This window comes from Hemicordylus capensis, chromosome 1, assembly GCF_027244095.1.
Source record: "Hemicordylus capensis ecotype Gifberg chromosome 1, rHemCap1.1.pri, whole genome shotgun sequence".
Taxonomy (NCBI): Eukaryota; Metazoa; Chordata; class Lepidosauria; order Squamata; family Cordylidae; genus Hemicordylus; species Hemicordylus capensis.
Genome location: NC_069657.1, coordinates 352,043,880 through 352,115,968, shown reverse-complemented (window position 1 = coordinate 352,115,968; position 72,089 = coordinate 352,043,880). Strand labels below are relative to the sequence as shown.

The 72,089-nt window shown below is 43.2% G+C and overlaps 1 protein-coding gene, 1 long non-coding RNA gene and 1 pseudogene across 3 annotated transcripts; 2 read left to right on the top strand and 1 right to left on the bottom strand.

The window, feature by feature from the left end:
- Positions 1–6,375: 6,375 nt before the first annotated feature.
- Positions 6,376–6,484, top strand: LOC128341339 (uncharacterized; annotated as a pseudogene).
- Positions 6,485–19,437: 12,953 nt separating this feature from the next.
- Positions 19,438–58,688, top strand: LOC128342003 (interleukin-20 receptor subunit alpha-like). Of its 2 annotated transcripts, none has more exons than XM_053288788.1 (7): positions 19,438–19,799; positions 27,804–27,933; positions 30,145–30,323; positions 36,861–37,036; positions 38,691–38,832; positions 48,842–48,981; positions 56,256–58,688. In XM_053288788.1, exons 1-7 carry the CDS (start codon positions 19,706–19,708, stop codon positions 57,312–57,314), a joined length of 1,920 nt encoding a protein of 639 aa, XP_053144763.1. In that variant the 5' UTR covers positions 19,438–19,705; the 3' UTR covers positions 57,315–58,688. The 2 variants fall into 2 exon arrangements, with proteins under 2 accessions (XP_053144763.1, XP_053144773.1); XM_053288798.1 differs by lacking the exon at positions 19,438–19,799 and adding an exon at positions 20,026–20,123.
- Positions 36,493–44,355, bottom strand: LOC128342020 (uncharacterized). The gene is made up of 3 exons (XR_008314722.1): positions 44,289–44,355; positions 36,876–36,929; positions 36,493–36,557 (listed from the first exon to the last, which is right to left on the bottom strand). It is a non-coding gene; the product is annotated as an uncharacterized LOC128342020 (long non-coding RNA).
- Positions 58,689–72,089: the final 13,401 nt, after the last annotated feature.

Genomic DNA, 72,089 nt, shown 5'->3' with positions numbered 1-72,089 from the left:
GGTGCCCATGGACATATTTTCCCCCAAGTGAAATCCATCATTAGGAAAAGACACACCAGCAAACACAAAGGGTTGCTTTAGACAATGTATCCAACAGCCTTCCCTAAATGTGCGGGGAAGGATCACATGCATGTATGATTCCCACAATTTGGCATGTTGTCCCACTGCTACTTAATTGCACAGGGGCAAGAACTGCATGGATTAAATCCCCGCTGGTATGTTTCCCAGACTATGGGGAACACCTATATCATGCAGCAATGATACAGAAAGATGCTGAAAGGCATCATCTCATACTGCGTGGGAGATGGCAATGGTAAACTCCTCCTGTATTCTACCAAGAAAACCACAGGGCTCTGTGGTTGCCAGGAGTTGATTCCACGGCACACTTTACCTTTATCTTTAAACTCTTATGCCATTTTGCCCAACTCTGAATGTGGCACTCAGAAAAGGATTGTCTGCTGTATAAACTTAATAATTATTCTTTATTTTATTTTTTTTTTATTTTTACATTTATATTCCGTTCTTCCTCCAAGGAGCCCAGAGCGGTGTACATAGTTAAGTTTCTCCTCACAACAACCCTGTGAAGTAGGTTGGGCTGAGAGAGAAGTGACTGGTTCTGGTATTAGAGGCAAGCATTTAACTCTCCATCACTTCCGCCAATAAATTACAGGATACCTGGACCCCTATACCCCACTTCAGTCTACCTCGTCATACCCAAGGGGAGGCTTCCAATCCATAGAAAACATAATTCTCCATAAATATAGCATCTTCCATCCATGTTTCTTGTAATAAAATGTCAAAATTAATTAGATATTCCAAAAAGGAAATATCTTGACTCTTGGAGCCCCACCCTGAATATTCCAAGAAAGAACCTTAATATCACCAAGCTTTTAACTCTAAAAGAGTATTGATCAGAAACTTCCATCATAACCCAAGAATTAATTTCAACATCCGTTAGATATTTCAGAGGTGAAAAACCTCATAATAGGCTGGTAGGCATGGGATTCCTATTCTGCCATTAGCTGTTTTTGTGCAAAGAACGCTGTATCTAAGTCTTGTTTTTTTGTTAGCGTGAATAAAAGAGATAAAAATTCTTTGCCATCTCTGTAAGGTGTTAGCAGATATAGTAATTGGTAGGGTTAGGGTGGGGGGCAATAATTTGGATAGTAGATACATTTTAAGTGCTGCTACTCACCCCAGCCCGGAGAGGTTAATCTCTTTCCACTTTCAAATCTTTCGATATATTTTAATACTGGGGTGAAGTTCAAATGTTAAGATTTGTGAGATTCTTGGAAAAGTGCACTCCCTAATATTGAATATTTTTAGAGACTTTGCAGGGGCATAACGAGGCTGGAGTGGGCCCAGAGACAAAATTTTAAGATGGGCCCCTCACTGATACACACACACTCACTTCACATGTGACTTGCCTCTGGGGGGCCCCTTGAGGCGTGGGGGCCCCCAGGCAGCCGCCTCCCCTTGCCTAATGGTAGTTACGCCCCTGAGACTTTGATAATACCCAAAGATTTAATTATGCCCTTTTGAGACTTGGTGCTGATCTCAGTACGCAAGATTACTTATTAGAAAGCTTTTTAATCCCGCTACTTTTTCAGAATTAAACAACTCATCCTGTATAGATGAGATAGCCCGTAAGGGATCTGATAATATTAAGGTGATATTGTCTGCATATAAGCTGATCTTATGTCCAGTACTATTAACAGTCAGTCCTTTAATTTGCTGGCTCCCTCTGAAGGCCTGAGCTAATGGCTCTATGGTGAGTACAGTAGTAAAGGAGAAAGTAGACATCCCATTTTTGTGCCGCTTTTGATACAGAATACTTCAGAATCCAAGGAATTTATTCAAACATTGGCATAAAATTCACTCTATAGTTGTCTGATGATATTAGTGAATTAGTGCAGAAGCATATGTGATGATTTGGAAACCCATGGGATTATTGTGATGAAAGCAAACCACTTAGGTAATTATCTTCAGAATACCTCTAAACACAAGAAAAAACATTTTGGCAGTCTGAGAATCTGCTCTGTTTTTTAGGGATGTGCACAGAACCACGGAGGTACAGTCCGGCACTGGGGGTTGTCTGGCTTTAAGGGGGGGGGTAGTACTTACCCCACCCACTGCTTTCCCCCCTCCAGCGCTCCACTTTGGTGCAAAGTTTTGAGGGCGGCAGAGTTCCTCCCTGCCGCCCCTGCCCCCATCGTTGTCCGGAAAAAAGGGAAGTTGCCACCACGCATGCGCCCGTCGCGGCACACGCACACCTGTTGTCACCGCCATGTGCCACACACGTCACACACGCAATGTGTGATGTGTGCAGTGTGCGCACAAGCCAAGCACATGCATGCTGGCAACTTCCCCTTTTTCCGGACAAGTGGAGCGCCGGAGGGGGAAAAGCAGTGGGAGGGGTAATTACTACCCCCCGCCCTTAAAGCCAGACACCCCTCAGTGCCGAACTGCACCTCCGTGGTTCCATGCACATCCCTAAGACCATGACAAATGATCAAAAGCCTTGAACATGTCTAATGTAAGTATGGCCAAAGGGATGTTATTCCTCTTACTAAAATATATACAGTTCAGTATGTCACAAATGGGATCTGCAATCTGCCTTCCTTTTATAAAACCTGACTGGCCCGGGTTTATATATTGGGCTATAAAATTGATTAATCCTTTTGCTAAGCAGGATGTAAAGATCCTGAGATTTGACTGAGCAAGGCAATAGGTCTATAGGATTCCACTATTAGGCAGCAGAGAGATGATGCTCTGTTAGGCAGAAAGGCCAACAGGCAAAGATTAAATGTATTCAATTTGTGCTTAAGGGACATAAGAACAGAAGAACGCACAAGGCCCATCTAGTCCAGGATCCTGTTTCACACAGTGGCCCACCAGATGCCTCTGGGGAGCCCATAGGCAAGAGGTATGTGCAAGCACTCTCTCCTGCTGTTGCTCCCCTGCAACTGGTATTGAGAGGCATCTTGCCTCTGAGGCTGGAGATGGCCCACAGCCACCAGACTAGTAGCCATTGATAGACCTGTCCAACATTAATCTGTCTAAGCCCCTTTTAAAGCCATCCAAGCTAGTGGCCATCACCACATCCCATGGCAAAGAATTCCATAGATTAATTATGCGCTGTGTGAAAAAGTACTTCTTGTTGGTCCTAAATTTCCCAACCTTCTGTTTCATGGGGTGACCCCTGGTTCTAGTGTTGTGAGAGAGGGAGAAAAATGTCTCTGAGTCCACCCTCTCCACTACATGCATAATTTTATACACCTCAATCATGTCTCCCCTTCTGTAGCCTAGCCTCATGAGGAGGTGCTGCAGGCCCCTGATCATCTTGGTTGCCCTCTTCTGCACCTTTTCCAGTTCTACAATATCCTTCTTAAGATAAAGTGACCAAAGCTGTACACTGTGGCCGCACCATAGATTTGTATAAGGGCATTATAATATTAGCATTTTTATTTCCAACCCTCTTCCTAAGGATTCCTAGCATGGAATTAGACTTTTTCACAGCTGCTGCACACTGAGACAACACTTTCAATGAGTCGTCCACCACGACCCCAAGATCTCTCCCCTGGTCAGTCACTGACAGCTCAGATCCCATCAGTGTATATGTGAAGGTGGTGTTTTTGCCCCAATGTGCATCACTTTACACTTGCTTACACTGAACCACATTTGCCATTTTGTCGCCCACTCACCCAGTTTGGAGAGATCTTTTTGGAGCTTCTCACATTCCATTGTGGATTTCACTACCCTAAATAGTTTAGTGCCATCTGCAAATTTGGCCACTTTGCTGGTCACCCCAACTTCTAGATCATTTATGAACAAGTTAAAGAGCACTGGCCCCAGTACTCAGTACACAGTACTGAGTACCCCAGTGGCCCCTGGGGGATCCCACTTCATACCTACCTCCATTGTGAAAACTGTCCATTTATTCCTACTCTCTGTTTCCTGTCCTTCAACCAGTTACCAATCCACACATGAACCTGTCCCCTTATTCCATGGCTGCTAGGTTTACTCAAGAGCCTTGGGTGGGAAACCTTATCAAAAGCTTTTTGGAAGTCCAAGTAGACTATGTCAACTGGATCACCTTTATCCATATGCCTGTTGACACTCCCAAAGAACTCCAAAAGGTTAGTGAGGCAAGACTTTCCCTTGCAGACACCATGCTGGTTCTCTTTCAACAAGGCCTGTTCTTCTATACACTTAACAATTTTGTCCTTAAGTATGCTTCCCATCAATTTACCAGGCACCAAAGTTAAGCTGACCGGCCTGTAATTTCCCAGATCCCCCCTGGATCCCTTTTTGAAAATCGGAGTCACATTGGCTACTTAGCAGTCCTCTGTTACAGAGCCTAATTGTAGGGACAAGTTATATATTTTTGTTAGGAGATCTGCAATTTCACATTTGAGTTCCTTCAGAACTCTTGGGTGGATGCCATCTGGCCCTGGTGATTTGTTAATTTTTAGTTTTTCAAGACAGTTTAGAACATCTTCCCTTGTCACCTCAAATTCACCCACTTCCTCAGCTGGTAAACCTCAAAAGCTCAATTCTAGAGAGGGTATATGGTCAGTATCCTCCACTGTGAAGACAGATACAAAGAACTCATTCAACTTCTCTGCAATCTCCTTATCCTCCTTAATAATCCCTTTCACTCTCTCATCATCTAAGGGTCCAACTGCCTCCCTGGCAAGTTTTCTACTTCTGATATATTTAAAGATGTTTTTGTTATTTGCCTTAACACCTCTAGCTATATGCTCCTCAAACTCTCTCTTTGCATCCCTTATTGTCTCCTTGCATTTCTTTTGCCAGAGTCCTGTTTTCTTCATTTGGGCAGGACTTCCGTTTTCTGAAGGAAGTCTTCTTCCCTTTTATAGCTTCCCTGACTCTACTTGTTTGCTACGCTGGTGTCTTCCTGGACTTGATGGTATCTTTCCTCCTTCTTGGTATACATTCCAACTGCGTTTCTAGTACTGTGGTTTTAAATAGGTTCCATGCTTTCTGGAGTGATTTCACCCTCCTGACTTTCCTTACAACTTCCTTCTTACCAGTCCCCTCATTTTTGATAAGTTTCCTCTTCTGAAGTCCAATGCATCTATGTTGGACTTCCTTGATAATTCTTCACTCGCATATATGCTGAACTGGATCACACTATGGTCACTGCTACCCAATGGTTCTGCAACTCTGACATCTTGCACCAGGTTCTGGGCACCACTCAGGATTAAGTTCAAGGTCACCATCCCTCTGGTTGGTTCAGTGACTAACTGTTGTAAGGCACAGTCATTTAGCACATCTAGAAATTTGGCCTCTCTGTCATTACCTGAATGTGAATTTCCCCAGTCTATGTGTGGGTAGTTGAAGTCACCCATTATTACTGCCCTGTCTCTCTTTGACACCTCTCTTATCTGTTTCTCCAATTCCAGATCACTCTCAGTGCTTTGATGTGGAGGGCAGTGGGGATGGTCACCAAGTAGGGGAGAAATCATGCACCCACACTTCTTCCCCATATATTTAGCATGTCCTGGTGCGTGTATCATACGCATCTGAAAGGATAGGGGTTAATCAGTATTTTTTAATGTTAAGTTATCTGCAGGTGTTTTTTTTTAGCTTAGTTGATACAAAGTACTACTATTATTCAGCATCTATTTAGGGACAAAAGTAGGCTGGCTTTTATATGAAGCAACATGAAGCAGTTGTTCTGGCCAACTGAGGGAGGTACAGTGGTCCCTCGACTTACGAACTACTCGACATAAGTATTTTTCGAGTTACAAACGGCAGTTTTAGATCCAGTTTTAGATGCGGTTTTTTCGACTTACAAATTTTTAGATGGGGTTTCCTCGACTTACGAATTTTACATGCGGTTTCCTTGACTTGCCTGCCTGTTTACTGCCTGTTTATTCTTGAAAAGAAATGTTCCTGTGCAGTTTGCAAGCCTTACTGGGGGTCTGGGTCTTTTTTCTAGGCTCCAGAACGCATTAATCTGTTCCCAATGCATTCCTATGGGAAACCACTTTTCGACTTACGAACTTTTCGACTTACAAATGTGCATTCGGAATGGATTAATTTTGTAAGTAGAGGGACCACTGTATATTTTTCCTGCCTCTGTCACTGAATGACAGCTTTCAAATGAATCTCAGTCAGAGCAGAGGGTATTATTTCGACTTTTGCTTAAAGTGCAAAATATCAGCATTGGCTGACAGCATGCTTGGCTCTTTACAAAATCCAGTAGTGACTAGTGTTGCCAATTGGCTAGCTGGGAAAAACTTGTCCTATCATGCTCCTGTGTGCTTTAACAGAAGTTTGGTAACATGAAGGAATCAACTTTTCAGAGTATATAAATAAGCATTATCACTTAATGTCTGCACATCAAACTATGGCCATACTACCCTGAATGCATCTGATCTTGGAAGCTAAGCAGGATCAGGCCTGGTTAGTACTTGGATGGGAGACTGCCTGGGAATACCAGGTGCTGTAGACTTTAAGAGAGGAGAGCTGGTCTTGTGGTAGCAAGCATGACTTGTCCCCTTAGCTAAGCAGGGTCTACCCTGGTTTCATTTGAATGGGAGAATACATGTGTGAGCACTCTAAGATAATCCCACTCTAGGAAGAGCATCTAGGTTCCAAGTCCCCTCTCTGGCATCTCCAAGATAGGACAAGATTTTGTTTTATTTTTTATAGGACAAGATTTTTTTATTGAACCAACAAAATACCAAAGCATACAGTACATTGCCAAAGCACAATTATATACAAAGTGGTTGTTTGTACATGATATATCTACAAAGATTTACACACAAGGATTTGGAAACCTACAAGGTTATGAAGTATATGCAGGTAGTACTGTAACTCAGGGGTGGTGTAATGCACCACTCAGAAGTTTGTGGAATATAGGCCTGGAATATAGGCCTGTGTCTGATTTCATTTTATATTAAGAAATGAAATCACACCTGAACTCTGGGTGAACTGCCTGCTCTGCCTCTGGGTGAGGCATTCCAGCATTGCACTGTGAACTGGATACTTAAGAAAACACAAAGGCTGGGCCTGAGCTAATCAATATGCTAAAATGTAACTCACTATCAGATAATGTCTGTGGAAGAGGCTAGGGGCTGAACTCCTCTTTCCTGTTGCAAGGAATCTATGTTAATTGTTGTCAATGATTGGCCCTGCTATGCCCAAGGGGGATTACTCAGTTGCTGTCTATAGAAATTCCACCCTAGGAGAACATCTGTAGATTTAGTCTTTCTTCTAACACTTGCTCCCCCTCCCGGTCCCTTCCAAGTGCACAGTTTGCAGAAGATGAGATTCAGATTTCTCTGAACTGGCCAATATCCTGAATAATTAAAAGACATTGTCCAGAAGATAGCAGCAATTGTCACCCCTTCTGGGGAACCCAGGAAAAGATGAGATTTGTATAGATCAAAGGAAAATACACTATAAAGAGTGGGGGCCACTAGACAGAGAGTTTAGCAGTTCTGTGCCTACGGGCAATCCTGCTCACAGAAGCCATCCCAGAGTTTGCTGCTAAGCCGCATGGAAAAAGCAGGAACTCTGCCCATGGACGCTCAGCCGTGCCCTGAGCAGACTGCAAAAGGCTCCTGTCTCCTACCAAAGGCCTGGCTTCTTCAACTGAAAAGATCTCCACTCTCAAGTCTCTGATCCTGGTAAATATGCTGCTCCTACAAGCCTGGAATTCCTTCATCCCTTCCCCTTCTCCTGCTCCCTTCCCCTCGTCCCCCTACTAATTCCTGAATCTCCCCCCAAACCATGCCAGCCCTCAGCCTACCCCCCCCCCTTTTCTGCCTGTATCTGAATTGTATTAGGCTTTAGGAAGATTTAATGCACACACATATGTTAGTTAGGCACATTACACTACACCTTGAATCGGAAACATGTTTTTAATGTGGATTATTTTATCCTGATGAGCAACTCTTTATAATAAAGCCCATTGAACTTTCTGAGTGTGTGTCTCTCTATCTCTGTTTGCGCGCCCAGATCCTACATGGTCACCATCTCCAAGAACCAACTCTGTTTGTGTATGATGTGACTTTGCCTCTTTCCCTCTGAGCATGTACAGAGTGAGAAACCAGGTATAGTTCACAACAGTGGGGGATTACAAGGCACATCAGGTAATCGGGGGTGGGGGGTGGGTTACGTCCAACATCCATTTCCATAATTTGTCCCATTGCTGTTTAGAAGAGATACTCTTGTCTTTTTGCACATAACCATACAAACTTTTCCAGAAGCGATTTACTGTCTCATCCACGTGAACCTCTTGGTCGCGTCTTCCCTCCCTATTCCTATGCAGGAGCATTGCATAAATGACATACAGGTTTACTATCCTGATTACGAGAAGGGGAACGTTCCAATTCCTTAGTATGAGGGCACCCGTTCCGTCCCGTTTCCTTGAAGGTTTCTTTCTGGGACCTCGAAAAGAGGTTCTATCACTCAAACCCGAGGTTAGTTCTTCCCAAGTCTGTTTTTCCAAATCAGGCCACTCTAACAGCTTGCTTACTCCCTGCCACACTCTTTTGGCTACCACACACTCTTTTAAGAAATATAAATGGGTTTCCCTGAATGTTTTACCTAGCTCACTAGCTTTCTGTTTGCAGGTGATTTTAGGACACTCTTGCTTGTCCTCTGGGAGCCATGGCTTAGCTGCATTAAGTGGTAGTACTTGGTGGTATAAGCGCCACCTTGTTTCCCATGAATGGAAAGGGACTTTTTTCTCCTTAAAGGGAGCGATAGGGTGATCGGGTTGCAACAGGTACTGTGAAGTGCGGTGTTTGTATCATTTACATTCTAAATCAGGTTTTAAGAAACCCACTTCTAGAATCTCTCCATAAATTGTTTTCCTTAGCTGCTTAACTGAGGAGGATCCTTTAAATAGATCCGGTTCAACCTTCCATTTTTTAAGTGTGAATAACAAATCTCTCAAGTAGTCCGGGTGTTCTCTTTTTAATACTTGTGTGATATTACCATTGAAAAATCCATTCCCCCACCATGCTATGCCCCATGCTGACTTGTGCCAACGCAGAGCGAAAAGCGAGACCCAGGTTTTTTGCAGGAGGTTGGACATATTATGGACATTCATGAAAATCCAGTTTCCAAAATTGTAGGACATGAATTCAGTTACAAAATAAGGTTGCAGGGCAGGTAGGGCTAGGCCTCCCCACTCAACCTCCTTAAATGCTACCGCACGGGCCAAAGGGAAGGATGCTGTGTGCCATACTAGATGGAATATCTGGCTTTCAACAGATTGAAGGAGATCGAGTGGGGGAGGATAGACTACCGCCAGGTTATGCACCAGGGGTATCAGGTAAGTCCAGATGTAAACCGCTTTCTGGTACATGGCAAGGCTCCATTTTTTCCACATGGTGATTTTAAGCATTACTTTTTCTTCCCAATCTGTCCAATTCCCCCCCCCCAGACTTTTTCCTTAATCCCATATTTAATCCCCAAAATGTTTACTGTATCTACGCACTTCAGTTTGGACTCTGGGGCCCCTTCGCTTTTACATTCAGAGATGGGTAGGCACGAGAGTTGCTGGCGTCCGGGGTCCATTTTAACAAATACACTTTTGTCAGCATTTAATTCCGAGCCCGAGATCTTGCCATATTCCTAGAAGAGGTCTAGTATTACAGATATTTCATTTTCATTCGATAACAGTAATGTAACATCATCGGCATGAGCTACAAATTTTACCCTAAACTCAGAATGCGGTTCTGATTGGACAGGTGGTTTGGCTATCCCATCACTCTCCCTCCTCCTCCCTCCCGGGAAGATCTCACAGGGTGGAGGGATAGAGACCGAGAGTCCTTGCAGATGGGGTTCTCTCTGAATCCTTTTCCATTCAATTTAGCAGGTTGTGTCTGTGTATACCTTTTTCAATTGGGTCTAAAACAGGGTCCCTTTCCCCCACCTTTCTGAAATTTGGCAGGTCTTATACATAGGAGAGATGAGAGAATGCCTGAAAATTGTATGCTGATTGGATGCAAAACATAAAAAATAGAGGAAGCAGAAGTGCTGCTGAGTCTCCCCTTGAAATAAGAGGTAAATACCAGATGAGTCTTGAGCCTTATCCAACTGGGCTGTTCTTATAAATGAAAGCACATTGATGAAAGAAAATGGGTGAAATAAAATTTGAGATCAAATGATTATTTTAATGAATTAATTTATGATTGAATGAAGCTTTTAATTAACAAGATGGAATACTAGCCAGTTTCTTGTCTGCTTTCCCTGAATAACTCATGGGCTTCTGAATTAATCTTATTGTATGTGCTGCCTCTAAAGCTAAGCAGAATGAGCATGATCCCACCAGCTGAATCCTTCATGGGGCACAGACCAGTGTGGAAATCTATATGGGTTTTTCTTCACTGATGGCTCCAGGCTGCAGCTAATCCCCCTCCAAGCCCCTTCCTCTCAGAGTGAGCTGTGCTTTATCTTCCTTTGACTTCTGCACATTCTTTTCCCAGTATCTTTCTATTCCTCTTATTCTGGTCATTGACCAAAATAAAGATTCATTCATTCTATTCCTTGGTCTTCTTCCCGCTTCTCCCTCTCAGTACTGCAGTTGGCTAGACAAAACTTCTGGATTCCCAGCCAATGACTATAATACACCACAGTCCAAACTCATGCACCTTGTGGACATCCCCAATGAGTCCTGGCTGGTACTCTGCAAATGTTTTGACTCCTTCCTTGTACAGAATGCACTGTTGATTTGATTGAAATAAATCGATTTAAATCATGATTTAAATTATGATTCAAATAGCTTCACAGAAGGTCTCAGCTTTAATGATTTAAATCCAGGGATGTGCACATCCCTGGGAGCAGAGAGTGAGAGCTTGAAGAGGAATAAGCTCCTCCATGGCCCCTCCACCACCCCCTGCTGCCCCAGCACGATGGTGTCCACCACACCTGCTGCCCCAGCATGATGCTGAGCACCCCATGTGGCTGCAGGGCTGCTCCCAGCAACCCACAGGTGGGTTGGCATGGAAATGGCATCTGTGCAGGTGCCATCATGAGTGGTGTTGCCGACCACTAAGGATGGCACCCACACACGCGCAGAGGCCTTTTCCATGCCAACCTTGCCTGCGGGGGTGGGGCATTTAATCCCAACGGCGCCATGCTGGGGCAGCTGTGGAGGGGCCGTGGAGGAGCTCCACTTAAAGAGCTTGTTAGCCCCTGCCCAAGTGATTTGGCGGGGAAAGCTCGAAGTGCTTCTGCCTCTTGAAATTGAGGTGCTGAAACACTTTGTGCACTTCCCTATTTAAATTACTAGTCAGTAAGATTCTATTTAATCACCATTTTCTATAGAAGTACATTATTGTTTTCTAATATAACCTTAATGCATATGTAGAGATAGGGTTAGGGTTAGAGTTAGGTTTCATATTTAGAAGGTAGGTACTGTTACCAGCTGAGCTTATTCTGCCTGCTCCCAGAAGCCTCCCTGGTTACAAGTGCTGCATCTCCAGGCCCGGAGATTGCACTTTTGCTATGCTCAGGAGCTGCACTGCAAAATGAGCTCCCGCTCTGTGTTATACATGGGGGCAAGTTGCCTAGTTGGCAGTGGACTGGTCACCCCTAGATTTGGCTACAGGTCCCACAAATTGGAAGGGATTAGATCCACACTCCCTCTCTGTGAGGGGGCCCTGGCTAAGCAGACTCTAGAACTGGCTACTGCAAGTGTCTGGCATTCAAGATCATTTAAGCCTTGGAATGAAATCTAAACTCCTCTCTTCCTCTCGCAAAGAGAGAGAACACCTGCTGTTAACGAAGCACTCAGGCCAGGAAGGAAAGGCAGATAAGAAGGGAAACAACAGACTCCTTCTTTCCCCCTCTTTATAAATCAAATAAATAAATAAATAAATAAAATAAAAGACTATAAAAATCAGAAAAAGAAGTAAAATTTAAAATAAAACTATGGCTGCTGAAGACAAAAGCAATATTGCAAACCAAATGATCCTTAATGGCCAAGATCTGAAGATTGCAATTGACAGTAGCTAATAATTGTAAAAAATAGGTACAAATATTTATAAAAAGGCATCATAAAAGCATCATAAAAGCATAAAAGCAAAAATGCATTAAATAGTTGTATGAAAGGCTTAATAATAATAAAAGGCTTAATAAATAATAGAAGGGCAACTATAGGCCTTAAATTGATAAAACTCTTACTTTGAGTTTTATCAATTTAAGGCAAAGTAAAAAGCCAAGAAGCTGTGGGACTGTAGGAGCGCAGGGCTGCCATGAAGCACTCTGAGGCTGCAGGCAAAGGGCGTGCTGGAGTTAGTCCATAAAACTGAGTGCTGGGCACGAGCAAAAGGGCATCATCTGCCGGGATTTTAATCACAGCCTTGCAGAATCTGGCAACACTGTAAGTGGTGGTGGGGTTGTTATCAGAGAGCAGTAGAGCGGTGTAAAATTGGTCCGTATAATCAGGATACTTATATAACAGTGATAGGATGAAGGTGAAGCAAATATCCCTGTAATATGGACACTGAAGGAGGACATGCTCTGTTGTTTCTACTTGCCCAGTTGCAAGGGCATTGACGTTCCGAGAGTGGAATCTTCCTGTATCATCCCTCAAGCACAGCTGAGGGAAGAACATGGCAACATGCCAGCGTGAAGGCCCCCCTATGCTTTGGAACTTCCAGTTGTGTTAGGTATGCCACTGGAGAGGAAAAATACCCGAGTCCTTCATGGATGAGGATGTTTGTGCCCCTGCCTATATCAGATTGGCACTATTAAGTCTGTAATGCATTGTTTGATGAGAGCCTTGGCTGGATTGTAAAGGTAAAGGTAAAGTGTGCCATCGAGTCCATGTCGACTCCTGGCAACCACAGAGCCCTGTGGTTGTCTTTGGTAGAATACAGGAAGGGAAGGGTTTACCATTGCCTCCTCCTGCGCAGTATGAGATGTTGCCTTTCAGCCAGAGGAGTATCTAGGGAAAATAGCACCTAGGGCAAGCACTGAAATTGCGCCCCTTGTCCAAACATCCAACACCCATCTTTCAGATAACTTTACCATAATATCAGCTGAAAAATACAAGTCAAGCTCATTAATCTTTTAATTTTTCAAAAACAATTTAGAAAACTACAAATTTCAGTATGCTGGGGCTCATGAAATACCCAAATACTATGTGGAGGTATACTTGGAAAACTAATGTCTAATTCTCATAAGTTTTTAAAAGAAATGAAGAATTTGACTTTTCCCTATGTACTCTGAAAATAATTAAAAGATATGCAGAGTAAACTGTGTCACTGCTTGGAATATATTCTAGTCTTTCAGAAAGACAGTTAAAATGAAAGAAAGAGAGCAAGAAACTCCCAGTGGGCCTTAATACTAAGGCTAATTAATACTAATTTCACACTGATTGAAAGACAAACTCACCATTAATAGCCATATTATTAAGACATCACATTTAACTCACTTATCACAAGAAGCAAAGTAAGAGCAAATGAATACAATCCTAGCTCATAAGCTTCAGCTCATTATTCACAAGCCCTGATTCTCTGTACATAGTGCCAAACTGAATATGTGTACAGTGACTTATATTATATTAATAAAAAAAAAAAATACCTGTAGCCCCTAAAGGCTGTGGGGTGGGTCTGCAAAGGTTCCCGCTCCCCTCACTGGCCTCTAGGGCTTTGCAGGGACCATTTGAGCATGTGTGGTGGATATATATATATATATATCCGTTGAAAACAAAATGGCTGCCACACATGCTCAAATGGCCTCTGCGAGGCCTGGCATGGGGGCCTCACAGAGGCCATTTGAGCATGCACAGTGGCCATTTTGTTTTCAGTGGCCATTTTTAAAAAAAAAAAAAATTTAAAAAACCTCTGGCTTGCTAGTCAAGTCATTTTCCTGCTGCGCCATTAGGTAGCCCATGTTAACTAAGAGGGGTGAGGATAGGCCCAGGGACAATATTTTAGTCATAACTGACTGTTTCCAGCTGGATTGAAAGTCATATTGCATGCGCTCCAATGGGGCGAAGTTGGGGAAGGGACCCAGCTGGGCACCATAGAGAAGCTGTGCTGGTGGCTTGGCTTCATACAATTTAAACACTGTGGGTATATAAATGGCCATCTCTTGTCCGGAGAAACTTAAGAGTAGCAGAAGCACTCCTCCATGCATTTAATGCTGCATAGTTAGTCCCCATGTATCTTCCTAGTGTCAATGGAGTGAAGGGCTACTCCCAGGTATTTAGAGCAAGGGACCTGTTTTAGACTTATTTTAGAAAAGGCCATCATTTTCATTCTATAGTAATTAAGTTCCAGCAGATCTTCCCTGCAATACTGTGCTAAGGCCCTCAGTGCTTGTTTAAGGCCAATGGGAGTCTTTGAGAGTGTTGCTGCATCATCTGCATATAGTAGGGTGGAAATATGGGCTCCTGCAAGTTTAGAGAGGTGGAAATCTAGGTTGATGAGCTGGCCCATCATGGTGTTAATGTAGAAGTTACATAAAAATGGGGCCAGTATGCAGCCTTGCTTTACACCCTTCTGTGTTTCGATGGCACTTGTGAGATGACCCTGGGGGTTGCATCTTACCTTGAGCGATGTGCCAGTGCTTCACATGCATGTTAAATATAAGAGTCACCAGTCAATCGAGGAGGCTTCCAGCTTCTCCCATAATTTGACTCGTGATAGAATAAAAAGCCGCTTTAAAGTCTATGAAGGCTACATAAAGGGAGGTTGTGTTGCAGGAAGAGTATTTTTCAATAAAATGCTGGAGTACTAGGCACTGGTTGATTGTGGATCGGCCTTCCCTGAAGCCAGCCTGTTACTCCGCCAGCAAATTTTCCTGCTCCAGCCAATCCCGTAATTTCCAATACAGAAGTCTTGCACAGAGCTTGATGTGTTGTGCAGGCCTGTTGAGCAGATCCTATAGCTGGCAGGGTCGTTCTTTCTGCCCTTTTTGAAAATGGGGATAATAATCACTGCCTCCCCCCCCCCCAGTCTTCAGGGATACAGCCATGTGTATCAATGAAGGTAATAGGGATGAGCCTGGACCGGTCCGGAGGCCATTTTGAAGGCCTCCAAACTGGTCCGGACATGAGGGTGGTCAGACCACATAGACACCAGTGACCATCTGAGATCAAGAGTCTTCTTGCCCAACAGAGACCGGAGAAGGCCCCGGGGAAGGACCTGATTCCACCTGAGACCATTTAAAACATTTTGGATTTGTGGGCCCCCATTCTGGCTTCACTATTTACCTTCTAGGGATGTGCACAGAACCGCGGTCCGGCACTTGTGTGTGGGGCTCTTTAAGGGTGGGGGAGGGTGTACTTACCCCCCTCGCCGTGTTTCCCCTGCTGGCACGTTCGTTTAGTAAAGCTTTTTGGGCGGCAGAATACCTCCCTGCCGCCCCTTCCCCCAGTCATCGGCAAAAGGCTTCACAAAGCCTTTTGCGCATGCGCACGTCACGCCTCCGCTTTACTAAACGAACACTAAAAGCTTTACTAAACGAACGCACCGGCGGGGGAAACGCGGCGAGGGAGGTAAGTACACCCTTCCCCGGGGCCTTCTCCGGTCTCAGTTGGGCAAGAAGGCTATTGATCTCAGATGGTCACTGGTGTCCATGTGGTCTGACTAGTTTCTTTATGATTTTTTAAAATCAATTTAATTAAGAAAAAAATGATTTTTTAAAAAATCATCCATTTTTATCAACCCTGACAGAATGAACAAGCCAAGTTTCCACCTCTGCATGTGAAGGCATCTGCTGACAGGAATGATTTTGCTAAAGAGAAAATATTTATCCATTGTTATGAACATAATTTTTAGAAAATATAAATCCAACTATATTTTGAAATAGTGTATTCAATAACTCAAGAGAGATTTTTTTTCTGTTTGCTTTTCTGATTGACAGTAAAATAGTGTTGTGTTTGTATTCAGATTACCCATTGGACTCCTTCCACCCAAACTTAATTGCATTCTTTTAAAAAGCTTCACATATTTGGCTTTGATTTTTTAAAATTCCTCTCGGCCTTCCAAATTCTTGCATTGTTCCAGTGCAATCCATCTGGCAGTGTACTGTGCTATTTGGACTCAATCTTGGAGCGTTATTTACATTTCTAATTTAGAGGTTTCCAGCATCATGTGTGCAGTTTCATCTTCTGTATGCATTTTTCTAGTTAATGCATTCTGGGTGGATGGAAAGAAAAATGTTACTAGATCAATCACTCAAAGATCAGAAGGAGGGAATTGCTTTAATTAACTGGATTACAAACCCATAGGAGACTTCCATTAAAGTAATAAAACAAATTTTATTACACTTAACCACTTGGCTGATTGATTTGGTTTTTTTATATAAAACTGTAATAAAACATGTATTGTATCTTTTCAGCTGCTTTTACTTCCTTGCTTATATTCACACAATCTGAGATATTTAAAAGGTCCCAACTAACTAAGGAATAGGGTTGTCATGTTTTGTTGTTCCCACTTCCCCTGCTCTTATACCTCTGCTGAGTGCAGAAATTCAGCAGATGTAGAGGATGCTCAGTTTTCTCCCATCGTGAGAACCACCAGGATCGTGGGCAAGCCCAGTGGTTCTCTGGTGGCTAGCCGGCCAAAGAAGCCCTCCCCTTAAACGGGGTTAGTGGAGCGAGTGCTTCACTAACCTCGTTTTCCCAATTGCGAGTCACCATGGCATGGCTCCGCACCGCGGCGACTCGCGAGGAGATCCTCTCTGGGAAACTACAACAAGCTTCCCGGTATCGGGGGATTCCCCAGGATGCCCAGCACACTTGCACAAGGCATCCTGGGACTTCCAGGGGCCAGGCAGCCCCCGATCCCTGCAGCCCAGCAACGAGCAGCTGCTCATCTGCGGGGAGAGTGGGCTAAGGATCCTGCTCTCCCCACAGAACCCTCCCAGGCTCTACACACGGATTGTAGAGCCTCAAAGTCTTTCCCACTGTATATCTTCATGAAAAGCTTCACCTGTTAAATTAATAGGAGCAAGGCCAGTAAAAAAAAGTGGTTAACTCTAAGCACTGGTTCCATTTTTGAAAAGAAGAGTTTCTGCTTTCCTCCACTACAAGTGGGGCTAAATACTCTCATGCCACACTTTCCCCATTTATTATATTATTAATTTAATAATATTTCTATAACATATCAATTTCTGACATCCTTGCAATATTCTCAGAAGAGTGTTTTGACTTCACAACAATCCTATGAGATATGTTAGGCTGAGAAATAGTGAACTGCCCAAGACTACCAGTGAGAGTCATGGCTGAACAAGAAGTTGAACCTGGCTTTGCCATGTCCAAGCCCAATATTCTAGCCACTTTGGAAGAAGGACCTATGACATTATAATAGAGTGTAAGGAAAGTTAGGAGGCATGGCACAGATTAACAATAGGCCAAATCCATTCCCTTAAGGCTTCCCATCTGGCCCTAGGATAGCCCTTGATCATCCAGTATAGCTGTTGATTCCTTATGCTTCTCAGACACATTCTCCTAAGCAGAGACAAGCAAAGGGCTCTGTAAGAATGCTCTCCTTATATGTGGTAGCTGCTCATTCTTGTGTGCAAACTAAGGAATCTACCAAAGCTTTTAGGTTTGTGTGGAGTGAGTCAGTAGGAGAAGTCAATGTTACTGACCCTCTGGCTCTACCTGATGAAAGAAATCTCAGTCAATTAATAGTATGAGTATGAGTCAACTAATGAATTACAACCTGAACACACAACCCTTTCTTCTCAGCAACTATAGCTCCAGACTTATCTTCTGGCAAGGAATGGCTGAACTGGAAAGGATTGTACCAATGATAATTTTTACTAGTGCAGGGTAGCTAGTTGCTGTCTTGCACCAATACAGCAAGTGGGCTCCATCCAAGCACCCGTGTGAAGGATTAGCAGGCTTTCCTTCCCAAATTTTCTGCATGGATTCCATTTGGTGTAGTTAAACTACATGTACACTTCATGTATGACAAGCACCTGCTTGTCTGTTTCACTGGATGAATCCCATGTGCCATGTCTGATGATCTAATATGTGTACGTTGATGTGACCCACTGCAGCTTTTGAAATCCAGCTGTAAGCAGGACTGTTGTATGTTGCAAGCTAGACGCAAAACTCTCACAAATGCCTATTTATTTATTTATTTATTTGATTTATATACCACCCTTCCAAAATGGCTCAAGGCAGTTTACAACAGGAACTAACTTCTGCATAGGAAATTAGGATGCCATGAGAAAATTATATACCGCTCTTCAACAACAAAAGTCCTCAAAGCAGTTTACATAGCAAAAGAAAACAGAGGATGTTCTCAAAGTGCTCACCATGTAACAAAGTAGGCACTACCAATGGCCACTGGAGAGATGCTGTGCTGGGCTTGAATTGGGCCAATTGCTCTCTCCCTGCTAAATATAAGTTATTGTAAACCACCTAGAGATGTGAGTTTTGGGAAGCATAGTCATTTTTAAAATAAAGAAATAAATATAAGAGAAGAACCACCACCACCACCGACTCCTCCTTGCCAAGTTAGGAAGGGGATAAAGGAAGAGCTTATGCCAAGGGGCAGCACTTTCCAGGGCGTTATTCACACAGCAGGCTTTACTGCGAGTTTACTGTTTGGCTTTACTGCAAGTTTGAAGTTGCCCCACAAACCAACGTAAAAAGTGGCTTTTTAAATATCCGGGATACAAATCAGGCTACACTCTAATGTGCAATAAAAAACCCAAATAGTGTGTGAAGTGCTCCCCAATAGCTCGCAGGGACATTAGGGTAAATCTGCCTGATATGTGAATGCACACCCTCTATTCTGGAAGAGATGTGAGCTAAAAGTCCTATGTGAAGAACACCCTCAAGTGTCAGTAGCAAGACCTTAGCCCTACATTTACACCGGGAGCGTTCCCAGGTGGCAATTTTACTTTGATTAACCATGGAAGGGCTAGTGTGCATTCACATATTGTCCAGCATTCAGTTGAAGTGCCTGCAAGCTATTGGAGAGCACTGCACTCTATACATGACTCGGGTTTTTCATTGCTCATTGGAGCTTACATAAGAAGCTGCCTTATACCAAGTCAGACCTTTGGTCCATCTAGCTCAGTAATGTCTACACAGACGGGCAGCGGCTTCTCCAAGGTTACAGGCAGGAGTCTCTCTCAGCTTTCTCTGGCTATGCCAAGGAGAAAACATAAGAGCCTCACCTGATTTAAGTCTGGAGTTTTAAAAAAAAGTTATCCACTTTTTGCATCACTTTTTAAGGAAAACTCAAACTCACAGTACTTCACCCCTCTTAATCCCACGGTAAAGCCTGCTGTCTGGAAAAGCTCCTGAAGAGTTGAAGTGCAGGCTGCATGTCTTCTCACCATGAGTAAAGGGGTAAGAGTGGGGCAGAAACAAGCATGGCTTCACTGAGAGTGTTTTATAGTTCTAGACAGAAATAGATAAGCTCCAGTCTGCCAGGGGGTTTGGTCTGCTCCACCTGCCGGGGGCGGGGGAGGAACCGACCAGGTGCAAAGAGGGAACGCTCGTCATCTCGGCAGACGCAGTCGCTGCAGCCTGCAAGCTAACTGAGAAGAAAGCAGAGACAAGCAGGACTTCTTCAGCCCGGCTTGTAGGCACTGCTGTCGCTGTCTCTTTGGTCGGATAACAGGAGAGGGGCATGGCAGCTCCCTCCGCTCATTGAGCCCCCCCCCCCCGCACGGTTAGGCAGCCCCTGCCTTTAAGCGGCCATGTGACCCGCGCGCCTCACTCCATCCTCTCTCCATGTGTGACCCCCAAGCCCTGAAATGGGGGTCGACGACGGCTCCCTGGCTCTTCCTGCTTCAGCGGGTCGTTCTTCTTCCTCTAGTGGCGTCAGGTAGGTCGTGCGAGGAGGAACCGCTGCCAGCCTTTGGCAGGTGACCCCTTTCTGCCGCATACTTGACTTAGTGGCTTGCTTTGCATTTTCGTCGTGTTCTTTGTAGCCATCTCGCGGGCTTTCTCAGGAAACTTCGAGCGGGGTGGGGCTGCCAGGTCACTCGGTAAAAAATTAGGTTGAACGGAATTGTTGTTTGTCTTCAAACTTAAGAGATCTTTCTTCTGGACTATTCATAGCTGTGATGCTATGGAAGAAGAGAGGTGCCTGCTCCGGGCTCAGCCCTGATAGTTGCTTGCAATACCAGAGTTCAGACCTGGAACACAGGTACTACTGACACATTAAGAGAACCTCTGAACCTATGGAGGAGAGTGCATTTCTCAGGCGCACCTTTTAAAAAGGCACTGCTTAAACATATTAGACAAAGCTTCTAAACAGGACTGGAGGCTTAGGAGAAAGAGGTGCTGTTATGATTATATTTATTATTATTTATTATTTTGCTGTAGTAATAGTCAGGCTTTAGGGAGGACTGTGCCTCAATTAGAGTAAACTAGCACTGGGCTCACTGGAGTGAGCCCAGAGACAAAATTTTAAAATGGGTCCCTTGCTGATACACACACACACACACACACACACACACTTCACAATATATAGTCATGTGACTTGCCTCTGGGGGCCCCCTTGAGGCGTGGGGGACCCCAGGCAGCCGCCTCCCCGTGCCTAATAGTAGTTACGCCCCTGCTAGGCGCAGAGTGTCTGTGCCCCTAGTTCTCCCTTACTCCCCCCCTTCAGCCCCATTTTGTGTCCCCCCCCAGTTTGTTCCCACCCACCCCTACCAGTTTGTTTTCCCTTGGCGGCCAGACTTCTTTTCCCCACCCGCCGCCGCTTCTCCTCCCCACTACTTCAAAAAAGTCTGCCGTTCGCTGCTCCCTTCCCCGTCAGGAACTCTTGCGAGGGTTCCGCCACTCTCACGAGATTTCAACCACACATTAGAACCAGCAGGTCTAGGAGAAATAAGTATAAAGAAGATGTCTGGAGAATAGGCTTCTCTAAACAAGGAAAAAAGCCTGGGAGGATCAATCACTGTGGCCAATCCAGAGCGAGGGGCAGGGCTTATTGGACAACAGCCTATAGGAATAGTAGTGGAGGTGTGTGTTCAGTTCTTCAGAGACCTGGAGGTCTCTGATCAGTAACTACTGTAAGGAAAGGGGAGACTAACAGCCTTGGGCTGGAAACCAACTGGAACTTCCTTACCTGGAAGGAAGTAGGAAGGATAGGGACCAGTTTGTTTTAGCACCTGACTCCAAAGGTTCTACATGGTTCACAAAAATAAACACAGGACAATGAGGCCTGCAATGAAGGCCACACATACCTGCAGGAGCTAGTAGCTATAACAATAGAGTGTGAGAAGGAAAGGGGTCCCTTTCCTCTGGCTAAGCAGATTGTGTGTTGCTTTTCCTCTGGCAATGGAACTGGGGCCTGACATGGGAAAGGCCTGAGGATTCATGGAGTTCAGGAAAGCAGAGAAGAGGGAGCTCTGCACTCCTTAAAACTAGCTTAGGTGTGAGGTACATAGTTCTGGGTTTGTTGTTGCCTGAAGTGAAGAGGGGAAATCTCTGATATACATGATAGCTATGTTTCCCTGATCCTTCTCTGCTCTATTACTTGGAACTCCTACAAGAGTTCCAAGTAAAAATTGAGAATTTTGATCAGGGCTGGACTGGGGGCACTGAGAGGGTGGTGGAATGTATGCAGGGAGGGTGCCAGGTTTTGAGCAGAATGGGCAATTAAGGGTGGAAGTATTCACTGTTGCCAAGTGCAATGGGGCACAGGGGTGCCCTGCGGATGGGGCGCACTGGGAATATGCTCTGTTGCCCTGTGGGCCAGTCCAAGCCCAATTTTGATGCTCTGGGCTGAGATTCCAGAATTACAATCTGTTAACATTGCCCTGAAGAGAGACACAATGTAAATTACAAGCACAGTCATTACTCTGGTAGCAGGAATTTGTTTCTCACTTTTGGCACCTTGAGCCCAATGACCATGTGACTCCTCAGAAGCTTGGATCCCTCTGCCAACTCTATAAAGCCACCTAGTCATGTGAGACTAGTTATTTTTTAAGGCTTAGAAGATACTGTTTTTGTAACTCACCACTGAACATCAGGAGTACTTTAAATATATAGTTAAGGGAGAAAATGGAAATATAGCCACAGAACTCAAAATAAAAAGAAAAGAAAACCAATGAAAGCTAGCTTGGGCATTGTATACCATATCAGTGCAATCTTTAGAGCCAAGGCACAAAGCTCCTTCTGGAGGAGCTGCAGTTAAACAATGCTTTCTGGACAGAAGCAAAATTGAGCTTCTGCTGTCATTCTAGAAATTCAGCATATTCCAACTAATCGTTATGTAATGACAAAGACAGAATATGGAACCAATTTTCTTTGTATCTAAAGACAACAAAAACAAGTGAGAGAAACTGATGACATTATTTCTAACCACTCCCAAACCTTTTTCCTTGGGGTGCCCGGGGTGAATAAGTATTTACACTGCAAAATTATAAGATGTAATCTAATTTCCTAGAAGAGTTTACACACATCACATGATATCATCTCTACCATATCGGAAACAGGAAGGTGTTCCAGGCAGATTTAGTTTCAGTAATTAATGCATATCACTAAATGTTAAGTGTCTTTGATTGGGGGGGGGTGGAATCACAAATATTTAGCATTTGGCCAAACCTTTTATAAAGGAAGAAATATCAATGACTATTGAAAAATGTTGCTTAGATTCTCAACTACATTCTTGTCACTGTTTTTTTTTTCATGTCATCTTGTTTGAATTGGGTATAGTTGAGCATTGCAACCACTTTGGCTGATGCACTATGCACTATGAACAATCAAAATGTTATAGCTCTAAGATTCCTCAAATTATGGCAAGTTAAAGAGGAAGAAGAGACAGGAAGAAGTTATTCCAGGTTGAAGATGGGTAAGATATTATAGGGAGCAATTTACATAAAGTTAGACTTACATAAAGATTGCTTCACACATGAAGAATTTGCTACACAGCTATTGTTTACATACAGGGAATTGTGTGTATCGTGACAATGCACTGTCACTTCTGATGAATGCACATGTCTACATGCCATGTGCACATATGAAAAAAAAACCATGCTCAGTGGCAGTGTAGGAATATGCAGTGAAATAGACATTTTATTATTCCCACGTGGTGTGCTAGATTATCAGGTACAGTATGTCTCAAACCTGCGTATTGTTTGCTGTTTGTTTTGGCAAACTATTTACTGCTGAGAACAGGCACCAGAATCTGGGATTTGATGTTTTGGGGGAGTGTTGGTGCCTCACCTCAAGGATTATTCCTATATAATCCTATGGAGTTTGTCCATTTGATTCTGTGGGATTCCTTGGGACCTAGTGTTCCAGATTGTGGGTTGTTGTTGTTTTTGTTTGTTTATAAACCTTTTGCTGTGATTGTCATACTACTTCACAGTCTATATGTAAAAAGGAAAGCATTTTGCCAACAGCTGAGGCTCTATAGATAAAAAAAAAAATCTTGTAAAATATCTGGGGTTAAAGATGCATTAAACTCTATTTTAATAATTCACCACAGGCTAATTGAAAACAATGATTTAATTTCCATTACTATTCCAAACACAAATGCAGGTACTGACATTACAATCAGGAGTTAGTTGAGAGAGAACCTCCTGCATCTATCAAAACAAGTGATTGTGAACATATCAACATTCCTTTTTTTTTGCAAGGTGTTCCCAGAGAACAGTTGTGCAACCTTATATTGCAATCCTCTTCACCTTGAGGCTTTTGAAATTGTTCCAGTTCTTCCTACACAATTCCCTTTTACTATTCCATTGAGCCAAACTTGTTCAGGCAAACAACTGGAAATATGTGTATGGGAATGGGACCTGACTTTGCTTAATGTGCCTGTGTTAAGATGCTCCATTTATGAGAAAATCTGTAGAAGGTATACAGCAGAGAAGTGAAAAGTGCTAGAAGTACTGCTGTTTTTAGACTGCCTCAATATCTTCAGTGACTGTTCAATCCCGCTTCTTCCTCTAGAAGATGTTCTTGATTAGCGTGGAATTTTGCTGTTCCAGGCAACCCCCTGCACTGCCTATTGGTTTGGGTTGTCCTTGGAGGCCAAAATACCAGTGTGCTACAGCATTAAGGGATCAAATTGAAAGATAGCTCATGTTCAAAACACTATCAAAGTAAACTTGCACTTCCTGCTAACTGGAGAGTCCCTAGCTCCTGAGAAGTGGGTTAAAGACACCATAGGAAATCATTTCAATCTTCTGCAGTGTGTGTGTGTGTGTATATATATAATCTCAACATTTTATTTTCAGAAGTCATTTTAAGTAATCTTCAATACATTTACATTTTTTAGTTTCTGGAAGAGAAAGCTGGATTAAATTCCAAGTGGCACCAACAAGAGAAAAAGAGGCAAATCTATTCTGCATTTAATTCAACAGTCTACGGTTTAAGCATTAAAGGCTGAAGTACTGTACACGCTTTCTTGGGAGTAAGCCCACCTAGGACCTTACTTCCAAGTAAAGATGCATAGGATTGTGGTGTAAATTCCATAGATTGTACCTAATTCTCTCTAGATTGCTCCTAGTTTTCTGGAAGCTTGCCCTATGTCAAGAAAGATGGTCAACATGAGCTAGGTGGTAAGAGATTTGTCTGAATTATAGAGAAAAGATTCCAGTCTCAACAGAACACTTGTTAATAATACAGAGAACAAGGACAGCAGGCCCTTCAGGCAACAGATCTGAACTTATTTTATTGTAATTGGATTTTTATTGCTTAATGCATGATTGCAACCTTTAGTACAGCCACTATTTAACATTTCTCAAGCACCTATGATGAGCACTAGCATTTTATACACAAGAGCCTTTAAATTATATTTTACTCAGTAGTCTACCAAGCAGAACCTATTTTTGGCAGTGAGTCCATCAGTAGTAATGGTGTACCCTGCTTTAGAAAAGAGTTTGATAGGTGCCCCTCTACCATGTAATTTCATGTGAACCATCATTAGTTACGTATATAACTGTGTATTGTCTTCCAGGCAGATATCAATGCTGCAACTGGTACATTGTTCTGCAGTTAACACCATTTGAATACAAATGGTGTATTTAAATCACAAAGGAGACCTATAACATAGCTTCATTTTGACCAAAATTTCCAGTAATTATCCATAGTGACTGACATGATGAGAATTACTCAAAGTGGATCCATAGTACTATTTTGGTGGTGGTTCAAAAAAGCTTTGATCATATTAAGTTATGAGGGTTTTTGTATCACATTGTATGCAGTTCCATTTCTTTATGCGGGTTGTGTGACCACTATTGTACTTAATGTCCAATGTTCATTTATCTGCAGAAATCTATTATACAGTGATCTTTTACATTGGTTTAGCAACAGCTATAAGCAATGTGTATAACTTTTAGCTTTACTTTTAAAAACATGATACTTTAAAAGCAAATATTTCTTAAAACTGCCTGCTTGATTTCGTGATATTACTTCATTGCTGCTGAACCAATACCAGCCTTCCTTTTCTTTGATGTTATTCTCCTCTGTCCAACCAACTCTCCCTCACTCTTGCATCCTCACCCCTCTGCTCTAGAGTGTATTCCTGCCAATCTCCTCCATGGTTCTTCATACACATGTTTTAATTATGTTAATGTTTTAATGGTTTTATATTGTGAACTACCCAGGGACTTTTTTGTATGGGGCGGTATATAAATGTACTACATACATACATACATTTGTCTCCTGCTGTTCTGAAAATTTCTCTTTGGGAAGCAATAATAACATCATTATCAAGGCATTAGGGCAATGGGGAATTGGTGGTTAAGTTCCCAGTCACTGGGAAAATTTTTTAAAAATGCTGATTTTCAGCCAAATTTCAGAGGGAAACATGGGGGAAGCTCCTTGCCATACTTTGCTGCTCTCCCTACACTGCACTGTGCCCCCAGAATGCCTGAAAATTGGCTGAAAATCACCAGGTTTTTTTTTTGTTTTTAAAACAGGAGTCATTTTGCGGCTCCAGGAAACAAAATGGTGGCCATAAATGACCTCCATGAATATTTCTGGCCACCTTTGACCCAGGGATACGTGAGGTCAATGTGTCTCTCCCCCCCCCCGGTGTATGCCGAGGTTGGGTGTCTTTTATCCGACCACGGATACGCGAATCTGCAGATAATGAATCCACTGATAACAAGATTTCCCTGTATCCCCAATGACAGTTCCTGCTGCTGGTCTCCATATAATGACATCTGTCACCTCCTATCAACATGTTTTCACTTACAACCTAAAGAGGTGATGTGAGGTTGAGTTATATTAAATTAAACCTATTACAACCTAGATTATAATATAATAAGTACCTCAAAGAAAGGCTCAGTCTACAGTAATTAAACTATTTTATCTCATATGACTTTCTGGTAAGAAATATAGACTCCCCAGATCTCCCACTTCTTTACATAAGATAAACTGGTGCAGCAGCTTAGATTTGACAATGACAAAGCTGACTCCTTTTATTTGTCTTGTACAGTATTCATAATTACGTGTGTTTATCTATGCCCATAGACTAGAGGAGGGCTGCACAACTTGTGGAGAAAAGCTTGGAGATATATGGGTAGGATCAATATCCTGACTAACAAAGGGAATGGCTGCTAATGGGGAGAAAAGTTACACAATGTAATGAAGCTTGATTTTTAAGCCAGTGGAATAAGCCAGTCCCTACCAAGTATTTAGCTTTTTAAAGACTCTGGCCAGCATCCGGATTAACAAAGTGTGGGTGCAGCAAAGGAAGCACACATACATTTGCTGTAAAGTGTGCTGTCAAGTCGATTTCGACTCCTGATGCCCAAACAGCCCTGTGGTTCTGTTTGGTAGAATACAGGAGGGGTTTATCATTGCCTCCTCCCACACAGTATGAGATGATGCCTTTCAGCATCTTTCCTATATTGCTGCTGCCCAATATAGTGCCAGTGGAGATTCAAACAGGGAACCTTCTGCTTGTTAGTCAAGCATTTCCCCGCTGCGCCACTTAGTAAAGCAGCATGAGCGCTCACATGGTGGGAGGGATTTTTGCCAATTTCGCCTTTCCTCTGAAGTACTCTGTGCCACCCCAAAAAATCTCCCTGAGGGCTGCATGACCCCCAGGGACATGTTTTCAAAGGGTCACAGAGCACTTCAGAGGGAAGTAGAGATCAGCAAAAATTGCTCTTCCTTTGGATCACCCACAATTTGTTAATCTGCTCTAAAAGCTAAAAAATTTGGTAGGGGCTGAACAAATATTCCATTGGCTTAAAAAGCAAACTTCATTACATTCTGGCCTCATTCACATGTAACCAGAGGTCCCTTCACATCTGGTTTTGCTAACTGTACATTCAAAGTGGGCAACCACAGTTACAGCAAAAAATGGACCTGCAGTTTCCCTCCCCAAACTCCATTCTGTACCTTCGATTTTCTTTTAGTGGCCTCCACCTCCAGTTTGGCGGTGCCAGCATTATGTCTGAACACTGGCACCTCTGTTATCCTTCTCCCAAGCCAGAGTTGAGAGAGGAAACTCCTCCCTTGCTCCGGCTGCTATTGACTGTGCAGGCTGTCCTTCATGAAAGAAGGAAGCCCACACAGCCAGCTCCCCCGCCTCTCTGCAGTCTCGCTGACTGCAAAGAGGATGCTCTCTGAATGTGGATGGGAGAGCAAGGGGAGGCGGACACAGAACTGCGTGTCCATTGAACCATAGGTCCATTACAGAACTTCTGTTACACATTCTGCGTTACGTCCAAAGATGGCCTGTGTAACTCTTCTCCTCAGTAGCAGCCATTCCCTCTGCCTCTACAGCCTATCTACCCGGCCAGGGTTTTCTAAGTCCAACAAATTGTTGTGTGAATCACAATGATGTATTATTTGTCCAAATGTCTTTTCAATATGTTTATACATGTTGTTACTTGTTTGATTTCTTTCCCAACAGCATCACACTGTATTTTGCCCAGCCCTCGGACTGTTCATTTTGTCTCCAAAAACATGAAGAATGTCTTACACTGGTTACCACCAGAAGGGATAGTAGAAGATAAATTAATTTATAATGTAAAGTATTTAATGTACGTTTTGACTATTGACTTTTCTGTTGCCATTATTATGTATATAATTTTGCACTATTATTTATATATGCTTTTCCCTTGAAAATGGTCACTGGATAGGTAAGAGTGGAACCACTGTGATATGGTACCCTCTACTCCCGACCTTCTCAGAAGTATTTGAGGAACAAAAGACCATTGAGGAGTTGCCCACTTGATCACTTTGCTAAAATATAGAGCATTTGAGGATTCTCTGTAGTTATTCTCAGCAGTTTGATCCATTTTCCCCCCAGGGATCAAGTGAATAATTGTGTGATATCAGTCAAGAGGCACCTATAAAAGAGGAGCTAGTGATAGTTGCTCACAATATGCCAAGCTTCTTATGGCTGAACTTGATAAGCCAAAATGGGACAAGATTTTCTGAGCAGCTTGTCTGCCTCCTCAGGGGAAAATAATTGAAATTGATTCAATTTAAACAGATATGCATCAGCTTCGGGCACCCCTGCACGATCTGTCTTTTCAGTTGAATCCATGTTGGATCATGCGCAAATGATTTTATCTGCAATATGTCTTGCAAATTGATCACAGTGGGTTAGTGAGGGACCATCAACCTCCTGAGGTGAACCAGCATGTAAAATTTCCTCACTACATGAAATAGCTCCACTGCATTGCACTGAGCAGATACAATGGTTGCAGAGGAGAAATCTCTCTTCATTGTCATCACCATAGCATTTCAGCTGGGTTCTGTCAGACTTGGCCCATATTTTACACCACATATGCCCTATCGACCTCCCCTGCAGCTTTTGTAACTCCACAGTAAACCAAAGAGAAGTCTGACTTCACTGTCAGGCTAGAGGACATTTGAGGGAGATTATATCAAAAGTCTGGACCAGAGGTTCAATATAAAGCCTGTTAACCTGTAAAACACTTAATTTGCCCTTACTATAAGTAAGTTCCATTTAATACCATACAGCATTAAAAATAAATAGTGAATTGCACTATTAAGCTGCAGTTCCACTCCTGACAAAATCAGCTGCAGAAGCTGACTGAGAGAGTAAAGAAGCACCAACAAGCAAGCAGCCTAACAGAACTTCCCAACTAACTGTACCGGTGCAGCAGGGAAACAGCAATTTTTTTAAGCCCTCTCTTTCCCAGGAAGCCCTCTGTGCCATCAAAGAATATGTACCTGAGGGCTGGTGCATACTTTCTTTGTGTGTCAGCTGCTCTCTTTAAATCTTAGCAAGGTCCATATTTTAGACAGTTAATTTTACTACACTTCATGTATTTATTTCTATTTATACAACTGTGTGATCACTTTTCCAACATGTTCAAGCACTCAAAGCAACATACAACTGAGCAGCAAATTAAACTGCCAGTAAAAACTTTTAAAACAGAGTAATCAGTAAAACCTTTTGAAGTAAGAACATTGTGAGCTGCTAACAAAAGTTTTATGACACTGTATTGTGCATACTTTCCAACACCTATGTAGTAGAGAAGCTACCGCTTTAGATTTGGACCTAGGAAACCTAGGTCTGTATTCTTGCTCAGCCATGAAGCTCATTGGCTGACCTTGAGTCAGGCTGTCTTCTCTCAGCCCAGGCTACTTCACAGGGCTAGTATGGAAATAAAATGGGAGAAGAAGCCCCATGTATGGAACACAAATGTAATCAGATTATGCCTTCATCTCTTGCCTGTGGGCTTCCTAGATGCAACTGGTGGGCCACTGTTTCAAAGAGGAGGCTAGTCTAGATAGGCCTTGGACCTGATCCAGCAGGGCTTTTCTGATGTTCTTATGTAAATGGAATTATTTAATGTAATCCTAGCTAGAAGAGGTGCACTGGTACAGCTATGGTGCGCTGATGCTGTGGGGAGGGGCTGCAACTTCTCTCCCCACCCCCATCCCTCTGAAGCCAACTGTGATTCCCGAAAATATGTCCCTGTGGGTCACACATTGCTCAGGGACGTATTTCTGGGAGTCACAGTTGGCTTCAGAGGGAAGGGGAGTTTGACCAAAAAATCCTCCTCCCTTTTGTAGCACAAGCACTTCATTAGTCCAGTTGTCGACCATTGACTATATTGAAAAGTTTCACTGGAAGGGAATGCATAGTAGCCCAGTATAAAAGATCATGGAGTTATTACAGAGAAGCACAAATGCCTGATGGTTTTTATGAAAAGGGATTAGTTCTATGAATGCTAATTGGGTCCCCCCCCTTTCCTTTACTGTTTAAACTTCAGATATGGCACCGATAAATGGATCAAAAATCCAGAATGCAAAAATATCCATCGAACCTGGTGTGACCTCTCATATGAAACACGTGACCACAAAGAGTTATATCATGCAAGAGTAAAAGCCTTTCTAGATGGAAACTGTTCCAGCTGGGCAGAATCACCACGATTTAACCCGTTCACAGACAGTAAGGAGAGACCTAAGCATTGCCATATTTCATAAGAGAGATGGACAGGGTGGCGTTCATGAGTTTTGTGCTGTGAGCAGGGAATTGAACTAGAAGACCACCATGGTCCTCCAGCTCTAAAAAATTTCTAGTCATTAACATCAGGTAGTTGCATACTTATATACTACGTATACACCACTTTTCAAAATAAAGGAATTCCTTTATTTTAGGCTATAAATATATAATGCCTTTAAGACTTGAATTGTGAAATAAACTCAGCTGAAGTATGTCTGAGAAAATATTTATATAGCCAGTATGTTTATATGCAGTGTGGCTGCTGAAATGGGCAACAGTTTAAATGTACTTTGACAATCACACATTATATATTTATTTATTCTAGGCATACCCGTCGCTAATCCCATGGGTGGCAGCTCTCACAAGAGTTCGCAAGCAGCTGCCCATTAGCGACAAGAATAGGAGAAAATAGGGATGCTGGCCGCCAGTGGGCAGCCAGCCAGCGGGAGCAGCAGGCAGCAGTGGGAGCAGGTGGTGGTGGGCCAGCCAAGCCAGTGAGAATGGGCGGGTGGGTGGTCGGAGGTGGCAGGCCAGTTTTCCGGCCAGCCAGAAACTGTGGGCAGGCGGCGGGGGGAGAAGTGGGCCGGGGGGGAGAAGCGGGCTGGTTGGGCCAGCGGAGGCGCAGATGTTCTGCGCCCGGCTCAACTGGTTTGTTTTATTTTATTTACACTTATATCCCTCTCTTCTTCCAAGTCACCCAGTGAGTTTCATGGTTGAATGCGGATTTGAACTCAGGTCTTCCGGGTCCTAGTCCAACACTCTAACCACATTAGTGATTTCATATAGCAAAGAGATTGTGATTGGGAAGATTCAGTATGTTGTAGTGCACTGGAATTAAAGCACAATGTTGTCACAACTACTATGTACATGGAGAGCTGCTTTCCCATCTTCCTCTTTTTGAGTCTGCATAGGACTGGACAAATTGATGTGATCGCTCACTTCTTGCACAGTGCCTGTGGCAAATTGGCTGTGTAAAGTATTCATCATGAGAACAGGTCACAACTTGTCACAGTCCCCTGCCTCTCTCTTTCACACACACATTTTTAAAAGGTTTTTTATTAGAACAGCATTAACATAATTAACAGCATTAATATTTAATATTTAACATATTACACAATACATTTAACAATCATAATTTCCATATATCACAAGAAAATTCAGAATCAGTTCTAAATATAATCACTTGATAACTATAATCTGCCCAAATATGGTAGAACTGTGAATCTGTTCTCTCATCCTTCATTAATTTAATCTTGTCAGTGATCTTTTCTAACAATGCAATTGACCACACCTTATTATACCACTTCTCAACTGTTAACTGATCCAAATATTTCCATTGTTGAACAATTATCATTTTCACTGTCAAAATTAAGAAAATTATAAGTTTCTTATTTTTTAACTTGGCATTATTTCCTAAAAATATATGTAATAGCCCTAATTCCAGAGAACACTCAACATTTTGTTGCATTATAATTCTTATTTCTCCAAATACGTTTTGCCAAAGACCACCACATATGATACCATCACAAGACCACCACATATGATACAACGTCCCCTTTTCCTTACAACCCCTCCAACACTGCATGGAATAATTATGAGAAATATATACTGATTTTGCAGGAGTTAAGTGCCACCAATGCAAAAACTTCCATTGCAAGCAACTCTTATATAGAAACTGACAGAAATCTCCCAGACTCCATAATCATTGCCATTTACTCTCTTCTATAGAACTTCCCAAGTCCATTTCCCAAGTATCGTTCAAAACTCTTGGGGGGGTCTCCTATTTACATTTGTAACAATCATGAATACATTTTAGAAACTGTCCCTTTTGGCTGATCCTGATAAGACAAAACCAATTTTTCAAAATCTGTGAGTGATCGGATTACTGAATTTACTATCTCTCTATTACTCATAATAGATTTAATCTGACTCCCAAATAACCATGGTAATTAGGACCATGGTAATTGATAACCTTTCTGATGCTCAATCTGTTCCCTTTTACGTAGCCCCTCCCCATTAAAAAAAGTCTTTAAATCTATATAACCCATATTTCCTCAATAAATCCAACTGAACCAAAGCAAATGTATTACCAGTGAAGTATCGGGGTACCCCTGACCCCAATATGGGAGGTTCGTTCCTATGCGTGCAAGCAGTGGGCCAATCTGGCCCAGTCTTATCTTGCTCCTTCAGCACTTGCGGTTCCCATGCTAAATGTATTTTTGCTAACTGAGGGGAAAACAACCACCAGGAGGAATGAAAAGCATTTCAGCCTAAACAGAAATCTAATTGCAAACCCACACAAAATGGCTAAGCTTATGTCAAGCGATTGATTTTTAATTTCAACTTATATAGCCCATACACCACCAAGATCAAAATAAGTCTTTAAAGATGTTGATGGGGAGATAGTCCCTATAAAATCCTTGTGTGTTTTCTTCCATATCCGGAACATAGCTTTAGTAAATAAACAAACATTTAATTTTAGCTATTTTTGAAAAGGTTATTTTCGTTTAAAAAAAAAAAAGAACTTGCCTTAAATAGCCTTCTGTCTCTTGTACATTCTCTAGATGGACCCACTGTTTGGTTGAGTCTTCCAATATAAATGAAATCACATGTCCAACATGTGCAGCTTGGTAAACTGGGAATCCCCCATCCTCCCTTCTTTTGTGGCCTATATACTATTTTCCTATTAACCCTCAGTCTCTTAGAGCTAAAACAAAAAATTTCAATTTTCCTCTGCCATACTGATATTATTCTATCAGGAATTTCCACTGGAAGAGATTGAAACAAAAAATTAAATCCTGAAAGAATCATCATTTTTACAGCTGCAATCCATCCTAATATATTGATACGTCCCCCCTACAATAGCAATAGCACTTACATTTATATACCGCTTTATAGCCGGAGCTCTCTAAGCGGTTTACAATGATTTTTAGCATATTGCCCCCAACATTCTGGGTACTCATTTTACCGACCTCGGAAGGATGGAAGGCTGAGTCAACCTTGAGCCCCTGGTCAGGATCGAACTTGTAACCTTCTGGTTACAGGGCAGCAGTTTTACCACTGCGCCACCAGGGAGATGTTTCATCTCTTTACTTAATTTTTTCCAGACTGGGATAAAATTATTACTAAATAATTTATTGAAATTTTTTAGTGTAATTGATACCTATGTATATGAAAGAGTGATATGCAAGAGTGATATATTCCCAAAATATTGGAAACCTCTTTCTGAATTCTAGGGGGAGTATGAAAAAACATCGGTTGAGTTTTGTAATAAGTTTTGTAATAACAAAATTAACTGTTAGACCTGATACCTCTGCAAAATTTTGCAACTCCTCCTTAATATATATAGCAGAATTTCCAGAATTTGAAAGAGTTAAGATCATATCATCTGCAAAAAGATTTAATAAATAAAAAATGTCCCCTATTTTTATCCCATGAATTTGAATATTAGTTCAATACAATTGCTAATGCCTCCATAGATTAAACAACAGAGGATATAGGGAATAGCCTTGTTTAGTATCTCTAGATATTGTAATCAATTCTGAATCATAATTAATTCATTCCAACTATTCATTCTGAACTTTTGTAAAACTATAAATCCAATCAATCATTTAATCATGGACTAGAATTAAATTTCCATAACCGTTGTTTTAAAAAAGATCCTTCCAAACAATCAAAAGCTTTAAATATATCTAATGAACATACTGATAACAAAAGTATATTACTTGTGCAAAAATATATAATATCTAGCAATTTCCTAATAGAGCTAGATATATTCCTTCTGAGAATAAAGCCAGATTGATCTAAATGAATTATTTTATTTATAATTAACTTAAGACGATTTGCCAATAATCTGGTGTAAAGCTTATAATGTATATTAAGTAGTGAAATAGGTCTACTAGGGGTGTGCACAGAACCAGCTGGCCCGGTTCGGTTTGAGTCCAGACCAGACTCAAACCTGATCAACCAAGTCTGGTCCAGCCCCCATCGAACACGCCCCCCCGGTCCGGTTCAGTCTTGCTCACAATTTTTTAAAAATTAAAATGACTTTAAAGTACCTTTAGCCCCTTCGGAGGGCTTCCTGAATGACGCGGGGCGGGGGGTCCTGCAGAAGTTACCCCTTCCCCCACCAGCCTCTGAAGTCACTGCCACAGCCCGGGAAATTGATCATTTTCGGCCCGTTTGGGCCTCTATAGTGCCCAGCGGTGGCCATTTTGGAAAAAATGGCCACCGTGCATGCACAAATGACCTCTGTGAGGCCCTGAGTCATGCCAGGGCTCGCAGAGGTCATTTACCCATGCGCAGCGGCAGCCAAAATGGCTGCCACCACGCACTACAGAGGCCCGAACGGGCCAAAAATGATCAATTTCCCGAGCCGTGGCAGTGACTTCAGAGGCCAGTGGGGAGAGGGGGAACTTTCACAGACACACACACACACTGTGGCATACAGGAAGCCCCCCAAAGGGGCTAAAGGTATTCATTAATTTAAAATAAATAAATAAATCTTGAACGTGTCCGGAGGTTCATTTCTGGTCTGGATGGAACTGGGGGTGGGGGTAGGTTTTGATTCTATCCCGAACCTCCAGACCTTTGAACCACCAGACCTGTTTGCACATCCCTAATGTCTATATGGCATCCCATCATAACATTCCATCTCATATTTTATGACGTCTGCTCTATATCATTTTCATGAAATAAATTTTTCAATGTTTGAGCTAATTGCTGTTTTGCTAATAAATTATTAAATAGTATGGGATTAAGCCACCAAAAATAGGTAAATGGAACATTTTCCTCCAAATTAAATTCAAAAATCACAGGAACATGATCTGTTATAAGTATAGGTGCAATTTCTCCACTTTGAAATTGATTTTAAAAGCTTTTGGAAGCCCATATATAATCTATCCTGGAATGAGATTGATGTCTACCCAGCAAAAAAGTAAATCTTCTCACTGTAGTATTCATAACTCCCCAGGTATCTACAAGCTCATTCAGTTGCATTAGTTTCTCGAGATTCTTATAAAGTAAAGATTGTTTTTTATTCTTAATAGAAATCATTTTGGTTCTCCTGGTTGGCACCATTGCATTGACATTTAAATCTCCACCCAAAATTATATTTCTCCCACCAAATCTACTTAATTGTTCCATAGTTTTCACACACACATGTGACAGTCCTTGTTGTGCTAAGCTTAGAGCAAGTTCTGAGGTATGGCAATATGCTTCTGAATACCAGTTGTAGGGGAGCAATAGCAGGACATGGAGTATGCATTTATATCCTACATATGGGCTTTCCCAGTGGCATCTAGTTGGCCACTGTCAAAAAGATAGGCCTTGGCTTGATCCAGCAGTGTTCTTATGTTCTTATATGAGCAGAGCAAAAAAATTAAACCAAGGTCCACCCTCCCCACTAGGACACCTTTGCCTTGATCTAGCAGTTTCTTGCCAACAGAGGAGCGTTGCTTTCCTGCAGTGAAAAAGCAATAGCATCTGGGACTATGTATCTTTGGCTCCTGGTTATGTATAGTACAGTATACGTTTCTGCATGTAGCTTTTATGCTGATCTATTTCATAGTCTGCGTTGTATATACTTTTCAATCTGTCCCCCCTGCTGAAAGTTCTAATAACAGATCTCATTTCACTGCCTTGAGTTCTCATTATATGTGCATTGATAGCACAACATTCATATAATCTTTCAAAGTTGAATAAGCTCATTGATGTTCTGGCTGAATTCCAAAGAGATGTTTAGGCTCACACAGAAGCCCAATATAACTGTTGACTTTTTCAAAGAGACTTTTTCTCTTTTGAACAACAGATCCTCATGTAACATTACATACAGATTTTAGAACTCCTCTCAGTATCAGAATCAGCTGACTGTGTGACAGTGGCATTGGGTGGGGACTGGTGTTAATGAAAAACAAAACTGAAGCTCTCTTGAGTTCACAGAATTAACTTCTCAATTTTTAAATATTTCACCTTCTGAGGAAATTAATATTATTTATGATACTTGTATATCACTTTTCAACCAAAAAAAAAAAAAAGCTCTTAAAGCAGGTTTATCTGGCAAAAGAAAGGAAATGATGGTTTGTTTATTTATTTTAATATTTAATACATTTTAATACCGCCCAAAATGCAAGTTCTCATCTCCAAACAGAAACAAGTTCCATCTCCAAACACAAACAGCTCCTGGAAAAAAACACAATACTGGGATGAATAGGGACAATTGTTTTCCCCCTGCTAAATATAAGCGAAGCACCCCTTTAAAATATGCTTTTTACCCCCCAGGCAGTAGGAGTGGACAAAATTTCATAGTTAATTTTTAAAGGTTAAGAAAAGTTAATATGGATTTTTGATGAAATAGGTTAGTGTCCCTTAAAGCGGTCACAGTAAAAAAAGATCATATAAGTTGACACAGGAGGAAATATTATCACTGTTGCCTGTGGTTGCTGTCTTGTCATTATTTATAATTGTGTATCCTTGCTATTCCAGCTAAAATTGACCCACCTGCATTTGCCATGGCTTCTACTGAAACATCTGTTTCAGTCATTGTGGCTCCACCTGTGAAATGGAAGAGAGACCCCAAAGAGCAACCTAAATATTTGCATCAAATATATACTGGCCTGCAATATAATGTGTCTCTATTCAACAAAAATAGAAAGAAAAAGGTAATACTGAAACTGTTCTAGAAAGGGTTGTTAAACAATACAAATTGGTGGTGGTGGTTTGACAGATGTGACCAATTATAACGGTGTTAAGGATCATTTACTTCTCTGGAATATAGAATAGTAGGAGGTGAGGCCTGTCATTTATTGGGCAAAGTCATTTTGCATAGATTACACTTATAGGAAAGTTCAAGAAATTAAATATATGTAATAAAGTTTTTTATTACTGTGCTTACAAAAGGGAAGTAAAAGAACAGTTTTAAATTTGTAGAATTTCAGCTTCAACATTATTCATTTTATTTAATAATATCATATATGGTAAATTTGAATCTGAGAAATAGCCTCTGCTTCTCTTGGTCATTGTGTCATTTTGGAATTATTGATCTGTTTATTGAGTGTTAAAAATCTTAACAGAAACAGTTAAAATATTATGATTAATTCAGAATTTTTGCTTTAAAACTACAAAAAATATTATTTAAATTCATCTCCAAGCATATTCCAGTGTAAAAAGTAGTGTATTTAGCTAATTTCATTGGCAGGATTGTATATGCAAAATTTGGTATCTGTAGGTCATCAGGAAGAATAACTTTATTTCACACAAACATACATACAAACAATTTTTTAAAAATAGAGGATATATGTTCTCCTGCTCTGGAATATATAGCCAAATTGGTATGTGACAATGATGAAGGCAAAGGCTGGCTATGAAACACAAAATAGTGGGTGCAGTGAGGATCCAACTACCTGTGATGGTCAGCAAGTTACATACACATTTTCTCTGTACAGCCATGAAAGGCTACAATCTGAATGAAAGATTGCATGTAGAGAGAGAAGACAGTTTTCCATGTGGGCTTTAAAAAATATTTTGCCCCCTCACAAGTTACTTTTTGCTCTAACAAAAGAGAAATTGGGGCCTGGCTATGGATGTGGAGTTGCATGTAGAGCTGCTGTTTGGACAAGCAGCCTCTCCCTCTACGTGATAAAGAGATGAGCGGGGGTGGGGGAGGATCTCAGGACATCTGACAAAGACGTCACGACAGGTGTGCACTGATGCATCCCCCTTTTCATTCCAGCATGGGTTGGAAGAGGATCATCTGAACCAGCCCATAGTCCCTTAAAAGAACCACGCTTTTAGCTAGCTCACTTCATCTGCAAATGTCTGCCCTATTTTTTGCTTTCATTTGCTTTCAATTGAAGTGTAGTAATGCCACAGTATAATAGTCTGAGTAATAATAATAATAATAAATTCGATTTCTATACCGCCCTTCCAAAAATGGCTCAGGGCGGTTTACACAGAGAAATAATAAATAAATAAGATGGAACCCTGTCCCCAAAGGGGACAGATAGACACCATAAGATAGACACCAGCAACAGTCACTGGAGGTACTGTGCTGGGGATGGATAGGGCCAGTTACTCTCCCCCTGCTAAATAAAGAGAATCACCATGGTAAAAGGTGCCTCTTTTGCCCAGTTAGCAAGGGTAGAGGTAGGAATGTTTTTCTTTAAAAACACTAAAGTTTTCTTTAAAAACACTAACGTTCTGCTCCCATGAGACCAAAGTTAGTCTGTTACTGTCTTTCTGTAATTCTTCAGTGTGTTGCTACTGTAGTTGCAGGTACATTTAGGTTCCAAACTGTGGTGATCTTCTTTCTTCTAGTGGATCTTCTGTATTAAAAACAACAGACTGGATGTGTTTCAGTTAGAGTCCAATACAGTGTACTGTGTCATGGTGCAGGTTTATGTGACCCCACTTCTGCTTAGTGGATTTTCCAAAGAACTTTGCATTGTTACTCTGAAAGGTAAGCAAAGGACTACAGACTATGCTATATGTAGTAAAGTAGTTGTTTTAATATCCAATGGAGGTAATCCTAAACAACTAAAAGCGGCTAAGAAAAATGGTAAAAGGACTTCCTCTCTTCTTTTTGTACACAAGTCAAAATGAAAAATCCCTTTCCTTTATAAAGGCATATAAAGCAGCCAGGGCTACTAGATGGGATGGTATTAAAAATTTAATAAATACTATAATTTGTTCCATAACTACATTCCTTTCTGAATAACACTGTAAACTGAGGACTACTCAGGCTTTGTCTGTGGAAAGGCTTACAAAGTATTGCTTGGTAATTTATGCATGTTATGAGGCATCATGGGAGCCTTCTGAAGTTCTCAGCTTCTTGGGTTCATGGTCCGCACAGATTATGGTCCTCATATGGCTCGTCATAGATAGGTGGGAGATAGATGGTTGCTAGTCCTTTAAGCAATATTCCAAGACCCCTCCCTGCATTTTGAGCTTTCCTTAAAAAAATAAAATAAAGTGAGTCTCTGTCTTTTCTTTTCTTTTAATGGAGATACAAGGAGAAATGTGCAGGTGGTATTTTACCACACTGCTAAGAAAAGAAGACGTTTTCTGGCCAAGGATTGCAGATGCACTATGAGGCATAAGTAAACCCCTGTTCAGACGTTGTGTTGTAGGTTGTAGAGATGTTTGTACACATGTACATGCTCCAGCTTAAAAGTGAACTGGGTACAGTCCAATGCTGGATACAGTTAGGAAGTATACAACTATATGTACATAGAACATAATGTTTGAATTATTTATTTATTTATTTTGATTTGATTTGTATACCGTCCTTCCAAAATGGCTCAGGGCGGAATTGCTATACACATATACAGATCTGTATATACGTACACTGTACACAGGTTGTACATAGAGTGGCCAGGTGCCCTCTATTATCCCGGACAGTTATCTGTTCTGAAGGGCTATCTGGGATTTGTTCTCTTGGTTCTTTTCTCCAGGCTTATCCAAGTGGGCCAAGCCTCCAGGCTTCTTTGCTGCCACCACATGCGATTCTGGCTGCCCAAGAGCTACTCACTAAGAAAGAGGCAGAGCAGTAGCCCCCTTCCCTTCCCCTCTTCCAACTCTTTGTCTCCCTCCCCCAGCACAGGAGCTGTGGCGAATCTCATAATCAAGAGGGGAGAGCTTACTGAGGAGAGCTTTTCCCCTTCATGAGAAGGAGCTCATCTGTTGCCTGTCTAGCTGGGTGGTGGGGAGAGCTCTGCACCATACTACAGCACACACTTGGCACTCAAGGCACTAGCAAGCTGTGGCCGGGGGCTCCAATGCGCATCTCGTAGGAACAGAGGAAGCTGCCTTATACCGAGTCAGACTATTGGTCCATGTAGCTCAGCACTGTCTACACAGACTGGCAGTGGCTTCTCCAAGGCTGCAGGTAGGAGAGTCTCTCAGCCCTATCTGGAGATGTCAGAGAGAGAAGGGAACTTGGAATCTTCTGAATGCAGCATTGCTGTGCTCTTTCCAGAGCAGACCTATCCCCTAAGGGGAATATCATACAGTGCTCACACATGTCGTCTCCTATTCAAATGCAAACAGGGCAGACCCGGCTTAGCACTCATGCTTGCTACCACAAGACCAGCTCTCCTCCAGGAGATTCTTGTTTGCTCTGGACAGAATCCATGGCATGGAGAAATGGTTCCCAACCTGGGGGCCTCCAGATATTGCTGAGTTACAACTGCCATCAACCCCAGCTGCAATTTATTGTAGCTAGGGTTGATGGGAGTTGTAGTTCAGCAACATCTGGAGGCCCCCAAGTTGGGAACCACTGCCATGGAGGCACCCCTGAGCCAGCCTTTAAGGTCAGACACCTTTGCCTAGCTGCAGCCACCTTGGAGGTTTGCCCACCTGCAGCCACCTTGGAACCTTTGCCCACCTGCAGCCACCTTGGAACCTCCAAAAGCCCTTTTCTCCTCAGTGCCACTGTTGCTGCATCCACCGAGGCTGCTAGTGACAGTGCCAATTCCATGTGCACACTTGTGAGCAAGCTGGGTGGAGCCCTTTGAGCGAAGTCAAGCATGGCATGGGGTAAGTAGCAGCAGTGAGAGCCACAGATGAAGCTTCTTTGTAGACACAAATGAAAATGTGGGGCCAGCACTCCACTTGAGTCCAGTCCAGCAGCAACCCCACAGGCTTCTGAGGTAATTGTATGGAGCCACAATTGTATTTAAGCTGGCCTTGTAGCCACACTGTAGTGAGTTGCATTCATATTCAAGTTATCTTATTTCTAAATTTACGTTATACATATAATCACATGCAAATTCATGTCCTTTTTTCATTCTCCTTTTTGATTATGATGATGATGTATGCCCTTATTTTTGATGATGTGTACCAGGCCACCCAAATTGTACGTGCACTGAACATAATCTGTGAATAAACCTAAAGTATCTAGCATGTTTAAAATAGTACCAAGACTTTAACCTTTACTGCTTGTTTGTAGTTAAGCTCTTGCTATTTCACTTCTAGTGCCCCCAAACGTATCACCCCCACATTTCTAGTGTATAGGCCTGGTTAACAGATGCACCCTCTGAGCTGTCTGCATCTTCCCAACCATTTAGTTTTCTGGTAAAATGATGCAATAGTATTGTATGGTAAACTGAAGCTTAATATGTGGAGATGGGCCATTGGCCTCCTGGTGCAGCTTTGGGAAGGGAAAGCTGCTTCATATTTTGAAAGATGGCAGTTGGAGTTATTGCAGCTGGGGGCTCTGGGTCACAGTTGTCACAATCACATTGAAAATAAACAGTTGGGTTTTCTCCTAAGAAGTTGGTCTCCGTCCTTTTGGAAGGGAGAGAACATTTCTAAAGCTGCATTACAATCAACCCACAATTGTCCAATACACCTTTATCCAAAAGAAGACTGGCTTGGACTTCCTACAAGTCAAGGAGGGTAAATCAAAAATAAAATATTCCACACACCTCTAATAGATTCTCTGCTGCACACATGTTAAAGAGTTAGGGTCTTTCCAGACAGCAATCAACTGTGGGGTTTAAAACGTTTCACACAATTTCCAGGCATGCACATGCTGTAGAAAGCTTCTGCGCCACTTCTTAGTGTGATCTCACTGCTTCTGAAGGGACCTTATTTTATTTATCTTATTTAAAAGATTTATAGCAAGTCCCTCCAGCACACTACTTGCATTCCAAGAAGAACCTTCCCTTTTTCATTACTACTTTTGGGGTGACTAGGGAAAAGGGCATGATCTGGTACGGGGTCCGTTGAATCCATTAGAATGGGTTCAGCGCCTGCGCGGAAGCCTCTTGGTGTCGAGTTCCACAGCTCCTTCTTGGCGCCTGCGCCCTGCCCCACGTGACCATGTGGCTATTTAAGGTGGGAGGAAGCGCAGGCAACTCAGTCCCTTTGCGACCGTCATAGGAATTCACTTGGTTTCTGTGGCTCCTTCATGCTAGTTTCCTTGGCTACTTTCTACTTCTACTGTTGGTTTTGACTCAGACTGTTTTTTGGACTATTCTTTGCTACTGGATTATCTGCTCTTCGTTCTGACCCGGATTGTGACTGTTTCTGCTTCTGTAACCTCCTTCGGTTTGGTGAAAGATCAGACTGATTTTCTGGCTAAACTGACCTCGGATTGTGAGTACTATGGATGCCCCTAAGGGGAAAAAAAGAACTTTAAACGCTGCACTGAGTGCAAAGCGAAACTACCGTTGCAAGATCGCCACAACTTGTGTTTGCTATGTCTCAGTGAGGCCCATAAAACTTTGGCCTGTAAGATTTGTCAATCCTTTTCTAAACAAACTAGAAGAAATTGCGAGCGCCGTTTACGGGCCGTGCTCTATGACAATGTTTTAGCAGTGCCTTCCTCCTCGAAATCTCCTCAGGCGCATGGCTCGAATGACCTGGGTTCGGCCCAGTCTAAAACTTCAACGCCCCCTGTGAAGGCCCCTAAGCCCTCAAAGAGGCCGGGCAACAAGATGGCGGCCACTAGCATCCCCGCCAAAAAGGCACAACTGTGGACCCTGTCAGAGTCGACAACTTCTCCGGGAGCTGCACAGGACATTGTCTTTGTCTCAGCATCGAAAGTGCCACCTCCCGAAGGTTCGGCTTCAACACCATCGATTCCGACAACTTTGCTGCATTCGATCTCAACAGTTTCACCACGAGTGGCCTCCTCAGCATAGAACAATCCAGCTAGAGCTACTTTGACGCCGAGACCGGTACCGCATTCAACATCGACGCTGTCAACATCGATGGAGACATTAGAGAAAACGGCGGAACGAATAACCGTGACACAGAGGCTACCAGCTTCGGCATCGATAGTGACAGAAACTCTGCAGGACACGCTGAAGGATCAGGAAACGCCTTCGACATCGATGGTGATACCAACAAAGTTCTCGAAATCACTACTAGGGATTTTGTGCCTGCCCCAACTCCCATCCGTTCGCCATCGACGTCGAGGGAGGATGATCAGACATCCGTGTTAAACACTCCAACAAACATCACGACGGTAACACCACGATTCCATGCACCAATGACATTTACCCTGGAGGGAGCTGATGTAGAGGATCCTGAGGCACCATCACTGGATCCCCTTCTGAAAATGCTGGACTCAACTACAAATACACCATCCACTTTCTGAGGATTTCCGCACTCTGAGGAAGATGCTTCCGGCTCTGCCCCATGGATGCTTACTGCCACGCAACTCATGACTAGAACTCCGTGGCACACCTGTGGCTTTAGTCACCAGGTGTCTCCATCGAAAGAAACTGCTTTACCAGGTGCCAGCTCGCCTGGTGCGGCATATGAGTTCCGTGAAGACCATGCATGGCGAAAGGGGCTGACATCTATGCAGGATCCTGCTATACTTTCCACCCCCGCCCTCTCAGCAGGTGTTGCTCCGGCTCCTCCTGCAAGGGTTTTCTCCAATGTGGGCACTCAGACAAAAACTCATAGTGCTTCAGCACAGACTCAAACACTTTCGATGCAGTATGATACCACCGGCGCACAAACCGTCCATTGCCGGTTCCTATCCCCCCCATGGGAAACGTCTCCGAAGATACCATCGCATCATACTATTTCGGACCCTGATTCTGATGACAGCCATCATGGCTCGTCCGATTTTGAATCTGATGCTGAAACAGTTGAGTTGGACCCGTCACCGGATGTAGCAACACCATCCCACGTGTCACCAACAGAAGAACTAAAGGCGTATCGTTCCCATGTGAAACTAATGCGTTAGGACTGGATCTCACCTCGCAACTTAAAACTATAGATGATCCGGTTTACAACTTTATGCAAAGGTCTCAATCAGCACAACCTGTAGCACTTCCTCTATTGCCCATTATCTCCAACGTGGCACAATGCGCGTGGCAAGTGCCACATACATCTACACCGACTTCGAAAAGACTTGAAGGACTGTATCAAGTGCAGGAGCAGGATAATACTTACCTGTTTAAGCACCCAGTCCTGAACTCCTTAGTTACTGACTGTGCTGCCTCCTCCAAGTCGGGTCGGCGGCATACTACCCCTGCGGATAAAGAAGCCAGGAAACATGATGTGATGGGCAGGAAATTATATTCCACTTCTTGCCTATCTGTAAAGGTTGCCAATTACTTGGCCTGTATGGCAAAGTACAGCTATTGCATCTGGGAAGAGCTGGAGAAGGACTTGGATACATTATCTCCAGAAGAGCTGAAACTTTGATTCCGTAAAACATTGCAGCAGGCTGGTGACCTTACCTGTCAACAATTAAGCACTGTGAAGCACTTGGCGGAATCAGAGTCCTGATCCATCATGACCGCTATCACTCTGTGTCGTCATGCCTGGTTGAGATCAGCTGCCCTACAACAAGACATGAAGGATAAAATAGAAGGGCTCTCATTTGATGGAAAAGTCCATCAGATTTGATTATCTGTCTCCTATTTTCAGAGGAGACAGATACTACCATGGAAAAGATGAAAAAATCTAAGTTTACCTCTGAGACATTCATGTCTGCACACTCACAGACCACATTCTATGGAAATAAACAGCATTCCTCTTACCGTCCCCGGTCCACATACAGACCACAAGACCAGAGGGACTTCTGTAAGTCTTATCAACCCTTCAGTAAATGGACAACACAACAGAAGGGAAGATTTGCCTCAGGTCAATGCAACAAGACAGACGGATGGAAACAAACAGCATCTTTGAAGTGCAGAGCAGCCCATCGCAGCTACCTGGGGATCCCCATTGCTTTCACTCCCAGAACACCTGGGAGGAGTTAGTTCCAGCCTACAACATCTTGCAGCCAGCCCCACTAGCCACCAAATCCATCAGATTGGCAAGTCATGCGAAAGCATGGCACAACATAACATCAGATCAGTGGGTCTTGAAGATTGTCACATCCGGCTACGTGTTAAAGACCCGACCAAATTTCAGGGGCATACGCTTCATGAAGGCTACGCTGGCCCTAATTCAGGAAGTTCAAGAACTCCTGCTCAAGAAAGCAATAGTACCAGTGCGATGGGCAAATCGACGGGAGGGTTTTACTCCCGATATTTTCAGATACCAAAGAAGGATGGCGGGATTCGACCGCTTATGGACCTAAGACATCTAAACAAGTTCATCCAGGTGAAAAAGTATTGAATGACGACATTACAGGACATCCTACCTCTTCTACATCAAGAGAGGTGGCTTGTGACGTTAGATTTAAAGGATGCCTACTTTCACATAGGAATCCGGCCCTCCTTTCAGAAGTATTTGCGATTCACAGTGGGGATCTCACTTTACCAGTACCAAGTTCTGCCATTTGGTCTGTGCACAGCCCCCTGTGTATTTACCAAATGCATGGCGGTGGTAGTCGCCCATTTGAGAATAAAGGGGCTGAAACTGTATCCGTATCTGGACGACTGGCTGCTGTCTTCAACAGACAAAGAAGAGTTACTTTCACAGATCAAGTACATGTTACACCTCTTCCAGGACTTGGGAATACAAGTCAACTGGAAGAAGTCCAACCTGACACCTGTTTCAACCATATCATTCATTGGGGTTCTACTTAATGTTACAATGGGGAGGGCATTTCTGCCGGAAGAGCACTTTCAGGCCATCACATCGCTGATTCAAGTGTTTCAAGCTGCGCCATCGCAAACAGCGTGGCACATCCACAACGTCTGTTGGGACTGATGGCCTCTTGCAGGTCGCCTGTGCGATACACGCACTTGAAAATGAGAAAACTGCAATTGTGGTTCCTGTCATCCTTCAATCTACTCAGGGACAGCCCAATGAAATGTATATCCATACCGATGCCAGTCCTTTGATCTCTTTCCTAGTGGACGCAAAGCTCCAACCTGCTCAGAGGGGTCCTGTTTCAAGCACAACCCCCATCCATGTGAGTCACAACGGATGCCTCTCTCCAAGGCTGGGGTGGACACTGCAATGCTGCCATGACTTGGGGTCTCTGGACCCACAATCACCGTCTACTACACAAAAATTTTCTGGAACTGTTGGCAGTGTTTCAAGCCATGAAGGTCTTCCTCCTGATACTGCGTGGGCGAGTGGTTCAGTTACAATTGGACAACACCACTGCCATAGTCTACCTCAACAGACAGGGGGGCACTGTCTCCAGATCGCTCTGTGCACTGAGAATTCAGATCTGGCATTGGTGCATCAAGAACAGCATAACAATTGAGTCTAGTGAGACTCAAGTGAGAGCCAGTGTGGTGTAGTGGTTAGAGTGCTGGACTAGGACCGGGGAGACCCGAGTTCAAATCCCCATTCAGCCATGAGACTACCTGGGTGACACTGGCTGGGATGGCAAGACATTGTTCTCCCATCCTTCCTGTAAGAGTTTCCTGAGGGGACTTATGAATCTATACCCTCCTATACGTAAACCAATAGAACCATGGAGCATCTCTCTGGTCCTCTCTGCTCCTAACAGAACCACTATTCGAGCCAATGAATGCTGCAACGCTTAGGCATGTCTCCTTGAAAGCAGCCTTTTTGGTGAGAATCACCACTGCTTGCAGGGTGAGTGAACTGACTGCCCTCCATATGGACGTGCCTTACACTCAGTTCTACCCAGACAAAGTTCTCCTACGTCGAGACCTTTGTACCCAAGGTGGTTTCAGATTTCCATGTCAATCAGGACATATTTCTACTCACCTTCTTCAAATCCCCGTCCACGCCTTTGGAAAAGGCTCTCCACTCTTTAGACATCTAAAGGGCACTACTCTATTATCGATCTAGAACAAAGCCGTTCCGAAAGTCAAAAAAGTTACTGATATCATACAAGGGTTCTGCTATAGGAGAAGCCCTGTCCAGACAGCGTCTATCACATTGGCTGGTGGAAACCATTCGCCTGACTTACTCAGTACAAGCAGTACCGGCACCAAAATCTATCAAGGGGCATTCCACTAGAGCGTATGGTGCTTCTGCAGCTTTTCTGTCTGGGGTGTCCTTCCCGGATATTTGCAAGGCTGCTACTTGGTCATCTGAAGAACCTTTTGTAAAACACTACGCTATTGACCTGCGGTCCGCTGCAGAGGCGAACTTTGGGAGAGGTGTCCTTAAAAGTGTGTTACAATAACGCACTGCTCCCTCCTCCTTTTGGAGCTAACTAAACACCCATTCTAATGGATTCAATGGACCCCGTACCAGATAAACAGGTTGCTCACCAGTAACTGATGATCTGGTAGGGAACCGTTGATATCCATTAGACCCTCCCAAACCTCCCCTCTGCAGTGCACCATAGGCCTATACAGTACAACTTACCTTCTATACAACTGCTTTGGCGGTCTCCAAGGAACTGAGTTGCCTGCACTTCCTCCCGCCTTAAATAACCACGTGATCACGTGGGGCGGGGCGCTGGCACCGAGAAGGAGCTGTGGAACTTGACACCAAGAGGCTTCTGCGCAGGCGCAGAACCCATTCTAATGGATATCAATGAATCCCTACCAGATCATCAGTTACAGGTGAGCAACCTGTTTTTTCTTTTGGAAAGCAGCATGAGCTGGCCAGCAGGTGGTGGTGCAAAAATCTCATGAGGTCCCTGCTCAATGTGTGCACAGAGGGCTAAGACCACACTAGGTAATAGTGCAAAGTGTGTGTGAGGAGTAAGATTGCACTTGGAATTTGCTCAAAAGCTTTTAACATCCTGCAGTTTATTGCTGTCTGGAAAGGCCCATAGAAACAAGCCCACTTTTACAGCAAGCTGCTTTTGGCTTTGCTGTATTAAAGTGGTGCCTTTTTTATTTCATTTCCATACTGAAGAGCATAATTTTGAGTCTTTTATTAGAAACAAGCAAGTCAGCCCTTCTTAGTCCTTATTAGCAGTCTATGTATCCCTAATAATTGGAGTAAATTAGGCAATGAAAGAATCTGCTGGCAGGGACCTCAGTAACTTGCGAAGGAAGAACAGCCTAAATATAGTTTCAAAGAATCAACCCCAGCTGTTATACAAGTAAGAAGTTACAGAGAGTAATTATTTTACTGTGTACATATGGATAATATCTTACAAAATGCTGGATTATGTGTGGACACACACAAACTTTGGGGGAAAGGATAATATCAAAACTTCACTATTTAAACAGTAATAATTCTACAATTTGGGCTAACTTCCATTATTTTCACTCTTAGTTCATACTGTAATGTGAAAAGAACAGTAACTTTGGTTAGATCTCAGCCAGGTATAACTTTTTTAACACCACAGTGACTGACATACAAAGCAAGGATGCCCCAGTGCAACAAGAGAGGAACCTAACAGAACTTCCCAAATAACTACACTGTTGCAGCAGGGAAGCAGCAATTTATGATGCCCTCCCCTTGCACAGGAAGCCCTCTGTGCCACCCAAAAATATGTTCCTGTCTCGCTGCATCAGTGTATCCTTTTTCTGTATGTTAGCTGATGCTAGTAATCCCTCTTCTAAATGAAGCCTATTTAGACTCCTGCATACAGCTGTCAATCATAAATATTGCTGGAGATCTGAAAAGTGAACAGAATCTAACATGTTATGTTTTCTTAACAGATCCAACTTTCAGGCAGACTACAACAATCATATTTGGATATATTTTGCCCGCCCTCTTAATAATATTTATTATCTTGGTGTCAAGCTGCTGTGTATATAAGTATATTCATATTACAAAGCAAAGGTATCCCAAGAACTTGGTAAGAGCTCTGAACTGGTTTTATATATCTCTTGTTTGTTTATTTAGAAAGATAAATGATCCACAAAGCAGCTTACAACAGATTGCTGTAATACCCGCTCCTCGCAAAAAACACCACCACCACCCGACCATTTAAGGCTGCAGTCCTGTAGTTTATACACAGCATATACATAAGCAAGTTCATACATTTAAAAGTTGCCTATGCAAAGTGGCTTTTAAACTGCAATCACATGCAGGAAATAACACATGAAGAGGCTATTCCCACGATCAACGGAAATAAGGCTAAGCGAGCTTAGCCTACTTTCTGTTGATCATGGGAACCACTGGGCTCACGGGCAAGCCCGGGGCTCCCAAGGCAGGTAGCCTGCCTAAAACACCCTCCCCTTAAATGAGGTTAATGGAGCGTGCGCTCCGGTAACCTCTTTTTGATGCACATGTGTCGCCGTGGCATTTGGTGACACATGAGTAGACCCCCTGCTGGGAGGCTGCAAGCAGCCTCCCTGGCTCAGGGGTCTCTCCAGAATGCCCTGCGTGCTCGCATGGGGCATCCTGGGACCTCCGGGAGCTGCGCAGCCCCCAATCCCCACAGCCCCTGCCGGATCCGTGACAGAGCCGGCAGTTGCGTGGCCGGCCAATCTGGTCACCCAAAGCTACGAGCTCGATCATCTGCGGGGAGAGCGGGCTAAGCCTGCTCTCCCCACAGACCCAGCAGAAGCTCTTCTCATGGATCGTGAGAAGAGCTTCAAAGTGGAGTACCAACGCTTGGTCCTGGGAGGCCCCACTCAGGGCCAGCCCATCAACAAGGTATTGTGAGGTGTCCCAGCCCTGCCTCTGCTGCCCATCTCACTGGGCTTCCCCAGATTTGCCTGACCTGGCAACAGCCAAGTCAGGGAATGGAGCTGTTGCTTGGTGGTAGAGCACCTGCTTTGCATGCAGAAGGTCCCAGATTCAATCCCTGACATTTTCAGATAGAGCTGGGAGAGACTCTTGGCTGAAACCCTGGAAAGCCATTGCCAGTCAGAGTAGACAGTTCTGAACTAGATAGACCAAGGGTCTGATTCAGTGTAAGGCAGCTTTCCCAGTACTCATGTGCCTATATAGAGCCCCCATTGCTGCTTCTGTTCCTCGCCCAGCTGAGCACACTCATCCTGCTCTCTCTGCTGTTGGGGTTTGTGATTATTTAGCAAACTCCAAGCAAGCGACCACTCCATTTACTAAGTGCAGTTCAGTTGTCGCAGCTGTTTAAGGAACACACATGGAGATCACTGCAGAGTCTACATTGATTTAGCAGAATCACTGCAGAAACTAAATTGATTTATTGGTGAAGTACATTTGAGATAGGAAAGACCTATCCTATCAATCAGCTACATAATGAACAGGTTGTGGGGTGGGGGAAGAGATGTCTCCATCTTCTCTCTTGGAGGAAAGGAAGAGGACTGACTCACTACAGGAAGTACCTGAGGAGTCAAAATAGGGGGTCAGAAAGTAGAGCCAAACAGGGACAGGTAAGGAGACTCTCACAAGCTGCCTTTAGTCCAGGCATCCCCAAACTGTGGCCCTCCAGATGCTGCTGAACTTCCAGCATACCCAGCCACAAAAAATTGTGTCTAGGGATGCTGGGAGTTGTAGTTCAGCAACATCTGGAGGGCTGCAGTTTGGGATGCCTGCTCTAGTCCCAATGCCCATAATGGCCATTAGGACAGCTGGTGCAAAAGGTTGATGCACTAGAACTCCATCTCCAACACTTGCCAGTGGAGTTTGGATTCTATACTTCCTCCCCCACTGCCTTTCCAGAAGACAGGAGTGGTGACCACTGCTCCACTAACAAAGAGACTGTGAGGAGGAAATGGTGTGTGGTACATTCACTGCCATAGGAGTGCCACAGTATGAGCCCCTGGTGGCGCAGTGGTAAAACTGCCGCCCTGTAACCAGAAGGTTACAAGGGGCTCAAAGTTGACTCAGCCTTCCATCCTTCCAAGGTCGGTAAAATGAGTACCCAGAATGTTGGGGGCAATATGCTAAATCATTGTAAACCGCTTAGAGAGCTCCAGCTATAGAGCAGTATATAAATGTAAGTGCTATTGCTAAGTGCTACATGCCATGGGGTTGGGGTGGAGGTTTGCCACACCATCTCATGAACTAGGGGGGAATTGAGCCGAGCCTGGCCTCATTGACACAATTTCACCCCACTTGAGAGAGAGAGAGAGAGAGATTGCATGAGCAAGACTTCCAGAAAGATAACTTAATCATTTACTTTGTAAAATTGTAGCTGCAGTGGCAAGGCCATTTTATGTGAGGGATTTTAAAACATATGAACTAGGACTTGGCCGAAGAATAAAATCCCATTAACTGCACATGTCATTCAGAGATGCTGAAGGATCTTTCGCCGGCACTGTCAGAAAATGGCAGTTCTGTTTTCAGTGAGATGGCCCTTCTATCTCCACAGTCCCATCCTTGAAATTGCTCATAAAAACCCAAAGCACACACAGCTTCATAGCACCATGAGCCAGGCTACAACATTACAGTGACCAGAGGGGGAAATAATGTATTTATTTAGAACAGCCTGTTTAAGATCCTAAAAGCTTCATCTCACTGACTGTCTCTATTGCAAGTAAAGCCAAAGGGACCAGAAGCACTCATTCACCTATGCCTTGCCTTGCAATTCCAGAAAAGACTGAGTCCCAATGAAGGAGGATAATTTCTTTCACTGTCCTATCTCAAGGAATCATCTTTGTTATTGCAAACAGCTGGGAGGGGTAAAGGCAGGAAAGGTAACTTTCCTGTGGTTAAGTGGGGAGGGGAATCCAACCAGCAGCTCTTCTTCTATCCCTGTCATTCGGGTTCATGTGGTACTCTCTTTTCCAGAAGCACATGTGTTAGCTACCTTGACAGGCTGCGATTTCCATGGATTTCCAACAGAGATCTTTCTCTGCTCTAATGACCCTTTAAACTGAAGATATGAGGGACTGAATTAGGATCTTCTGCAAGCAAAACATAAGCCTTGCCATGGGGCTGTGGCCTTCCCCATGTGGTGTACTGCATTTTGTTGTTACATGTAAAAGGCTTCCTCTGTGAAGCAGTCTCCCCCAACTAGTTGCTCAGAGTTAATGAGCATCAGAATGAGAATTCTTGCCAAAGGCCTTTGCCATAAGCAAGGACTAGGCTGTTCTCGGGCAAAAAGCTCCACAAAGCCAACAGCAAGGGTATATTTACTCACTAAGAGTCATTTTTTAAAGAAGTCAGTGCCCACACATCACTAATGTATGAATTATCTCCTTAATGCAAAAAGCACCACACTGAACTGGATCCAGATTCTTCCCAGCTACCCTAACTCTCATTTGGTTCATTTTGGTTTTAAAGGGACTTACCACACACATGTAGAAGGCAAATTACTTGACTTTGGATTGTGCTGTTTTAAACATACTGCAATCTCTTTCACTTATATATTTTACTCAGATCGCAGCCATATATAAGAACTATTCCATTCAGCTGATTGGACAAGTCGAAAATAAGCAGCCTTTGCTCAGAATATCTGTACATTCAATTCATTGTTTTTTGTCTTTTTTATTTATTTATTTTAAGTGACAAAACAGAATAGAATAGTGATGTCAGGAGAATTGTCTTCCTCGTAATCTGCTTATTGACAAGATTCCTGTGGTAGAGATCTCTAAGCAAGTTTTAATAGCACTGATACACTATCACCAAAGAATACCCATTGCAGTAGATTTAATTATGTTAATGAGGAATCTGAAGGAAAAAACAAAACTATCTGGAGGTATTGATGGGATTCGAATCCAGGAGAGCCAGGTGAAGAGCCTTACATATAAGAATTGGATTGATATGGAAAGTTACAGTGAAAGAGTGCAGAGATCTGAGGAAGATCTCATCATAGCAAAAGGGACAGAAAGATAACTTCCAGTGCAGATGCTTTGAATGGACCAAAGGGAAAAGATGGCAAGAGGAGAGCAAGCAAGAATGAAGTTACAGTAATTCAATTCCAGCCCTATTATGAGGAACAAATATGAACCTGTGAGCACAGGCATCAGTGATCCATGCATTTATTTAGAGCAAATTCTGAAATGTGAATGGCCTTACTCTCAAATGACCACTTAGACAGGGGTTGTATTGGCAAAACATTTTGTGTCTGACTTGCTAGAGCCACAAACCATTAATTTTCCTGAACTATGCATTATTTCATAGCAAAGAATATTTGAGATAGCTCCAGAGGTTATTGGCCTAGGGATCCTGAGTCAACAGAATTTAGCTAGGCTGCCGGAAAATTCAAGCATTTCTTCAGCCACATACCCTTGCTCAGTTTTTCGGGTTATTCACAGACCACTTGTATTTGTTTCCCATACAATGTAAAGGGGCCGGGCTGTAAGTCAGTGGTGGCACATATGCTTTGCATGCAAAAGGTCCTAGGTTCAATTCCTGGCACCCCCAAGTTAGGCTAGACAAGACCCCTGCCTGATATCCTAGAATCAGAATAAACAATACTCAATAAATAATGTACAGCTTTGGCCTTCCAGCTGTTATAGGACTACAACTCCCATCATCTCCAGCCATAGTGGCCATTAGCCAGAGGGATGGTAGTCCAATAGCAGCCAGAGGGCCGAAGTTGTGCAGTCCTGATCTAGATGGACCAATGGTGCGATTCAATATAAGGCAGCTTCATATGTTCACATTCTTCTACATGTGTCTGTGTAGAAGGTAATTCTGCTGCTGTTGGCACATTCCATCATCCTGAGATGAGGGATTAATCCAGAGCTCTTGATATTACTTGGTAGTTCTTTAACTCTCTTTTACCTAGAAGATAGTTCTGGTTTGTACAGTAAAGAAGATAATGGTACAGGGAGCCTTAACTTGCTCCTTAAGAAAAGTGGTGCATACTGTCACTTCCTTACCTATAGAATAGCTGCAGTGAAAATGATTCAGATGTGTACAAAGTCTTAATCCAGATAAACTTAGTCAGAATTGAGGTTGCAATTCTATGTACAATTACTTGGGAGTAAGCTTCTTTAGATTACTTCTCAGTAGGCTTGCACAGGATTGCCCTGCAAGTCACATTTAAAGCAGTGACTTAGTTATGACTAGGGCTGAGCTGAAAGAGGGGGCACTTTTTATCAACACCTCTGTCCATTCCTAAAACACTCGCTCTGTCACTGTTTTTTCATGTAGGGTGGAACGAATGTGTTCCTGTTGCCAAGGCAACCAACCAGGCCAACATTTCCTATCTGCACTGTGGTTTCATTGCCTATCAGAGAAGCATGACAGACCTTGATCGACTCATTCCCTTCTTTCTTGGCAGTGGCAACCATTCAGAATAAGGGCAGTGCAGCTTCATCTGCCATCAGTGACATCACCATGTGATCAAACTGGATTGGCTCCATACAAAGGGATAAATACAAGGGAGGGGATGATACTGCAGAAGGAACAAAAAAAGGAAAATACTAGCTTGTTCACATGACCAGGATTAAGGTAGAAGAAGGCTTTTACCCTGAATTGAGAGCTGAGCACCTTCCCATCTGCCAGTGCTCTGCAACTTAAAACCAAGGTCAGAGGGGAGGAAGTGATCCTGTAGGAAGCAGCAGCAGAATAGGAGAAGTGTTTGTCCTATCTCAATCAGCAGCCCTGGTTCTTCCTTCTGCTGGGTAGGAAGAACCAGGGCCAGATTAAGCTAGTGCGAGGCCTGTAGCATATGTTATAAAGGGGCCCTAAATTTAAAAAATGCACATAAATATTAAAAGATAAATTATTTACTAATTTAATAATTAGGGAGCAATGATGTTGCTATACATTAAATAAGTCTCCTAGAGGCAAGGTAATTAATGTAATTAATGAGTTCCTACCTGCCCGGCTCTGCTGACTTTTGCAGCTTGTTCTGGGGTAGAGGAGTGCGTGAGTGAGGCTTCTTTAAACACAGAGGCCTTTAAAAATAATTAATGCAAGCTATAGGGCCATAATTTTATACTATGACTGTATTGTCTACTGTAATTGTCTGCTCTGGTGGATGGAGCAGGAAATATTTTAGAGGAAGCACCCACTTGCAGTCATCACTAGGAGGGCTGCAAGCCTCCTCCATCCTCCACATTGTCATCACCGCTAGTCCCCTAATGTTGCTGGGAGAAAGAGAATCTTGAGGGCATGACTTGAGCTCCGGGGCTTCCGTAGCAATTCGATGCACACAGATTCCTTGAGCAGTCCCAGGCAGGGTGACTGACAGATGGAGGGGAGCGGCAGGACCCCGCTTCCTCCACTTGCTTTCGCTGTTGCCCAGAACTGCACACGGGCGGCTTCAAATGGCGCAAGCTTCAGCCTCTTGTAGGGCTGCACTGAGAGAGGCTCCCAAAATAGGAGGCGGACATGTGAGAAGCTAGGGAGCATGTTTGAGCTGCTGCTCGGTGCTAGCACTTGGCTGGGCTTTTCCCCACCACCACCAGCAGGAGCTGCTGCTGCCAAGTTCAGAGGAGAGAGCCCTCAGTCTGTCCAGAGGCTCCTCGGGTTCAGACAACCTAGCAGCAGGAGGGACTGGGGATGCCCCCTCAACTCTGTCCCCTCCTGTCCTCTATCCCTTTGGGTCATGTCTGCTAGTCCACCCTCCCTCCACAAGTGCATGCATTGGAGGCTCCTTCTTGAGGTGACAAGAGAGGGGCGGGCAGGTAGGAGACGAAGAGGAGGAGGGCCTCCTCAGCAGGGGGCTGCTCCTGGTTGGGCCCTCGCTCTGTGCCTGTCACTGGGCGGCTCCACCCCAGCTCCTTGCAGCCTATCCTCTCCTCTCCTCTCCTCTGCACAGAGAGACAGACAGACATGACAGCTTGCAAACATTTAGTGCAGGGCCTTCAAAAATGCATAGCATATGCTACTTTTGCTACTAGGTTAATCCAGCACTGGGAAGAACCTCTCCTACCCAGCTGTTGTTTCCCACACGATCACTTCCTCTCCCTCTGACCTTGGTTGCCAATTTAGGGTAGAACAGGAGATTAGCTTCTCCTATTCGAATCCTGGTCATGTGAACAAGCCTAGTGTCTATGAACAGTCATGAAAAAGGTAGAATTAAGGAGGTTGGTGTTTCAGAGGATCAAGCTCCAGCAAGAGCCTTTCACCTCCAAAATGGCTGAGGGTGAAAATGTCATTAGCCCTAGTTCTAATGTCTTCTATAGAGGTGAATGGGGACTTAGCAACAAGTAACCTTAGCTAGATTGGGATCTTAACTTACAGTAGAGGATGCAATTAACAAAGTTCTTTCTGTTGAATTGTAGTTCTTTTATTTTTCAGATTGTGAAATACAATAATTGTGAGACAAACACTGTGGTTCCTTCTGAAAAAATAGTAGTTAACTTCATCACTGTTAATATTGTTGATGAGTGCAAGAATTCTCCTCTTAAGGACCCTTGTTTACAAAGCAATGCCAGCAGCTTTGCTTGGGATTGTGATGGAAGCAATGTTGAGGAAAAGCCTTCAAAAGAATACCTAGAAGACATTCGTTCTCAAGATGAGGAAACTGCACTCAAAAATGAGCAGAATGGGAATGGGTCACGAATGAGGAGACTTGGATCTCACCATATTGTAGGCCAGAGGCACAATGAAGAAGTCATAGTATATGAACTTAATGTGAGAGCTGAAGAGACAATTCCAACACAAGAGGAACCAAAAGAGCTTAGCTTAGAAGAAAATATTTGTACACTAGAAGGACTGTGGCACAATTCCCCCAAAACATTATCAGATTTGGTAACCAACGAAACAGAACAGTCCTCCTGTCCTCAGTTTGATGTGGGACCTTCACATCAAAATTTAAGAACGTTCCTTTGGAACAAGGTAAGTTGTACCACTGTAGACCACCACATTCCTTTGATAAACCTATTGACTGACAAGCTAGACCAGACTTCTTTTTCTGAGCATGGAATGGTTACAGACATTTGTTTGGCACCTGATCAAAAAGAGCCCTTTTGGGATGAAGAAACTGCACTCAAAGAAATACAAACATTTGCATGTGCAATGTCTGGAAAGACAACGTTATCAGACTGTTCTGAGTTTGCAACATGTGCCAGCCAGGACCAAGAAACAGCAGAGGAAGCAGAAGGTGATGAACAGAGCATAATAGTAGACTGGGATCCCCATACTGGGAAACTTTTTTTACCCTCTTTTCTCAATTTAACAAATGATGCACATGAAGAAATTACTGAGATGAAGAAGTATACAGAATTTCTGGGAGAAGGGTTCTTATCCAAACTTGATGAAAGGCAATGCTCTGATGAGCAATTAGAGGGAGAAGAGGAAGCATATCTCCTGCAACTTAAGGAACAATGGGGACTGAATATACAAATGCAAACCTAAGCTTCTTTCATTGCACTTTATTGATTTAACTCTCTGTTTAAAGTAGAAAACTGCTTTTAAAATACACATCCGTCGTTTCCAGCATCTGGTGAACACAACAAAAAGCCATTGGTTCTAGTCCAACAGTGCAAATTGTTGGTATTTGAATTATCCATGTAACTGAGAACCAAATAGCACCATTGCTGGTATTTGATTCAAACCAAAATTCCTTCTTCTTGTTAGAATTCTTGGAGGGGAGATTTCTTTATCTACCCCAGCTGCAGTGGAAGTGCACAGGTAAGGAGAGCACTGCTAATTAATATTGTCAGGAGACCTGGAGTTAAAGTTCTAAATAAAGTAGATTGTTTAGGCAATCCACCAGGAAGATAGATTAGGCCTCTGTGCCTTGCTACCTACGGGAAGGGGGAAGAAGGAAGTCTCTCTCTCCAGGCAAGAGCCTCAGGTTTCGTTCTATCAGTCTAGCAAAGAGGACGTAGAGTAGAGAAAGCCTGGTCAGAGGGGGAATGCCCTCACTGGCTGTCTCTACCCCTAATGCCCCTAGTGGCCAGTAGGGTCGCTGGTGCTGAGTCAGTGCCGTCAGGAACTTCCAACACTTCCAAAGTTTTGTAATGAAATACATGCAAGAAGGGTAGAGAGAAGGGATATTGTATGCTAAATGTCATTCCTGGCTTGAGATGAATGTTTCAGTTTTGCATGAACATTAGATTTCTCTGATTCCACACATCTATTCAATCTTGAACACAATTTAGTTTTCAGAACTTTATCAACTTTAAGAAGATTTCTTTCCCTCTAGTTTCTTTCCCAAGTAGCTAGACTTGAATAGTGATAGTGTGAATTGGCCTTTATTCAACTTAAATCAAAATAAATTGCTTACTGCATTTTGAAGTAAGCTGATTAGTATTTTGCAAAGAGTTGGGGGGCATTGAAGCTTCTATGCCTGCTTTCAGTTAAGTTCCTGCACCCATATACCCTGCTACTGTCTCAAGCAGAGTTCCATAGAAACGGCTCGATCAATATAATTTGTAACACACCACCAACACACACTTTTGCTGATTTATGTGCTGAGAAATAGTATGTATCGGAAGCAAAGATGTGTCTCAAGCATGTGAGCATCCACCTGCAGGCTTTGCAAATGGGAGTGCATTAGTCCTTTGGAAGAAAATGTGAGTTTTGTTATCAGTTCAGCAAGTAAAATTAGTATTTTGCCTTTGTTACAAAAAAGTTGAAAAGATAACATTAAAAGGAGGAAGTCGAAAAGGGAGAAGGGAGATTAAAAAGGTAAAATATATTACTGTTTCATTTTTTATCAGTGCAACAAAAGTAAATCAATGTTGACACCTGTAACATCCTGAAGGAAGTCACCTCTATTAGCTTAAAGCATTCTGATTACCTTAAATTAATCCAATTATCAGGCCTGACACTTCCATCCAGCCTAAAGAATTGGCAGCAGGAGGAACCCCTCTGTGGGGAATCAGAGATGCATCCACTTTTTTTTAACCATTTTGAATAATCAATTACATGGACAATTCAAGTCAATGGAAGAATTGACAAGCTGGAGCCTGAGAGTTTGGTTACAGGATTTTGGCAGATTACATCTGACAGGCCTTTAATGTAGCCAAATACAAAGTCACACATCTACAAAGAATGGATGCCTGCTACTCTCTTTGCAAAGTGGCTTTGAGATGGTCTTCTAGCCACTCGCTTATTTGTAACTATATGACATCCTCTTCACATTCTTAAACCGCAGGTAGGGAACTGCCTGGGAAAATAGCTGAATGAGCATCTTGGTGATGTACAAATAATTGGATGCGTATCTGGCAATGTTTCTTGAAACTTCTCTGACTATTTAAACATTTCTCTGCACATTTCATAAATGTGAGTTTTGGAATGTGAATAGTAAAAACACAGAACACAAAAGCCAGTTCATAAGTACATGTTCATCTAGTCCCCTGCTAACTGGGCAAAGAGGCACCCCGTGGTGATTCTCTTTATTTAGCAGGGGGAGAGTAACTGGCCCTATTCACCCCCAGCACAGTACCTCCAGTGACTGTTGCTGGTGTGTGTCTTAAGTTTCTTTTTAGAATGTGAGCCCTTTGGAGACAGGGAGCCATCTTATTTGTTTGTTATTTCTCTTTGTAAACCGCCCTGAGCCATTTTTGGAAGGGCGGTATAGAAATCGAATTATTATTATTATTATTGTTATTTCTTGTTTACACAGTCAGACAGGTGTTATTGGCTGGTTTGTTTTATCCAGACATCGAGTCCTTCCCAAGGACCTGGGATGGCTGAATTTTATTGTCAGTTGTTATAGATATCGTCGCAGAATATAGGCTGTTCCCAGTAAAGCTGGTTTTTGTAATTGGCTGATGGTGATTTCTGTGGCCCCTATGGTGTTGAGGTGCTCTTTAAGTTGTTTGGAATTGCACCTAGGGTGCCAATGACCACTGGGATTATTTTGGTCTTTTTCTGCCACAGCCTTTTAATTTCAATTTGTAGATCTTTGTATTTGGTGATTTTTTTTCTATTTCTTTTTCTTCTATTCTTCTATCCCCTGGTTTTGCTATGTCGATTATTTTGACTTGTTTTTCTTTCTTCTCAGCTACAGTTATATCTGGTATATTGTGTGGCAGATGTTTGTCTGTTTGTAGTCGGAAGTCCCATAATATTTTTACATCTTCATTTTCTACAACTTTTTCAATTGTATGGTCCCACCAATCTTTGGCTACAGGTAGCTTGTATATTTTGCAGATGTTCCAGTGTATCATCCCTGCTACCTTGTCATGCCTTTGTTTGTAGTCAGTCTGTGCGATCTTTTTACAACATCTGATTAGGTGGTCCACGGTTTCATCTGCTTCTTTACAAAGGCGGCACTTGCTGTTTGTTGTTGACTTTTCTACTTTTGCTCTTATTGCATTTGTTCTTAGTGCCTGTTCTTGTGCAGCCAGTATTAAACCCACTGTTTCTTTCTTCAAGTTGCCATTCTTAAGCCATTGCCAGGTCTTGGTGATGTCTGATTTTCCACTTATATTGTGCAAATATTGACCATGCAGTGGCTTCTTTTTCCATTTTTCTGCTCGGTTCTTGGCTTGTTCTTTCTTGTAGGCCTGCTTTCTTTCATTGGTGTTGAATAGTTTTGCGTTATTGACAATTTGAAGTGCATCTTCTTCACTGTCTTTTATATATTCTTCAAGGCCTCTTTTCTCCTCCTCTACTGTTTGATGGACTTGCATTATTCCTCTTCCACCTGAGCTGCGAGGGAGGTATAGCCTATCGACATCACTGCGGGGGTGCAGAGCATGATTGATGGTCATGATTTTCCTGGTCTTACGATCCAGTGTCTCTAGCTCTGCCTGGGTCCAGTCTATTATTCCTGCAGTGTATCTGATAACAGGTATAGCCCAGGTGTTTATGGCTTGTATGGTGTTCCCGCCATTGAGTTTGGAGTTTAGGATTTTTCTAACTCTCCTGATGTATTCACTTCCAATTTTTCTTTTAACTTTAGTGTGTGTGATGTTATCAGCCTGGAGAATGCCCAAGTATTTGTAATGTTCTTTCTCTTCCAGGTTCTTGATCTTGCTTCCACTGGGCAGTTCGATTCCTTCTGTTTTTCTTATTTTTCCTCTGTTCATTATTAATGCAGCACACTTGTCTAGTCCAAACTCCATTGCTATATCGCTACTGAATATACAGACAGTGTTTAGCAGTGATTCGATTTCTGACTGGGACTTTCCATACAACTTCAGATCGTCCATGTACAGCAGATGGTTGATTTTACTTGATGTTTTAGATGTTTGGTATCCGAGGCCTGTTTTGTTGAGTATTTGTGAAAGTGGGGTCATGGCGATTACAAACAACAGAGGGGATAGTGAGTCCCCTTGGAAAATGCCTCTTCTAATGCTAACCTGTCCAAGTGTCTTGCCATTGATTGTTAACTGTGTACTCCACATGCTCATTGCTTTTTAAATAAATATCTGGATGTTTTTGCTGACACCAGTTGTTTCTAAACATTTTAGTATCCATGTGTGAGGCAATGAATCGAAGGCTTTCTTGTAGTCAATCCATGCAACACTTAGATTGGTTTTTCTTCTCTTGCAATTTTCTAAAATCATTTTGTCAATCAGCAGCTGGTCTTTTGTGCCTCTGGTGTTGGGGCAATTTCCTTTCTGTTCAACTGGAAGCTGTTTGTTAGTTAATAAGTGTTGCATTACTTCATCTGCTATTATTCCAGTTAATTATTTGAACATGGTTGGCAGGCAGGTGATTGGTCTATAATTACTTGGGACTGCACCTTTTGCTGGGTCTTTCATTATGAGATGAGTTTCCCCAGTGGTTAGCCATTGTTCAATATCACCTCCTTGCAAAATGTGATTGAACTGTTTTGATAGTTGTTTATGAAGGCTTGTTAGGTGTTTAAGCCAAAAGCCATGCAGTTCATCGTCGCCTGGCGCAGTCCAATTTTTAATTTCCTTTGCTCTTTCACTTATTAATTCTGATGTTATTATTAGATCTTGCATTTGTTGGTTACATTTTTTGACCTCTTTCATTCAGCCTGCTTTTTTTATTATAATCTATTGGATTGTCCCATAATTTCCCCCAGAATTGCACTGTTTCTTCTTTATTTGGTGTTTCTAGGTTTCTTGCAGTTTCTCCTTCTATGCTTTGGTAGAAACGTCTCTGATTCGTCTGGAATTGGAGATTCTGCCTGTGTTGTGTAATTCTGGCTTCATACCTGCTAATCTTCTTTGACACTGCTGTTATTTGCTGCTTTATTATTTCCAGGACTTCTCTAATTTTCCTTGAATCTAGGTGGTATTTTTGGATCAGATACTGTTTGGTGTTTTCATTCTTCAGCTTCTTGTCTTTCATGTCTTTCAATTTACTAGCATCTGATCTAAGCCTGGAGATTTTATTTTCTAATCGAATCTTCCATTTAGGTGATGTACTACTTTCCTTTTTTACAGGTCCACTGATCTTATATCTTATATTATATTATTGTTGTTGTTGTTGTTATTGTTGTTATTATTGTTATCACTTGATTACTTACTATTCTGTCTGTGGCTCATACACATCCAAACACCCTCCAGTTGATGCTGAAGTCATGTGGATCAATGTAAGACATAAGCCCTATTCACACATTATGAGTGCCAGCCATGCTCACGTTTACAACTGCAATATGTAAAGGAAGTCCCACCACATCCTGTCACTCACCCCCTCCAGCTGGCCTGTTCATTCTTACAGCCCCATTTGTCCAAAGGAGGAAGTGCTGTATGTGTGATGGTTGATCAGCTTGTGGGTATTGCTGGACCCAGCTCTGCTTTTGGAAGCTCAGGTGGGGGCAGTGGCCAAGGGTGCCTTTGCACGGCTTCGGCTAGTGCATCAGCTGCATCTCTTTCTCAAGAAGGCAGATCTGGCCACAATTACCTATGCCTTAGTCACATCACGGTTGGATTACTGTAACGTGCTCTACGTGGGGCTGCCCTTGAAGAATATTCAGAAACTGCAGCTAGTGCAAAATGCAACAGCTAGGATTTTATCAGGAGTTGCCTGCTGGGATCATATCTCACCCATTTTGAAAGAGCTGCACTGGCTGCCAATCTGTTTCCATATCCAATTCAAGGTGCTATTTTTGACCTTTAAAGCCCTTATATGTTTGGGCCCTGGATACCTGAGGGACCGCCTGCTCCCAGAGGTTGCTGCCCACAGGGGCGGAGCCACCATTGAGCAAATGGGTTCAAAGAACCTGGGCCACTGCCCCTTAGGGCCGTGCCTTGTGCCCCAGACACACTCCTGCATATGACATCAGACGCAGGGGGAGTGATTTAGCTTGGAAGCTAAATCAGCCAGCGCTGCATCTATTCTATTCTATTCTATTCTATTCTATTCTATTCTATTCTATTCTATTCTATTCTATTCTATTCTATTTATTTCTATACCACCCTTCCAAAATGGCTCAGGGCTGTTTACATTAAAACAAAACAATTACAATCAATTAGGTGTTTAAAACAGAGGTTGTAAAACACCATAAAACAATAGCAGTTAAAATGTTCAAAACAGATGAAAAACCAGGTTACCATGTTAAAACCATTTACAACAATTTAAAAACCCTAAAAGGCCAGGGCTCTCCTGAAGGCCAATAAAGAATTCAGATTACAGATTTCTGCAGGGAGTGCATTCCAAAGCAAGGAGCAGCTATAGAGAAGGCCTGCCTCTGAGTCGCCACCAGATGCACCGGTGGTAGCGGGAGATGGACCTCCTCAGATGACCTTAAAGTGCAATGAGGATCATGCAGAAGAAGGCATTCTCTAAGGTCACCTGGACCTAAGCCATTCAGGGCTTTGAAGGTAATAACCAGCACTTTGTATTTTGCCTAGAAACATATCGGCAGCCAGCGCAACTGCTTCAAAATAGGCATAATATGGTCTCTCTGGGTTGCCCCAGAGACCAATCTGGCTGCCACATTTTGAACTAACTGAAGTTTACAAACTACGTACAAAAGCAGCCCCATGTATAGCACATTGCAATAGTCAAGCCTGGAGGTTACCAACTGGTGCACCACTCTTTTGAGACTGTCCTCTTCAAGGAATGGACACAGCTGTTGAATCAGCCAAAGCTGATAGAAAGCACTCCTGGCCATGGCCTCCACCTGAGATACCAGGGTGAGGCCTGGGTCCAGCAGTACTCCCAAGCTGCGTACCTGCGCCTTCCAGGGGAGTGTAACTCCATCCAGCACAGGAAGATCTAACTCATCCCTCAGATTCTGATCCCCTACAATGAGCACCTCCGTCTTGCTTGGATTCAGTTTCAGTTTGTCTCATCCAGCCCATTATTGCCTGTAGGCAGGCATTTAGGGAATGAACACCATTTACTGATGATACAGATGAAAAGCAGAAGTAAATTTGGGTGTCATCAGCCTACTGATAACACCCAGCACTAAATCACCTGATGACCTCACCTGATGACCTCACCCATGTAGATATTTAAAAGCATTGGTGACAAAATGAAGCCCTGAAACTCCATATAACAGCTCCCATTTTGAGAAGCAATTGTCACCAAGCTCCACCATCTGGAATCTACCTGAGAGTTAGGTGCAGAACCACTACAAAGCAGTGCCCCCCTATCCCCAACTCCCCCAGGCAATCCAGAAAGATACCATGGTTGACAGTATGGAACACCGCCAAGAGATCCAAAAGAACCAACAAAGTCACACTCCCTCTGTTGATTCCCCTGTAAAGGTCATCCATCAGGCCAACCAAGGCTGTCTCAACCCCATAGCCAGCTCTAAAGCCAGTTTGAAATGGGTCTAGATAATCAGTTTCCTCCAAAACCACCTGGAGCTGGTCAGCCACCACCCTCTCAATCATCTTGCCCAACCAAGGATATTGGAGATTAGCCTATAACTATCCATTGCTAAGGGATCCAAGGAAGGCTTCTTAAGAAGAAGTCTAACCATTGTCTCCTTCAAACATGGAGGCTCCCTACCCTCCCTCAGTGAAGCATTTATGATATTAACTAGGCCACCTCCAACAATCTCCCTGCTAGATAGAAGCAGCTAAGTCGGGCAAGGATCCAGAGAACAAATAGTAGGCCGCACCGACCCAAGCAGCTTGTCCACATCTTCAGGAGTCACAGATTGAAACTGATCCAACCTAATACTGCAAGAGGGATTGCTGTACACCTCCTTCATAGACCCTGCAGAAATAGTGGAGTCCAAGTTGGCCCGAATACAGGAGATTATGTCCACAAAGAACCCATTAAAAGCGTCACAGCAGAACACTTCAGGGGACTGATTTGAAGCAGAAGGAGCAGAAATTAAACTCCTCACAACCCGGGATAGCTCTATTGAATGCAAACCCACAGACGCAATGCGCACTGACCAAAATCCCATTTTTGCCACACACACACACACCGCTACCACATAAGCCTTCAAATGGGTCCTATGCTGCATCCTGTCAAATTCGAGCTGAGTTCTCCTCCACTTGCGTTCCAGTCACCTACCCAGCCGCTTCAGCCCTTGCAGCTCCTCGGTATACCAAGGGGCCATTTTCAAAGCAGGTCGGGTCAGAAGAGATGCTTAGGAGCGATCATATCTACTTCTCTGTTAAGTTCCCTATTCTAGGTTCCCACCAGGACATCGACAGAATCACCGGCTGCACCAACTTCAAAACCTTCCAAGTCCTTTTGGAAACCTGCTGGGTCCATCAGCCTTTGGGGGCGGACCATCCTAGTAGGTCCACCATTTGCAACACAGCCAGAGCAACTCTCTCTGCCTTTTAAAGAGTCGCTCCAGCCACACTGTAAATGCAGCGCTGGCCAATTTAACACCCAAACGGGGCTGTGGGGCTAAACCATGCGCCTGCATCTGACATCAGATGCAGGGGGCATGGCGAAATGCTCCCTGCGTCTGACATCACACAGGGCGGGGCTGGGGGAGATATGGCGGTGGCAGAACCCGGGCCGCTGCTGGCCTCCCTTCATGCCTGCCTGCTTGACAAGGTTGTCTGTGGGTGCTCTGCTCTTGGTGCTGACAATGAGAGAGGCTTGGCTATCGTGCACATGAGACAGGGCCTTCTCATTTGCTGCCCTCAAACACTGGAATGCTGTCCTGGTGGCCATCCACTCTTCAGTTTCCATCACAGTTTTTAGAAAGCGTGTAAAATCTTGGCTTTTTACTCAGACTTTTATTTGGTGATTTCTATTGCTTTGTATCTTTTGTATCTTATATGTATTATATTTGTGATTACATTGTGCTTGTTTTTAATCTTTTAATCAAATCTATATTTTTCTATTTTAGCTAATATTTTAGTTGTGTAATTTTTGTAATCTTGTTTTAACTTTTGTGTGAACCGCCTTGAGATTGTTTTAATGAAAGGTCGTATAGAAATTTAACAATAAAAAAATAAAATCCAGGTTGGAGCTCATGGAAGTGCGGGCCATCTTGCCTATGGTGCCTCTCCCTTCAGACAAGCGGAGCCGTACGCATGAACAGACTGGCTGAAGTGGGTGAGTGACAGCATGGTGCAGGAACTTCACTCCACCTGTGCAGCTGTAAGTTTGAGTGTGGCTGGTGCTTATAACATGTGAATAGGGCTTTAGAGCATGCTATCTAGAACTACTGACAGGCAAGAAGTAGAGTGAGTAAACTCTACTTGCAATTTGCAATAAATCAGCAGTGATTTCTGGCTTCCAACTATGTAATAACAGCAACAACAAAATAAAAAGCTCCCCCCCACCACCAAAAAAAAAAATCAGTCAGTTAGAGTCCCTGATCTGCAGTAACTCAGTTGTAGATTTGTACTTTTATTTGAAAATTATCCCATGTCTGGTCTGTGCCCCGAGCCACCATTTTGTATATGGCACTGTCCCCTTCCAAGCCACTATATTGTACCTTCCTCCAGTTGGCAGACCTCAGGATTCAAGTTTTTATAAATTAAAAACAAGTTCACGAAGCCTTGAATGGGATAATTATTTGGAATGCAGACTATGGATCAGTTTCAATCTGCCCATGCCTGAGCTAGAAGAACAGTAAAATTACCTTGGTTTTAATAATGAATATTATATATTGTGTATTATATACCGTATTTTACGGACTATAAGACGCTATGGACTATAAGACGCACCTTAATTTTAATCCAGTTTTTCAGAGTTTTAACATATTAAACTGTTAAAACATATAAGACGCACCTGAATTTTGGCGGATATTTTTCGAGGAAAAAAGTGAGTCTTATAGTCCATAAAATACGGTATATAGAAACCACCTAATAGCACAGTGGGGAAGCAACTTGCCTTGGGAGCAAGAAGTTGCCGGTTCAAATCCCCACTGGTACTGTATGTTTCCCAGACTATGGGAAACACCTATTTGGGGCAGCAGCAATATAGGAAGATGCTGAACGGCATCATCTCCTACTGCACAGGAAATGGCAATGGTAAACCCCTCTTATATTCAACCAAAGAAAACCACATGGCTCTGTGGTTGCCAGGAGTTGACACCGACTCGACAGCACAGCTTTACCTTTATTATATATAGTGTTATTTCATAATGCATACACTTATTATTTTTGGTATTCTTTGGCATCCAGATCAAAAGTGTCCATGGCAATTGTTAATGAAACTGTCCTGGCGTGATTTGTAAACACCCCTAAATGACTGGACTGAGGCAAAAGTTAAGTTTCAAAATCAAAAGAAAGTTTTTATTGTAGGGAGGGGTACAGTGGAAAGAAATGTGTGGTTAATAGTACATTCGACTGCAAAGATGCATTTTTAGCTTAAAGTCCTAATTGTATAAATTCCCAGGTGGGCAAAGAAAAAGTCTTTAGAGAGCGTGGCCGCTGGATTTAAGAAAAGAGAATAGGGATAGGGTTGGGCCCAGCAAAGGGCAAACGTTCATATCATCTGATCTGGATGAAGAAACCTTGGAGCTCCTGGAACAACCGAAGGATGGAGGGGTTAGTCGATAGAGGTGAATCTCTGCATCTTCTCCCCTTTTCAATCTGCTTGTTAGTAGTCAGATCTGGAGGCAACTAGCCCACTAAGTGACTGTACCCATGTGCCACAAATGGAGAACTCACGATGATGAGAGGCTCCTGAGCATGTCAAGAGTGTGATCTCTAAGCCTGGCGACTCAAACACAAGTGAGGGGGCTTCTGGGAACCAGCAGAAATGCACTGCTAGTAACATCATGTGGCAGCATATAGTATCAAAATCTTTCTTACAATTCCAGTGCAGCTGCAGCAGCAACACCACATGGTTTGTGATGTGAAGCTGCCACAGTGGTCTTTATGCTTTGTCCTAAGCATTTCTTTGCAAGTGAAGCAAGTCCTTACATAATATACAGTCTACATATAAACTGGCTTTCTGTTGCTTTTACTGAAGACATCATTTATCCAAGTTATTAAATATTATATTGATTTCCCCTCCATTATTGTGCTTGTGGTAATGGCTCACTGAATTAAGTTTCATAGCCTGCATGATGGAGAAAGCAGCTATCTGCATGTGATTCCAGCCTTGAGAGGCCAAAAAGAAATGCCTAATCAGCCTGCTACAATAGAATGCCTATTAAATCTTAAAATGGAAGGAGTTCACTGGTACACGTTTGTGATCTTAAAGCAACAGAAATAAGCATCAAGACATTCCTGAGCTTTTTGCTGCTGAAAAAAGCAAGTTATTCACAGGTTAAGATGAAAAGAGTTATTCTGCAGTATGTTCATATCCACTACTGGCTTTGATGCCAAGTAATCGTAAAATACTTTAGATCAATGAGCATTGTAAAGATGACATAGTTCACAAGTTCGCAAGCATGAGGACAAGGCAAGAATTTGTGGCATTGATTTGGGGGTGGGTGGACAAATGATGTTAATCTTTATAGATTTCATCAGCCCACAATCAAAATGTGGGCTGTGTTTCTTGATAGGCCTGTGATTTAGAAATCTCGAAAAGATTATTCAGAGCTTTATTTGCTTATTTTACACTGTATTTGGGCCAAAGGCCATTATTTTTGGTTAATGCACAATTCCTAGGCAAGGCACAAGGCAAAGCTCAAAGTCACAGACAACACAAAACTATTCTCATGTTGGGAATTGACTCCTTTCTTGCATGAAGGAGCCGACTTACTAAGGCAAACCAAAGGATGGCTTTGCCTTTCCTAGGTGCTTTCCAGATTAGCCACTCAACAGCAGTAAAATGCTTCAGTTCAGGCAAATCACTTTCAAAATGTAAACAGCAGGGGGAGCAGTCTCATGAAAACTAACAACCTGAAAAAACAGCAACTTCTTTACGCCAGATATACAACTTCATAGCACTATATCACAGTGATTAAATTCGAAACAATGCATTGGAAATATGAACGGCACCCTGAGGTCAGCGTAGGGATTGCGGTGTCACAACACAGGAAGTGTGGAAGCGCACTTCAGAGATATGTCGTGACCCCGTTGCAGGGTGTCATCTGGAAAGTGCCCTAGTGAAACATTTATCCCTAAGTCCCATGGGACTTAACAGCCCAGAGCTGTGGACTAGATAGTTCTTCCAGCAGATCTAGAACAATGGCAAATATTGCCAGTCTCCTTTCCCCCACAACTCAAAAATATTTTGCTTTATAGGACTACATAGACACTTCTGTGCTGAAGCTATTAGGGGAGAGGGATGGAGTGCTCATGCAAGAAAATAAAATGAAATGATTGGCTCCCTTTGTCCATCCCCAATAAAAGAATGGGATGATAAGAGTGGGACAGCACAGCATGAGAGGTCTCCAGCAATTCAGAGCTGCAGTGGTTTGTGCACAAACACGTGAAGCCCCAGTAACATAAACTGAACAACTAGATTGTTTTCCCACAAAGAGCACATATGCCAGACTGTTGGGCAGGGGCATAACTATAATAGGGCAAGGGGAGACAGTTGTCTGGGGGCCCATTGCCTTGGCCCCCCCCCCAGGCAAGTCACATGACTGACTCCCCCAGCCGGGCACCCACCCGGGCTTCCTTCAGATGTATTCATCCGCTGAAATTGAAGACCTGGAGCTACCAGAACAGCATGTCTTTCTCTAGTACCATCAAATGACTTGCTTCGTCCACAATTTACGAAACCTTTTAGAAAATAATTTAGGATGGTGTTCTATTGTGGCACATAGGTGTATATGTATATGCTTTTTGTTACCACTATTCAGCCTCATGTAAGATTTCTTTACTTCATGAGCTGAGCTTCAGTGAGGGGGGCCCCATTTTAAAATCTTGTCTCTGGGCCACTCCAACCTTGCTACGCCCCTGCTGTTGGGGAAGTGACATCACAGGACTTATCAGAAATAACAATGTGCCGATTCCGTGCACAGCAGTGTTCCCATCAAAGTTACATAGGAGCACACCTGCAGAAACCCTGGCCATGACAACCTTCCTGCAGCCCAGTCAATAAAAGAGACAACACGTCACCCCACAAAGCTGTCTCTGCCCATCAACAGTAGGACTTGTTTGCTGGGAGGTGATAGGAAACTAGCAAGTCAGGTTTTCTGTAGCACTTCTCGTATGCTGTAATTTTAAAGACACAGGTTCCAAGGGTCTGGGAGAGCAAAGACTTACTCCAAGGAAGGGGGTTGGTTTCTTGCATGCTTGGCACCAAGGAGGATTGAGCAATCTTCAATGTACACTTTTGTGCATTGCCTAGCATGCAGGATCTTTACTTAGCATCACCATAGAAAATGTTTTGACAGCTTCCATCTGGGGATGGAGAAGAGCCACGCTTGCAAGGAACCCTTCCATTAACAAAACACCTGATCTGGTACAGCTGCTCAGCAAGGCACCCTTTTAAAGGAGTTCCGTGTGTGTTCTGGTTGTGCAGCAGGACATTGGTTGCTTTGCATGCCTGGACATTGTCTGTGGTTTTTAAAGTTCCCATGGACAGTGCTGGTCCCTCTAGCTTTATAGAGGAATGTCTATACATCTGTAAATAAAGATATAGAGCTATATCCAGATGTTCGGCTTTGACCTGCCAGTTTGGAGGTACCCCCAACTGGTGTGGCATTATTAGTTCTGGCAAAGATAACTCAGTCACAAGTGGGATAACCCTAAGTGATCCCCACGGATGCCCCACAGTGGTCAATTTACATATACCACTGCACCTGGCCTGTTTAGCTCTGGTCGTAGGATCTATCCCTGGAATTTCCTAACTCTGTCCACCCAAAATCGCTCAAACACATTTAGTTAATGGGACTCCTTGGAAGTCTGGAAGGGTTGAGTGGACAGGAGAAGGGTACAGAGTATGAGTTCTATTAACCACAGATACTGGAAGCCCCACATTAGTGGGGAGACCCTATAGTTGCAAGGCCTACCTCATGTCCAACGGAGAACTGATGGTCCCCCTGTATTTCCCTGATGGACTGGCCCTCTCATGAGAGGGCTAATCCCCAGCTGGCAAACTAGCACGGAGGCAACAGTGTGTTGAGGCTTCCTGGACTACTTGGCCCAGGGTTGTGAATCCAAGAGCATCGTTTCTCACAGTGAACTGAACCCCAGGATCCTTTGCCTGCCCTCATATACATATTTCCTCCTAGGAAGTCAGCAAGATCCCCTGAAGTAACAGATAACTAGCCTCAGACCTTCATCTCTTCTGGCACCTGGGGTTCTCCCCTAGGATTCATTGGCACATTCTTAGGACTGGTTCCACCACCTCTATGTACATTCACACAGAAAAATCAAAGCTGCATCGCAATATAAACAACATTGCAAACAATTCAAACCACCAGCCCACTGCCCCTTGGCCCAATTTCTTGGTTGCTCTTATTCTCTCCCCCAAGACCCCATTGCCATCTGCAAGTGCCCCCCTCCAACCCCAAGCAGTACAGAGATTGGTGGGATGTAGCCTTGGCAAACTCAGCTCTGGGTCCAGGGGAAGCAGCCTGTGGTTCTGAATTCGGACATACCACAGGCTGCTTGGAACCTCAGGTAGCAGCGAGAAAACTACTTCAACCCGAGGGTTCAGATTGGAGTTGCTCAGTTTCATTGCCTCAGGTTGAAGTAATATTCTCGCTGCTACCTGTGTGGGTGTGTGGCAAAGTGACACTTCACTGCAGTTGCAGTTCCATGCATTCTGACTTAACATCCACAGAACTGCAGGCTATCCAACTGCAGTTCCACGCTACATGTGAATGCGGCCATAGTTTTTGTTGGCAAGGTTGACTGGTCCCTTAGGTGAAGTATCACTTTGCCACACACCCACACGTACACAGTTAAAATCATATTCTGTAACTAGGGACGTGCAAACAGTTCGCCGTCAACCCAGTTCGGTTCAATGGCT

Excerpts from the sequence above, each read along its gene's own strand:
- LOC128342003 (XM_053288788.1), top strand. The coding sequence starts at position 19,706 with ATGTGTGACCCCCAAGCCCTGAAATGGGGGTCGACGACGGCTCCCTGG. Across the intron at positions 19,800-27,803 it reads TCTTCCTCTAGTGGCGTCAG|CATCACACTGTATTTTGCCC; the intron begins GTAGGTCGTGCG and ends CTTTCCCAACAG. Across the intron at positions 27,934-30,144 it reads TATAATGTAAAGTATTTAAT|ATATGGCACCGATAAATGGA; the intron begins GTACGTTTTGAC and ends TTTAAACTTCAG.